This window comes from Eucyclogobius newberryi, unplaced genomic scaffold (assembly GCF_026437365.1).
Source record: "Eucyclogobius newberryi isolate DKJ021-1_F unplaced genomic scaffold, fEucNew1.0.hap1 SCAF_10, whole genome shotgun sequence".
NCBI classification, from domain to species: domain Eukaryota; kingdom Metazoa; phylum Chordata; class Actinopteri; order Gobiiformes; family Gobiidae; genus Eucyclogobius; species Eucyclogobius newberryi.
The window spans coordinates 7,148,056-7,219,749 of NW_027315724.1; the positions used below are offsets into that span (position 1 = coordinate 7,148,056).

The 71,694-nt window shown below is 43.6% G+C and overlaps 3 protein-coding genes across 6 annotated transcripts in view; all 3 read left to right on the forward strand.

Moving 5' to 3' along the window:
- The first annotated feature begins 294 nt into the window (after window positions 1-294).
- On the forward strand, window positions 295-11,948 carry LOC140373748 (arfaptin-2-like). Of its 3 annotated transcripts, XM_072460393.1 has the most exons (10): window positions 295-552; window positions 655-763; window positions 2,574-2,682; window positions 4,863-4,925; window positions 7,433-7,516; window positions 7,637-7,737; window positions 8,467-8,688; window positions 9,673-9,830; window positions 9,904-10,078; window positions 10,345-11,948. In XM_072460393.1, the coding sequence occupies exons 2-10, from the start codon at window positions 665-667 to the stop codon at window positions 10,498-10,500; spliced, it is 1,167 nt and encodes a 388-aa protein (XP_072316494.1). In that variant the 5' UTR covers window positions 295-552; window positions 655-664; the 3' UTR covers window positions 10,501-11,948. The 3 variants fall into 3 exon arrangements, with proteins under 3 accessions (XP_072316494.1, XP_072316502.1, XP_072316511.1); XM_072460401.1 differs by lacking the exon at window positions 4,863-4,925; XM_072460410.1 differs by lacking the exons at window positions 4,863-4,925; window positions 7,433-7,516.
- Window positions 11,949-14,525: 2,577 nt separating this feature from the next.
- On the forward strand, window positions 14,526-35,977 carry LOC140373707 (uncharacterized). Its single transcript, XM_072460342.1, has 12 exons — window positions 14,526-14,624; window positions 19,531-19,923; window positions 23,715-23,776; window positions 25,855-25,957; window positions 26,822-26,907; window positions 27,585-27,685; window positions 30,010-30,080; window positions 30,148-30,255; window positions 30,569-30,639; window positions 31,667-31,784; window positions 31,874-32,038; window positions 33,390-35,977. The coding sequence occupies exons 2-12, from the start codon at window positions 19,579-19,581 to the stop codon at window positions 34,488-34,490; spliced, it is 2,331 nt and encodes a 776-aa protein (XP_072316443.1). The 5' UTR covers window positions 14,526-14,624; window positions 19,531-19,578; the 3' UTR covers window positions 34,491-35,977.
- A 29,017-nt stretch (window positions 35,978-64,994) lies between these two features.
- LOC140373733 (tripartite motif-containing protein 3-like) overlaps window positions 64,995-71,694 on the forward strand; it is a 14,631-nt gene continuing 7,931 nt past the window's right edge. For both annotated transcript variants that reach the window (XM_072460373.1, XM_072460382.1), the window contains exons 1-6: window positions 64,995-65,156; window positions 67,300-67,540; window positions 68,120-68,271; window positions 69,493-69,673; window positions 71,126-71,326; window positions 71,544-71,694. The exon at window positions 71,544-71,694 is cut by the window's right edge and continues 113 nt beyond it. In XM_072460373.1, the coding sequence (XP_072316474.1) occupies window positions 65,014-65,156; window positions 67,300-67,540; window positions 68,120-68,271; window positions 69,493-69,673; window positions 71,126-71,326; window positions 71,544-71,694 (1,069 nt within the window). In that variant the 5' untranslated portion in view covers window positions 64,995-65,013. The remainder of the gene's footprint in view (window positions 65,157-67,299; window positions 67,541-68,119; window positions 68,272-69,492; window positions 69,674-71,125; window positions 71,327-71,543) is intronic.

The window sequence follows — 71,694 nt, forward strand, 5'->3', positions numbered from 1 at the left end:
CTCTGGCCTCATTGTTCGTGAGCAGACACCGCCATCTTGTGGAGACTGGTGGTAAAGCAGCGTCTAGGCCTACGTCAGCGCTGAACGACGTGGAAGATGGAGCGGGGCTACGTTTCAAGGTATTGCCCTTCACAATAAAAGCGTACAACAACTTAAACCATTCTGTCGTACTTATTCTCACACAAAATTAACTAATGTAACACACACAAAATAATTTATATAGCATAGTTCTCATTTTGAAGTGTTTATTTGTTTTGAAACGTGGCTAAAACACGCTCGTAACTGTTATTTTGAAGGGAGACTGTCTAAGCTGCCTGCTGCTGGATGGATGCAGGGATTTTCACTCGTTTTTATGGAAGAGAGCACAAAACGTGGATTTTATTTACCTTTTCACCATGGATCAATCATCTAATGGCGTAAAATGAACCTAAACGCCGCTTAAACCTTTAACATCTTGCATTTTCCCATACACAACATAGCGTTTTGCTGGATTTACGCACGGGGGAAGACAGGCTTTGCTTTTAGCTGTCACTGAGCAGCCACATCAGCGAGGTTAGCGGATTTATGTGTTATGTGTGCAACTTTAAGCACATTGCATTCGATTTTACATGAGATTTTACTGTTATTATGCTGCTATTACTTGTCTTTTTGCAGAAATCCCATCATGGCAGACAGCATTATGAGCAAGGCTGCCACTATGGAGATTCCCATTAACAGCAATGGAGACACAGGCAGCTTGCCAGAGGATGACAGCCTGGAGCAGGTTTGACTTTATTTTACTTTCCCCCCCACTGCTTTGTGTTCTAGTGAAAAGGGTATTATATATGTGTAATACTTGTTTATTAGAGGTTTGATTCCAGCTCTGTTTGTGGTGCCATATGTTACCTAACCTAACCCAGGCCTGTATCATCATCATCATCATCATCGTCACATATCTGCAGATGTAACTTAAGACTCACAAGGGGATGAGGTCAAATGATCTGCTATAGAAAGCAAAGATATCTCATGGCATAGTGTTTTTTTGTCCAGGTCATTCTGTGAAATATGTGCCCTTTGTGTCCCAGAGACCTTAACAGTCTTATTATTTCTATCACAGCGATAATAAATGCACAAAAGTGTGTTTGTGGGTCGTTCCCTAAATACGCTTGCTCAAGATGAAACTTATTGCTGACAAAAGAAGAAGAAACCACTTTTCTTTCTTTTTTTTAAAATAGCTGTCAGTGTAATCACATTCATATTTATTCCTTTTTATTATTTTATATACCTTAGTTGTTTAATTAAATAGAAAATCTCCAATATGTAAAAAATAAAAACACCAAACATATGAAACAAAACAACGAACACAATTTTTTTCTCCTACCCATGTTTATGTATTTATTTAATATACTTAGTTGTTTAATTGTTTTAATTTCCCCCCAATATTTAAAAAATGCAAACATATGAAACACTTTTTATTTTTTCAGTCATAAAAATACACACAGTATTTATTATTATTGCAGGCCACAGCTCCCTGGAAAATTTGCTGCGTGTCATTCCCCAGTCTCATTTCCATTTCACAGTACACTGCCAAAAAAACCTGGGAAAAAGGTCGTGTTACATCTGTCATACCTGTTACTAAAACACAATCTTTCCCACTACGATTATTTCACTTGTACTTGTTTTGTAAACTTTGTGGGGACGTCATGTGCGTCGCGTCATTCCTGTTACAGATTTATAATGCATGGACCAAATAGTGTTGTTCTTCACACATATTTCATTTCATATCTCACCTTGTATGTACAGCACGTGGTGGCTCTGTTTAAAAATGTCCTTCCTGTTACTGTCATTGCTGTTTCCACGGCAGAAAGAGACGGTTTAAGTCTGGCTCATGTATTTACACCACACGAGCTAAAGTAACTGTGAGGTCTGGAGTCTGTTTGAACTGTTCCTACCGCCTCAGGGCGTGACTCAATTCACTCCGGTCTGACAACGGTTGAAAACTAATCTAAATAAAGTTACACATACTTTGTTTGTTTGATTAGTCTGTTCTCTCTCTACAGCTTCAGTTTACCTTTAACTACTTATAATTGCTGCAACTACTTAATTGACTTAACTTATTGTGTTTTCTTTTTCCATAACGCACAAATACAAAAATATATGAATTAAATCAATATGTCGTACTCATATTATAATGCCTATTCATTGGTGGAAAGTGGAAAAGTAGTTTTTACAGAACATTTGAGAGCAGATATCTATACTTTGTGACATTCTATCAACGATTTTGGTTCAGACTAAAATATACATACAAAAAATATATATACATAAAATTCACTAGAAAACATTTTGCTGATTTGAATACTCTTCACTAAAGATTCTCAATTCTTTATCAAAATCACTCAATTTAAGTTCTCAAAATCCATGGGAGCTACTCTTACGTGAACTGATTTTTTTCATGTGCTGATTCTACTCTTACTCAATTTACTTCTTTCACCCCTATTTTGTATTTGTTTCATCCTAAACACGAACAACGGTCAGTCATACATGGACTTTTGATATGATTCATAATTTTGCTGTTGTTGTTGGGACATTGTCAGGACTTGCAGCAGGTGATGGTGTCGGGGCCCAACCTGAACGAAACCAGCATCGTGTCAGGAGGATACGGAGGTCCAGCAGGGGGCGTCATCCCCACCAGCAGCATCAAAGGTACAGGTCATTTCATTTATTTCAAGTTTGAAAGTGTCACATTTTGCAAGTTTGAAAAGTTTCAGCAAGTCATTTTTCATTCGGTTTTCATTTATTTATTCATTTTCCCTCGTTAAAGTGACAGTTTTTGAATTTTATTTAGCCGCTGTTATTACTCTTGATCCACTATTAATCAACAACACGACTGAAACCGGACAACTCACCACAACGATTAAGCAGTTCTTTCTTTGGACGTCTGCGCTTTCCTTATCCTGTGATTCAGTTCTCCATCTCTGAAAAACGAGGTCTGACACTGAAGCTCAATCAAATTTAAAAGAATCCAGACGGCCTTGTCACTGCATCAGCAAGTGTAAAAAGAATAGAGCCAGAGGGCTGTTCGTTGACGACTTAAAGCATTAAACAAGCTCATGAGAGTTGCCTTTAGTCCAATTCTGATAAATATTGACAGTATTTTACAGGTGCAGCAGTCAAATCTGTCCCAAACAAAGCCGTCTGTCACTACGCCAAACAGAACAGTTGATCCCATCTATATATATATATATACCAAAGGTGGGGCCTTACAGCCTAAAAGATGAAAACGGAGCAAGTGTGAGAAGAGGACACATGACATTTTGCTCTAACTTCTCGTTACTCTGTCATTTTATTCATTTAAAGTTATATTTACATTACATTTTTTTACAGATTCAGATTTTTAAAAGTATTCGAACACAATTCAAAATGAAAAATGAGTCTTTTAAGGATTCGATGCATAGATTTTCACCAGTCTGAAGTGCAGTGGATTCAAGTGAGTGAGTCCTGGCATCGTGACGTTTTGCTGTGAGAACCATGTTTATACTGTCAGTGGAACTCGTTGTTTTACTCTGAGCCGACGCGGTGGTTGATCAGAAGCTGCGACTGTGTTTGGGGAAAGAAACTGGAGCAAGGCTGAAGAGACAGCGACTGACTAACAAAAGAGATCGACGTGCTCATTCTCAGCCTTTCCAAAACACAACAGGAAATATGGCTGTGTGATTTGGCAAAACGATCGAATTGCGATTAGTGATTGCGATTACATTTGAGCTTTATGTTTTAATGATAGGATGTTGTTCAAACTCAAATTCAAACGCAATTTGACAAAATTTGACAAGATTTCAAGGCTGTTTATTGCTGTGCTGTGGCTCTTTGTGATGGAAGTAAACAAGGACGACAATAACAAAGTGCGTTTGGAGTTTGCAGATGGATAAAACGAGTCATATGTCGTTCAAATGCGGAAAACATAAGGGAGCGCCCAGCCACCCGGCGGAGGAAACTCATTTCGACCGCTTGTATCCGCGATCTTGTTCTTTCGGTCATTACCCAAAGCTCATGACCATAGGTGAGGGTAGGAACGTAGATTGGACCGGTAAATCGAGAGCTTTGCCTTTCGACTCAGCTCCTTCTTTACCACAACAGTCCGATCACTGCAGCCGCTGCACCGATCCGCCTGTCGATCTCACGCTCCATCTTTCACTCACTTGTGAACAAGACCCCGAGATACTTGAACTCCTCCACTTGGGGCAAGGACTCCCACCCACCTGAAGAGGGCAAGTCACCTTTTTCCGGTTCAGAACCATGACCTCGGATTTGGAGGTGCTGATTCTCATCCCAGCCAGTTAACGTATGCTAACGCTAACACCTTCAGCTACATGACGTATGCTAACGCTAACACCTTCAGCTACATGACGTATGCTAACGCTAACGCCTTCAGCTACATGAGGCACAGACAGAACTGTGGTAAGTGTCTGGTATGTTAACGTAACATATGAACAGTTATTAAGATAACTATAGCATAAAGAACATGCTAACAAGTTTACCAAAGCATCAGTTTTACCCCAAATCACTAAATCCATTGAATTCTTCTTCCTCTGTGTCACTTCTAAACAACTCCACAAACTCCAGAGGTAGAGGAAGTACAGATTCTTCTTCTGCGTCGCTTAGAGCCTAGAGCGCCCTCTTGTACTCACTCACTCACTCTCACACACACACACACACACACTCACTCACTCACTCACTCTCTCACTCTCACACACACTGACACACAATCACTCACTCACACACACACACACACACTGACACACATGCTCACACACACACACACTGACACACATGCTCACACACACACACACACACTGTTTTTCACGTTGTGGTTGCGTATCTCTCAGGCCCTGCAGTTCACTACAACCCGCAGTACTTGGAGCGGAGGCGGGGCCCTGCTTCTGGACCAGGTGGAAGCAAAGTGTTCACTTCACACGGAGTCAAACGCTCTGCAGATGGAGGGCGAGCGCTTCATTTAAAGATGGTTCTTGTCTTCAAAGTTTTTCATGATAAAAGCTTTGGATAAGCCTTTTATCTACATCTTTATTTTAGTCGATAATGATCTCAATAAATGATTGGGTGTGATTAAACGTGCAAATATAAATAAATAATTATATATATAAATTCTTTAATGAGGAGAAAACACACTTAAAAGAACTACACTCAGTAGCATCAAATTATGCTTTTTTCTTATTTTAGTTAAATTAAATTTATACTGGAAGAACCCAAATACAGATTTAACAAACAAACAAACACAGAATATCCAAATGTAACTCCAATAAAACAAACCCTAAAATCAACAAATACATAAAAACACACTTACACATACACTATGAGATACAATGATATATAACGAGCACTGGCACTGCGGGTAGTCCTTGTAGTCCTTGTAGTCCTCGACCAGTGCTTTAAAAATCCTTAAAAAGGCATAAAATGATTTATTCCGCAGACAGGGAGCATGCTGAAGGCCTTTTCCCTTTGTTGACACGGTGGGATTGTAATATACAAAAGTCCTGAGATCTCAAGCGGTGAAAATCTGATCTGATGTTCAGCAAACATGAGAAACAACCAGGCAAATGCCAACAAGAGCCTTCTAATGAAACATAGAGTTATTCTAGTGAGGTTTTGGACTCACAACCATAACATTATTTTGGTGAAACATCTGTTGAGCCCCGCCCTCCATCTGACGTCGTGACCGAGTTAGAACATGAACACAATGACACGTCTTAAATACTGTTCTTCTAAGATCTGGGACTGCTCTGCTCAGTGGCACACTGGTTTGGCTTTCAATACTCGGACTGTTTGCAATTTTGCTTGTAATAATTCTTCATATTTCAGAAATGTGATCGATGTTCAATGAACTCAACGTAGGAATGAACTAACAGGAAGCGTGGAAATGTTTGTTAACAAGAAATGTCGCTTAACCTTCTTTTTAAATGCACACCGTGTTTTGTGTCATTTGAGGGATGAGAATTGAAAGCCTTTATGATCTGAATCTTGCCTGGGACCCAGAAAACACAACAGTTGACCATGCGTGTCTCTGAATGGCTAATACACCTGTCAATCACACCCATCAGACACATATCATCCTGTACTTTCTGTCATTGAAATACTATATCATCACAACACTGTTTAAGTTATTGGTCAAAACTATATGGGCCGGATTTTGGCCCTGGATTCATTTCGTCACATCTTGCGTTGGGACAATTTCCGACAGCGCGTGATTCTAAACAAGAGGCACGATTATGTCAAAATATGAGGTGGAGTGAAGCAAGGTGAGGGCGTGGTCTGGTGGATTCTGTGAATGGACAGAATCATGACTAATAAACTTCTAAACTAGTGCACTAGAGTCGTGTTTCTCTCCCCACATGGACGAGATTATAAAACAACCTTCATGGGCCAATTTTTGACATGGTTACATTTCTCTCCTACTCACATGAACAGCGCCTTTACACCCTCCGCTCTTAAAGCTCTTGGCTGGACACCTCCACCTCCGATGTTGGACCCCTGGTACCAGACTGGACCGTGCATGTGCTCAGCTCAGAGAGTTGAGAGTCTATTTGGGAAACTGGATAAATCACATCCAGCCAAAATCCTTGTCCCAGTCTGCGTCTCCTTGTCCTAACTGGGACACATACGCAACACATGAGGTCATTTGGCTCTGGAGCTGACCACAGTGGGCCCTTTCCTTGCGCCCTCTGGACCACGCAGCATCACACTGAGCACTTGCCTGACCTCTTTAGGGTATATATATAGTAGGTTTGTGCATGGACTGCGCCCTATTCTGTGCTCAGTAACTTCCTTTTGGACCTGGTTTATTCCGGGTTTAGTCAGGGCACCCGGAGGTGAAAGCGAGCTCTCTGCCTTGTGCAAAACAAATTAAATAAAGAAACAGCGCTCCGAGGCTGCTGTATTTCAATGTTTTATGTTATTTTTAAACAGAAAATCAAACAATTTTCTTGCTCACGTCCTTCTTTGCCTGGATATGAGGCCATGACAAACACCCAGAGGTGGTGCCTTGAATGATTGCCCCACTATAGAACATTTCAGGCAAAGCTAACCCTAACAGTGGAACACGCTTAGAAATTAAACTCATGTTAAATCCAGTTGAGAGAAAAGTTACAAAGAGTTTTTACAATCCAAAAGACATTAAAATGCCTTAGAAATGGCTCTAAGTTACTTTTTATGCACTTTTCCCTGCAAATGTAACTTAAGCCATTTTGATTCTCATCCCTCCACATTTTCCACTCATTATTTATTTCTGTCCATATTTAATCCTTTCCTGTACTCCGCATGAACCGCCCTGCATGGAGGATTAACATGCACTCGTCTCACATTCTTCTACCAATGCTTCTCACCACAATCTCTATTTTTACCATTTTCATTTCCGCTTTTGTCCCTGCCATCCTCATCTCAGACATCCGCATGAAATCCAGAGGCGTAAACTTGTCCAACAGCCAGTCGACCGAGCGAATTGTCCATCACCACCAAACCCATCCAGGTACCTGCACGTTCATCCTCATGTTCTGCTCATTCTCTGCTCTGATGACGCTGCCGGGTGAAAGAGAGCGGCCCCTGGTGCACACAGCATGAGAACGCTTGTGTATCGTGTGTCCTGCAGGATCGTCCAATCACACCTCGGGTTCCACAGAGGAGCTGACCAGAGGCGTGGCTGTGGAGAAGCTGGACAGTGTTAAGAAGTGGGGCATTAACACGTACAAGGTAAAGCGCCTCTCAGACTTTAGATATTCTGGTCAGATTAAAAATGATTACAATACAAATCTGGATCCAATCTGATTATGTGATTTTGATGGTCATTTGAGTGTAAATAGTTAGTTATGGTTATAGTTGTTGTTTACTTCAAGTTTTTTGTTTGATTTTGTTTATCAAGTTACTGTATGTCATAGAACTGAAATGTATTATTTAAGATTGCAGATAATTGCTCGTAATAGAATATTTTTAATGTTATCATTGTCATTTTTTATTGTTTAAAGTTATACAAAGTCTGAAGTTATATTACAGATTTAAATCAACTGTGTTTGTTCATTACGTTTTAAGGCAGGCATGTCCAAACTACGGCCCGGGGGCCAAATGCGGCCCTTAGACCAATTTTTGTTGGCCCTCCGACTTCCTGCTAAATTGGCCCAAACAACAAATAGAAATAGTTTTACTGTAAAATTGGAAAAATTCAAGCATTTTGATGTTATACCAACCTCATAATAATGTTCCAAGTCTTATGAAAGGTGTGGAGGCTCAACAAAACTATGTCAAATGTAAAACTTCAAATTAATCACTTTTCAAATTTGACATTGTCAGGTTGTTTGCGGCCCTTTGCTCCATATAAGTTTCAAAATGTGGCCCTCAGTGAAAAAAAGTTTGGACACCCCTGTTTTAAGGACACAGATGCTTTATTCAGTCTCTACACTTGAATCTGTGTTTGTGGTGATGCAGTGCACCAAACAGATGTTCTCGGAGCGTTTTGGCAGAGGCTCGCGGACAGTGGACCTGGAGCTGGAGGCTCAGATCGACTTGTTACGAGACACAAAGCTTAAGTACGAGAGCATCCTGAGACTAACCACGGCGCTGACCACACACTTCCAGAGCATGGTGCAGACCCAGCAGGCTTTGGGAGACACCTTCACCGACCTCAGCCAGAAGTCTCCAGAGCTGCAGGTACCACACCAGGCCAGCCCTCTTGTGTAATGCTGCTGTTCTTTCTGTTGTATCACATGTTTAAACCCTTATGCTTGGACTTTTTCTTTATTCATTCCATTATGTCCACCATCTTAAAGAACAGCTTGATATGCTGTACATAAAAATAAAGCTGTAACCCTCTTATTTCCAGTCAAATCAAACATTCTGAGAAGAATCATCATCAAGTAAAAAATTACCCTAAAATAAAATTTAAAATTAAAGGACTTTTATATGGATTCCACCTGGACATTTTTGCTTTATTACAAGTAATACTACTTGTTTTAGTGAATTTATCTTTAGCTTTTAACCCAACCCAACACATGCTCATTTGAGTGTGATCAGCCCATACCTCCAGAAACCAGCTTCACTCATGTATATATTTAACAAAGAAAATCTAGGCTGGATTTAAAATCTGATTTATTTTGTGCAGAGCTCATTTCTACTTAGAATTAGAGTAAAACCGACACCAGAGTCCAAAACTACAGAGTCTCAGCTTCACAAAAGCTTCAGCTTTAAATGGGCCTCATTTTAGGTGTTTGGTTTCAACTCATTTTATCCCAGGACTCCCAAAACTCCTTTGTTTTTTTTAACTCGACAGAATTTCGTGAGTGAGTAAAAAGTGGTGCTACAGTCACAGACAGCAGTATAACATATAAACAAGGAGATATTTTTAAGGCTGGAAGAACAAAAAACACAGACATAATTTACATTTGACCATTATTGACAAATCCCCTTGGCGTCATATATAATCAGAAAACGTTTTAGCTTCAAAATAAGCCCAAAATGAGCTCTGTGTGCGCTCACTGTTCAGAGTTAATATTCCTCACTCCCAAACCAAAAGTAGAATTCTCATTCATGTGTCCATAGAAAGCCTTATGAGCAGCAACTGCAAAAAAGTTAGATTTTGGTAATAACAGTTGGATCTTGAGCCCTGCTTCACATAAGCCCTGTGTGTGTCTGCAGGATGAGTTCGGGTACAACGCAGAGACGCAGAAGCTGCTGTGTAAGAACGGTGAGTCTCTGCTCGGGGCCATCAGCTTCTTCGTGTCCAGTGTGGACACTCTGGTCAACAAGACTATGGAGGACACGCTCCTGACTATCAAGCTTTATGAGAACGCACGGTGAGACTAGAGCAGGACGAAGCTTCACACTGTCTGGGTTCTCTCACTCACTCGTGTGTTCGTTGTCCCTCAGGCTGGAGTTTGATGCGTACCGCTCAGACCTGGAGGAGCTGAGCATGGGCCCTCGAGACGCTGCCTCCATGGTCCGGATCGAGATGGCCCAGCACGAGTACCAGCTTTACAGGGACAAGTACGAGCGGCTACGCAGTGACGTCACCATCAAACTCAAGTTCCTCGAGGAAAACAAGGTGTGTGTTATTTTTCCTTATCATTTTTTGCATAATCTGGATAATATCATCAGGAATGTGCTCAAATGTGTCTGGGAATGACTTTTGACTCATAAAATTATCCAAAAAAAGGGCAGAACTATCACTTATTCCTTTAAACGAGACATTTCTGTCATTTTTAATAGTTTTAATTACAGATGCAATACTCGATATTCTAATTTTGCAAATATCTAAAAAAATAAAAAAAATTGCAATATGATCCATTGTGATACATGTGATTGTTGCAGGTGAAGGTGATGCACAAGCAGCTGCTCCTCTTCCATAATGCCATCTCAGCGTACTTTGCTGGAAACCAGCAGCAGCTGGAACAAACTCTGATACAGTTCAACGTGAAGCTAAAGCCTCCGGGCTCAGACAAGCCCTCCTGGCTGGAGGAACAGTAGAACCAGCAGTGTGTGAAGATGGAGTCTCCTGTAACAGTAGAGTGACCAACGGAACATGATCCCTATGTTTGTCTAGGTTGTACCACCTGACGTTAGCCACGTTTCCACTGGTTTACTTTGGAGCGGATTGGTTCAGTCCAAATGTGTCTTCACTGTGTTTAGGTCACAGTACCGGCCGATTTAAGCCATCCAAAGTGGAGCATGAGCGGTCAGAGTGCTCTGGCTTGCTTTGGCTCCCAGGACCCTTTTGAGCGAGATGATTGGACAAGAGAGAACACAGACTCAGGCGGGAATAAGACAGCAAAACGCAGATAAGAACAGAAAATAATCATTTCTCTCTAAACGCTGACTTGATCTTGTGATAAACTGCTGTATATCCACTGATGCTAACTTGTTGAGCAGAAAGACAAAACAAAGCTAGCACGAGTTAGCATCAGCTGTTTCCTGTTTCTCAACGCACCACAATCTCGTCAAAACGCTAATTATTACATTTCCAGTGCATAACGCATCTAAGATTATACAAACTCAATGAAGAGACATTAGGAATAATTGAAAGTAGTTTAAAGTTGAGCCACGACTCACAGACACATAAACTTATTACTAAACGTCTTTTTGTGAATTGCTGAGATCGACCTCATGAAGACAAGTTATTTATCAAGAAAACATGAGTTATATTTGGGTGACATCATCTCTGCCTCTGGAACCAGAGCCAGGCCCTGAACAGGAGACACTGCGTCATGAAAAGAACTGTTCCAAAGTGAACCGGTCTGGTGGACCAGGGCCAGTGGAAACATGGCTTTAACACTTTTTTATTTGTTTTAAACCCTTTTTTACATTTCTTTAGGCAGCACAATCATAATTTCTATCCCCTTTTATTTCTGTACATACGCCACTGTTGTGAATGTACCCCGTCATGACAGGTTTGCACATTCTTTACTTTGTTGTCTACGTTTGAAGCATATTCACTTTATTATCACGTGTATCACTAACACAAATCTACAAAGCTGGAGCTGCATTGACCCGCTGCGGTGTGATGTCACTGCATTTCAAATCTATTTTCCTAATGACCCAATGAGCTTCTTAAAGAGATCATTCTGACTGCGCAGCTTATGTCCAACTGTATCAGGACATACAGTACATACACGGGCATCTTTTTTCAAGTCACGTCACAGTCTTTGCTACCTTGCTTTGTCGAAACCAACTGTTTACAGGCACAGAAACGAAAAAGCATATTTATTGACTTTTATTAACCTGTTATTTAATTGGTAAATGTTTTGACAGAGCATGCGCCAGTAGATGGCAGCAGTGAGCAACCTAAACCTTTAAACGTGCTTAAAAATACATTTCAGACTCATCTGTAACATAACATCCCTTTTGGTACGTTTTCAGTTGTATTCTTCTGCTGTTGTCGTGTTCTATCTGCTTTGTCAATAAAGTCAGCTGGATGTGAGCCATTGTCATCTTCACTTGTCATCACAATCAGTCAAACCAACAAAGCTGTACATATTTTATATCATGGTGCATTTGTTTGGTCTGGATTTCATAAAAAAAAGTATTGCTCTTCTATTGACTCTTTAAAAGTTTGTAGTAGTTAACAAATACATTTGGGATTTCAGAATGGAGGCAAACGTGAAGTGGAACATAGTGGGATTTCAATGGAGAAAGTTAAATATTGCAGAATATAATAAAATATGAAAAATCCATCTAAAGTAAAAACACTCAATGTGATACATTTGAGTGGTATCAGAGTCTGGTTTAAACACATTTACAGTTGTAGTTTAGATTATCTGTTTATTAAATAAGCGATAATGCTCCTGTTGGGTTTGGTTTTACTGGACAAATACTTATACAAATACATTGACGTTGCAATTCTTTTTTGTTGTTTTTTTCTACAGATTCAGTATTTTACACACTTTACCACACATGATCAATCAATCAAAATGTATTTGTAGAGCACAGTTCATACAAACGTAACTCAAACTGCCTTAAAATAATAAAAGCACATTAAAATCATCATATAAAAATAATCAGAATCAGAAAAGGTTTATTGACATTGTCAGTGAACAGAATTCACAGGCGAGGAACTTGCTTTGGTGATTCGGTGCAATATACAACAATGAACAATAATGAAAGGAAAATAAATCAAATGAGGCATGCATTAATACACAAAATTGTGTTGTTGATTAGATTATAGGTAAAGTGACCGATGTTAAGAAGTGTTCATGAGTCCAACGGATGAGGGAAAGAAACTGTTGGCGTCAGGTTCTGGTCTGGATGCACTGTCGCCTCCTGCCTGAGGGGAGTGGCCTCCTGCCTGAGGGGAGTGGCCTCCTGCCTGAGGGGAGTGGCCCCCTGCCTGAGGGGAGTGGCCTCCTGCCTGAGGGGAGTGGCCTCCTGCCTGAGGGGAGTGGCCCCCTGCCTGAGGGGAGTGGCCTCCTGCCTGAGGGGAGTGACCTCCTGCCTGAGGGGAGTGACCTCCTGCCTGAGGGGCGTGGCCTCCTGCCTGAGGGGAGGTTAAGCGTATTAGTATTAGTAGTAAGTATAGTAAGCCTGAATTATTACTAAGAATTAAGTCTTTGTTCATGCTTTAAAGGCAGGAATAATTATTATAAAGTGTTAACAAATTGGTTTAAAATAATTTAGAGATCTGTCAATCAATGAAAAAGTGTTATGGTTCTTTACTCAGGATGGATTTTTTTCTGGCCCATAGGCTTTATTTGACAGGACAGGACAACATGAAATATAAACTGTGAACTCAGCAAATAGGACTGGAATTGAACCACACACCACTGCACCACTGCACCACCGCCGAGCATGAATCTAGAACATTCTAATGACCTCGAATTTAAAGGGTCTATTGTGTGAGAGTATAAAGGGGCCTTGCTGTATAAAGGAGACATTGGAAAAGGAGAATATATGACACAATTGTGCCTCACCTGATGATAGAAAACTGTAACCAAAATCCAGAAAGCCATGAAAGGCTCTTATAATGTAAAAGTCTAAACTGTTTGAAATATTACCACATTCTAGTTCTTTAATCCAGCATCAGATTCTGTGACTGGCTCATTTTAAGATTAAATTAATTTTGCAAAATTATTTAACAGTACTATTGAATGTCATTGTTCAATGTAAATGGAAAAATGTGTCTCCTTTAAAGCCCATATTACAGATTTTTATGATTTTCTGGGATGTTTTTTCTATGATGTTTTAATGACTTTATTTAGTGTATTTATACCAGTTGTAAATATAAATGATCCATCCAACCAATCGAGTGGCTATTTGTGGAGAAAAGTCTAAAAATCTCAAGTGTATGCATAATTTACACAAAACAAACTAAATTTTGGGCCCTCTAAATTTTAATTCAACAAAATAAAGGGACATATTTGTTTATTCGTCAAATAAATAAAGATGATGACATTAGACGGGTTTTTGCCCAGTATTTGCTGGGTAATTTCCAAGTGTGATGTCATCAGTTACAGAAAGTAATATTATAAACCTAAAAAATGTGGATACATTTTAAACAATCATTTTTAGCTAAATTTAAAATATATATTAACTGCATTTTAGCTTAATAAGTCGCCCAACCTGTCAGAGGCACTTTAAGTTTGGCTACATAAAAAAATAAAAAAGCAAAATCCAGTTAGTTTTACTTTTCCCTTGATCAAGAACCCAGTGATAAAATGACATTATGATCAATACAATGCATATGCTTGACCCGCCGCCATGTTTGTAGTCTTTTACGCACGAGCCGCTCCACATACCTGCGCTGCTTATCAGTCTGGTTCTTATCTGGGTCAAAGTTTAGCCTGGAGCTGTAGACTTGGGACTTTAGTGACTCCAAAACGTTCCCAAACAAAATCCGTTCTTCCAGTTTCAATGCCGGATTGATGAATATTTGTAATTGTTTCCATGTTTGAGTTGGAGAAGGCGTGGATGAGATGAGGGCAGGTCCGGGCGGATCAGACTCGAGTTTCAACACTTTTCTCCCTCTCGCCTTGTGATCCCGGGAAGAGCTGAAGACGTCTGCGTGTGTGGGAGAAGTTATCACGCACGGAGGAAAAGGAAGCAACGGGAACAGTTCATATTTAGGAATCTAACTGCGAAGATCAGCTTTTTAATCTAAGGTGAGTTTGTTTGGCATGTTTTGGAGACTTTTACGCACAAATTACGCAAGAGGTTTGTTTGGCTGCTAAGTTATCAAGAAGGTTGGAGAAAATACTGATAATAGTTTAATAGTTAGACTGGTTTTGGTGATGGCTTGGGAATATAAAACTGGTTGGGCTACATACGTGAGGCTTAGCTGTTATTTGTCTGTTATAAATACAGATTTGTGGTGTTAAAGTGTAAACACACTTTAACACCACAAATCTGTAAAGAATCATGTTTAAATTTCATGTTGCTACTGTTTAGTAGCAACATGAAATTTAAACATGATTCTATAAATGCTTAATATGTTTCCGTTATGTGCTTTTTTTTTGTTGTTGCATAAAATACCCACGTTATAAATTCCCAGAATGAAAGAACGTGTAATACATTCATTATGACAACTGTATATCTTTAAATGTAAGATTCGTTCCTATTCACCTGCTGCAGTGTCTCGCCTTAACGTAATATAAAGAATAGTTTTGCTCTAAATCTAGTGGTAATAATCAGTGGCGCAAAGTTACAAAGTATAAAAATAAAGGTACTATACTTAAGTAAAACTTAAAGCAGCAGTGTGCAACTTTTTGGAGGTGCATAATTAGATGGTAATCGTTAAAGCCACATTTATGGATACGTTTTATGCCATACTGTGGAATATTATTAACAAGCAGTTTCTTTAGTTTAGTTGTAGCTTCAGTATTTTAGTTTAGTTTAAAAGAAATCGGCTAAAAGTTACGTACTGGGGCTTTAACATGAAGTAATTTCTCTTGTGGATCAATAAAGTGTGTAAGTAATAATAATAACTAATAGATCTAGTATTAGTAGTAATGTTATATCACATTTATTACAGTGTTGTCTTTATCTTTGTTGTATAGCATTAGCCCAGTGAGCGCGCTCCAATAAGAGCATCTACAGTGTCGGGGGTTTGAATCTCCACATTTCATGCTTTTCTCTCTCCATGGGCCAAAAAACACGAACAAAATAATAATAAAAAGAAAGACTACTGAAAAGAATATTTAAAAAAATCAAAAAACATAAACCGTAGCCTCTTGATCTTGCCTTGTACTAAAAATTAAAAAAGTAACTCAACCAAAGCTTAAACTCGGATTCCAATAGAAGAGAAAAGAAAACACTTTCTTGCAATTTGTCTTGGGCCCTGACACAATGATTAAAAATGGGTTGGACCTTTTTCTCACACAAAATCCTCCAGAGACCACTTTAAAGTAGAGTCAAGACTTCCCAAACGTTGATAATAAAGCCTTTTGTTGACTTCCACCTCCTTCTTCCCCCTGTCTCATGCAGGACTTACAGGAACTCTGAACGGAGCGTGTGTAGGATTGCAACACGTTTCTATTGAGTCAGTGTTGTACTTTATTCACCGCAGTTACATCATGACATCATCTGAACCTCTGACACTGTTTCGAATCACAACCAGTTCCACTGACGTCACCACAAATGATCTTATCTCCAGAGCAATGTCACAAGGAACTAAACCTGTACTAAATCTTCCACTCAACTGTGTTATGTTGTGGTGTGTTTGGCATTTATTTCAGTGGGTTAATGTGCAATATACATATTTATACATCTAAGTAAATACTAAGTCAAAGTAATATTGTTTAATTGCTGGATTCATTAATTGGAGCTTATATTTTGTAATAGTATTTGTATTCTACAGTTGTTACATATGGGCTGGTGTTTAATGCTGCTAATATGATGTATTGTGTGTAGTGTAAAATATTTTCATATTCTATTTTTCATACTGCTAAGTTGATTGATTTATAGTGGTTCTAGTTGACTGTCATGCTAGTTTTTGAAGGTTTTTACCTGACTTTGATGCCAATGGATCTGCAAAATTAAAGAGTGAAAATGTATCTAAAGGCATTAAACTTCAAGTGTGTGTAGACCCCCTTCAAGTGTGTGTAGACCCCCTTCAAGTGTATGTAGACCCCCTTCAAGTGTGTGTAGACCCCCTTCAAGTGTATGTAGACCCCCTTCAAGTGTGTGTAGACCCCCTTCAAGTGTGTGTAGACCCCCTTCAAGTGTATGTAGACCCCCTTCAAGTGTGTGTAGACCCCCTTCAAGTGTGTGTAGACCCCCTTCAAGTGTGTGTAGACCCCCTTCAAGTGTGTGGTTACCCCCTTCACGTGTGTGTAGACCCCCTTCACATGTGTGTAGACCCCCTTCAAGTGTGTGTAGACCCCCTTCAAGTGTGTGTAGACCCCCTTCAAGTGTGTGGTTACCCCTTTCACGTGTATGTAGACCCCCTTCACGTGTGTGTAGACCCCCTTCAAGTGTGTGTAGACCCCCTTCAAGTGTGTGTAGACCCCCTTCAAGTGTGTGGTTACCCCTTTCACGTGTGTGTAGACCCCCTTCACGTGTGTGTAGACCCCCTTCAAGTGTGTGTAGACCCCCTTCAAGTGTGTGTAGACCCCCTTCAAGTGTATGTAGACCCCCTTCAAGTGTGTGTAGACCCCCTTCAAGTGTATGTAGACCCCCTTCAAGTGTGTGTAGACCCCCTTCAAGTGTGTGTAGACCCCCTTCAAGTGTGTGTAGACCCCCTTCAAGTGTGTGTAGACCCCCTTCAAGTGTATGTAGACCCCCTTCAAGTGTATGTAGACCCCCTTCAAGTGTATGTAGACCCCCTTCAAGTGTGTGTAGACCCCCTTCAAGTGTATGTAGACCCCCTTCAAGTGTGTGTAGACCCCCTTCAAGTGTGTGTAGACCCCCTTCAAGTGTGTGTAGACCCCCTTCAAGTGTGTGTAGACCCCCTTCAAGTGTATGTAGACCCCCTTCAAGTGTGTGTAGACCCCCTTCAAGTGTGTGTAGACCCCCTTCAAGTGTGTGTAGACCCCCTTCACGTGTGTGTAGACCCCCTTCAAGTGTGTGTAGACCCCCTTCAAGTGTGTGGTTACCCCCTTCACGTGTGTGTAGACCCCCTTCACGTGTGTGTAGACCCCCTTCAAGTGTGTGTAGACCCCCTTCAAGTGTGTGTAGACCCCCTTCAAGTGTGTGTAGACCCCCTTCAAGTGTGTGTAGACCCCCTTCAAGTGTGGGGAACAGCCCAGTCAAACCAGTAATACACTTGACAAACATAGTATCAGCTGAAACAGCTGCACCAATACCAATACTCAACTTACTCTTATTTGGAAGTTGTTCCTCAAGTAAAACACATGGATGTGTGTTAGCAGCTCGTAGCTTGTGATTTGTGAATTGTAACTCCTGTTAATAAACAGTGAATAAACCAGAGAAGTTGAGTTTATTTCAATCTACTACAGTTAAAGGTGGTATGGACGATTTTTTTCAGCAATTTTTTTTATCATATTTCCTCGTGGCGTGGATAAATCATTAGTCCTGCCACGTATCAATCATAAAACGCATCTATCGCTCACCTGCAGCCGCGTCAGGCTCGTCCCCACGTTTTCGCGTGCCTAAGCGCATGGATCTATCATAATATAGTTCCCTCAGTGTACGGGGCAAAATGAAGACGGAGAAAGACAGTTCGAGCTGACTCAGAAGTGGACAGAAATCTACGGGAGACGAGAGATGTGATGCGCTCCGTTGCGCTAATAAACAAACGCACGTGTGTGTTGTATCAGTCCACACGGGGGAGTGGCATGTGCACTTCCACCTGCGTTCTCAAATCGCCGAAAAATCGCCCATACCGCCTTTAAGCCTTGTGTTTGATTGTCGTCCTTGTTCAAGTGTCTTCAACTTAATTGAGCCAAGAAGCTTGTGTTATGCTGGTATTACATTATGCAAATAAGGCATGGTTCAACCTAAACCTCTGGATTTGAATCAGGACCTGAACCTGAGCATGGGCTCAGGTTCTGATGCAGACCTACTCAGTAGGGTTGAGTAGGTCTGCATCCCTACTCAACTACTATTTTGCTTACAGGGTTTAAAATTAATGTGTGGTGTTTTTTCATTTATATAATTGTCTTAAAGGTAACTAATGATTCTTTAATTAGCCTTGTCAAACTAATTAAGGCCGATATTTGTACTTTGTCGGCCTTAAGTCTCCAGCACAGGTGGATATTTGGCTTTGGCCTACCTGCTGCCTAAAGCAGTGTTTGTCTAGTTTTTTGAGTCAGGGCACACTTTTTGTTTATAAAAATACCACATCACACAACCTACTAAAACATTGCCAAATCAGTCATTTTCATTTTAAAAAGTGTGTTGCATAATTTGGCAACTGTCCTGCTCTTTACATTTTTGGAATGGACTTTGGTTTGCTTTCGTTTTAGACTCTAGACTCCGGTGTTCCCCTGCACACCGGTGACTCCGGTGTTCCCCTTCACACCGGTGACTCCGGTTTTCCCCTTCACACCGGTGACTCCGGTGTTCCCCTTCACACCGGTGACTCCGGTGTTCCCCTTCACACCGGTGACTCCGGTGTTCCCCTTCACACCGGTGACTCCGGTGTTCCCCGGGACTCCGGCACTCATCACGAGAGAAATCAATAGCCTAAAGAACACATATAATGCTTTATTCTAACGCTTGAGTACAAAGAAAACACTGCACAAAACATTAGTACAATGCTCTTTTATAGGCTTGTTTTTATATTTATATATATTATATATATATATATATATATAAGTAAACAAAACAAGATGGCTCATCTCAAGGGGTTATTCTTCTTAATAAAATAAATCCCTCTAAGCCTCAGAAAAGAGCTTAGGGATCTTCTACGCCGTTCTTAAATTCATAAATCATCCCCAGACTTTTCGGCATCAAATCAATATTACAACTTACAGTATTATGTCAGGAAAGTTTGTTTTTCTCCCATATGTAATTCCCTCCAGTAGATCGAACTGATGTGGAACACCTTTTACACACATCCACGAGTAATAAATGAATGGAACGTAACATTGTTCTTCTGCCCTCCAGCCTTCTCTGACAATGAGCACCTGTTGACTGAAAGAACCGTCTCCCAAGATGCAGCCAGGTGGTCCCCCCGCTCCCCCTCCTCCCCCACCACCACCACCCCCTCCTCCTCCTCCTCCACCACCACCGCCTCCTCCTCCACCTCCTCCGGGCCCTGGTCTGCCGTCTCACCTCAGCTCCTCCCAGCGGCGCTCCACCATGAGGAACTTTAACTGGGAAACTCTGCCCAAGCACTCGGTCCTGGGCAAACACAACATCTGGACCGTGGACCAGCCGGACGGAGAGTACGAGCTGGACACGGAGCACATTGAGGAGCTGTTCAGCAAGAAGCAGGAGCAGGCCAAAAACCTCAATCGCCAAAGCATCAGAGGGCTGCCCAGCTCCGGAGCCGATGTGGTGAGTCAATGACAGCGTCCATCCGAGGTCGCTGGAGGTCGTGTTCGAAATGTAGAATTGTGATTTCGTATGAAAGGCAAGGGCGACATGATGAATGGGATTGTAATCTGGAGAAAATGACATTGAACTTTGTGTCATGTGGGTAGGTTCAGTAATAAGGGATATTAACCTAACCCTGCTCTGTATCAGTGCATCACTCTGAAAAGGCGTAAAATCCTGACGACGAGCCGAGAAATCAAGCTGTTATTAAATCCAGTCATAGAAAAGCTCAGACTTTCTCCCCGTCCTCAAAGACACAAAATTATAAAAAACAAAATAGTCTGTAAAGCTGCTGAAATCTGTCGGACTCACCCTGTTTGTTTAGGTTTGTCTTCCACATTTTGACTTCCGCTGTGGACCTGTGAGCAGGCTTTTAGATAGGGGGCGTCTTCCCGTATTTTGGACGGGGTATTTTAAAATGTGGACGGGCATGTTCGAGTGCAGGGACGGCCATTTTATTAATAAATCTTAGAAAAAAGGGTATATTATCATTAAATCGGGCAGGGAAGCATTTGATAATAGTCCGCCATTACAGTTTACTGTTTACAAGTGAAAATGTGTATGCTGCGCAAATGCTTGGTCGACAAAATTTGTGTGCTTGGCTCTGATTGGCTGCCGAGCCGTCGTCCGGAGAATGCCGAAGCTACTTGTTTTTTCGCCTAGTCGGGCCCCCCGTCTTTTCAAATCCTGTCTCAAAGCCTGCCTGTGATTGGTTCAGGTGGATTCTCAAGAGTTTGTGAAACAAATATCACCAGCATTCATCTGGCTGGTTAATATTAAGCATATATAAGGTCAAACATCTGCAGTTCAAAGGCCATCCGTACTCTATAGTCTAATCCTTATGCACTAAGGATCTTTAGAACAAAATCACATCATGCACAAATATTTGTGAGTCAAACTCATCCTGTCCTGCCCAATACCGCCAGTGAGTGTGTGGCATTGGACCAATCACAGAGCAGCATTGTGGTTTGGGTGGAGGCCAAAGAAACTGAAACAAACCCAAACAAACATGCCAGCTCATATCCTGTACATGTTCTTTTAATGGAAAGAGAAGAGGGAGATGGGGAGATTAGATTTAGCAAACGTGTAATAAATTAACGGGCTCCATCTGCTCAAATTTGACTAAAAATACCGCCTTTTCTTACTTCACAAACCATTCTGACTTCTCCAACACCTGTAGTAAAAGTGTGGAGTGTGCTCAGTGGTGGGACAGACTGGGGAAATGACCTGGGCCTGCTCTGCTTTACCAGTGTTTCTGTTATTGTTGATTGTTCGTTACTTCCTGGTTGGACATGAACACAGATGTGACACGGGTGGCTGTAACCTAGCAACTGTACTGCAAACAAGGGCCAATGCTCATCTAATTACACAATAGTTATTCATTTAGGACAACGCCTTTATTTTGATAAATGAATGCTTAAACTGTTCCTTGCAAACCTGTCCCATGCACTTTAAAGTTATTTTCAAATGAATAAAGTCTATGTATAACCTGAAAACTTTAGATGTGCTAGTTACACCTCTAGGTTTAAACGTATCATGGTTTTTTTTCTGTTATCTCTGAAAACTTGAGGAATGTTGTGAAATTTGGGGATGGACTCCAAACTCTTTAGACTCGAATTGATTGTTTTGTAAAGTCAACTGAAAGAACTACTGGACAAATTCAAGTTACTGGGACGTTTTGTTTTGTTGTAGTTTATGTATCAACAGGACATCAGAATTCTTTATGTTATTAAGTATGTGAAAAAAAGTGAATCCAGCAGTGTATATGATAGTGCACATTTTAACAGAAAAATATCAGATGCTTTTGTAGGAGTATGGAGATGTTTTAGATTTATTGCCATGCCTTGACAATATCAAAACCACAGTATTGTCCGCCTGCAGTGCAAATCAATACAAGGGTGGAGCGGCCATATTGACCACACTGTTTGCTCAGGGACGAGACAGTTATTATTGCCTCATTCATGAATCATACTCATAGTCTACGAAGCATAAAAACACTTTATTTTCAGAATTTCTCTCAACGCTAAAAATAGCACGTGTTATACACAATTGACATGGACTTTATGATTTTTTGAATTTAATTATGAATTCATTTGTTTCCATTTTATAATAACTATACCTTAAGTATCCTTACAATAACATGAACAAAGAATTGATATAATGAACAATTCTTATTTAAGGTAATGAATTTGAATTGCTTTGATGATGATGAGAAAATTCCTGTTTTCAGTGTTTTAGTTGTGATTAAATTAAGACACATGTAGAGTTCTAAAATATCAAAATAAAAACATGTAAATGCCAATCTGCTGCTTGTTACAGTGAAATGTCTCTGTGAAGAGGCGGGGCTTATCAGTCCTGCAGTTTTGAACAATGGACCTGCTTCTGTTACTAAGTCGTTTTAAATTAAAATTGTGGTTTACAATGAACAAACATCTTAAATGAGAATCTACTTATGTTATAGTTCAATATGAAGTACATTAAAACATCTTCATATGTCTCCTTTGATTATGGGCTTTGAAGTTAGAATGATGCTGCGTTCTTTAGGGCCCCAGGAAATTAGGAGAATGTGAAGACGGACCAACATCAGCTGATTTGTTAAGTCATCTTGAATATTTCAGCTCTTTGACCAACAGATTTGTGCAAAAAAGACCCCACACTATTTTTTGATTAATTAGTGAAGTAATGTTAGCTTTTGTTGATGTCATAATACCAAGTTAGGGGTTAAAGTATTAATTAAGTGTTTACTAAGCACGAATAATTCTTTATTCCTTTTTTTTTTTAAATGATTTAGTTTCAAGGCTAATCTAAGTGTAGTTATTTGAATGTGTTGATTTGTATCTCAAAGTTACAATGGGTCAGAAAACATGTGGCTCAATCACGAGACAAAGTGTGTCACGCGCCTCACAATGAGCCAGAGGAAACTTAGAACATTTCCCATAATTTTAGGAAGCGAAACTAAAAATACAGGTCTGAGGTAAAGGGAATTCCCACATGTGAGACTCCAGGTCGTGTTGTGGAGTGTTGCACATATTTGTCATTTGTCCTTGGTCTGATTTGTCAAAAAACTAACGATTAGGGATGTGTACTTTCAAGACCAGCTGTTCTAATTTATTAATCAATACTTCTAGGATATTACAAATTGACTTTTGTTATGAAGCTGCATCATTCAATTTTCAAACGCAACCAATATTTGAACTACTTTTATTATTACTCATCAGCACATATAACAGTGTACAACTATTCTTATAGCTCTTACATTTAATGGTTGTTGACATTTCAGTTCTAAGGACACATGTTTTGGACTACTTTTATGAATAGTAAAACTATTGCACATCTTTACTACAGAGTCAATAGAATTAGAGATATATCGGCCTGATATTTGGACGTTTTAGTGTAGTGGCTTTTTGTTTGTGCTGGCAAAAAGCTTAAAAGAAAGATAAAAAGCTTTATTTGAACGAAAAACTGAATTTCTCTTTCTTTATTATGCAGTGCAGTGAAAAGTATAGACAGTAATTAAGTTACCAGTCATTTAAAAATCTTATATTATAGTAGAAAATTGAAAAAATCTGCAGATCATTAGCATCGGAGAAAGAAACATATCAGTCGCTCTCTAAATAGAATCACACAATAGCTTATGAACTTCTGATTCAAAGTAAAAGTTTAATTGTAACTATTAAGACTAAAATGTAATAGAAAGAGAGAGTATTTTCTCTTTACACTAATGATTGCTCCACTTCCTTTTTGTCCCGCAGGTTTCCATCCTGAACTCCAAGAGAAGCATGAACGTCGGAATCTTCCTGAAGCAGTTCAAGCGGTGAGTCAGAAGAACAGACTGTTACAGACTGGAGGTGTGGAGGGCGGGGCCATAAATCTTCTGCTCCTGCTCCATGATCCCCCTATAGAAAACAGGGTGGATGGATGAGTTTATGACACACCAGAGCACTGCAAAAATACTTTTATTTTTGTCTGGTTTCTGTTGTAGAATCATTGAAGTAGCGTTGAGAGTTGTAAAAAGAGGCTGGAGTTTTAAGTTTATTTACCGTCATTTTTCTTTAATATATATAAGTAAATAAACAAAACAGAACGACCAGAGAGGCTGTGAAAAAACACAAACACAAGTAGAAATCAACTGAACACAAATGCAATCACAGTCACGGCTTATTTTCCTCTCGGGTTTGACACGTCCAATGTGAAAATCCAATCGCTGCCGCAGACCAGGGCTCCCCCAGAGTAGTTCGCAATCAGGTCCATAATATCTACTCAAAAGGTGATCAGTCCTTGGTGGAGCCCACACATCCAGAGCAATAACCCCTCCATCAATAGCTCCCCGACCAATACAGATCTGCCCTCCATGTCTTCACATTCAAAACTCTGTGTTTGCCTCTGTATGATGAATGACACGACTTTGGTTAGTTTTTGATGTTCAGTATTGTTCAAATGGGTCCCTCGCAAATATATAATGTCTATAATATTAATAATGTTCTCAATTTGTTAAGATTTTTTACCTCCTAATTGGGTTAAATATGCCGTTATCGTCAAAGGATGCCACTCGTAACTCTTCCGATTCCATTGGGTTGATTGTACTGATTTTGCCATTAATCATTTTCGAGCGGCTTTAAACTCTCTGGTCGAACACAACATACAAACACAGGAACTACAAAAACAGGAAACAGATTAAAAGATAACTGAAAACAAAACAGGGTTCATGCTGAGAACGTGCGCCGAACCCAAAACCTGATCAAGAAAATGGTCAGTACGTTTGTCGGTGTTGACATGATAGTTGTGGTTCCTTTGCTTCACTTTTGGCTTCTGTCCAAACCACAATGCTGCGCTGTGATTGGTCTAGACCGGCACCATGGGTGGTTGAGGCCCAATCACAATTGAATGCATGCGTGGAGCGTCTCAAAAGCTCACATGTTAGACAGGTTACGCTTGATAAGCTTAAGTTAGAAATCTCTTGGCCTTGAATGATCTTCAGGAACCTGTTAGAAACACAATGAAACAAGAAAATCTACACCGAAAAAGGAATTGATCCAAACTTCAGTCAAGTTTTGCAATGCACAGCCCTGATCACTGCAGCTTGTCCCCACAGGTTCCATGTAACCACAGCAACAGGCTCAGCCACAGTGTAGTTGTGTGTTTGTAGGGAATGTCTTACATTCTGGGGCTTGTTGGCGTGTGTCAGATGAAGAAAAGCTGCCGTACAAATGCTATGACACACTGTTGATACATGCAATTTATCAACAATGGGAACATTTCTATTTCAACTCGTACAAAATGTGACGTTGTTAGTTATGAGCTCATCTTAAAAGAGCTGTATTCATCATTTACATTCCATTAATGGTGTATTTTCTGGCACTGAGTTTCTGCGCTGGATTCTGTTGATTCTTATGATCATTTTGAAGCAAACATATCATAAAATGTTTACTTTTATGAGCTATTAACAATGTTATAATGGTCATTATCTTACTCAGAGCTGTAATTCCGTTGATTCATGCATGTTTGAGTAATCCTGTACTACCCTGCATTTGAGGCTTGAGTGCTCTGAAAAGTTTCACCTTGTCATATTCTAATGATCATTTATCCGGATTTTACAACACACACAAAAAGGACTTAAGAAACAGATATTCTCTATCTAGAAGCCTTTGCGTAACAAAACTATCAAAACCATTAAGGCAGGCACAACATAACACAAACATAATCCATTCATCAGTTCTGTTTTCCAATGATCCTTGCACAAGTATGTGAGCAGGCACGGGCTTGCAGAGCGAGGTCGAGCCAGTTTTCCAACATTCAGGAACTACTTGTTGACTGTAATACAAACTGCCCATCATGTATTTGCTCGTAAAAAAGGTAAACATCAAATGACTTTCCTTTTTCCTTTCTCTGCAGGCCTGTTCCAGAAATGATCGACAATATCAAAGTGGGGAATTATCTGAGTTTTGGCTCAGGGAAACTGAGAGAGCTGTGCAAGCTGCTGCCGGATAAAGATGAGGTCAATGTGCTACGGTTTTAATTTTGTCTTTGTTCATACTAGGGATGCATGATTTCCAAATGTTCTTTAACTGTTGGAGGCCTTGGTGGTCAATAGTCACTTAACTAATTACGTTAACACAGTGTTGTTTTTTTCACTGGATGGGTCATTGCAAGAGAACCCACAGAGCAGTCACAGCATTAAAGCCTATGACAAGTTGGACAAATCATTGCACTAAAATCCAGTTAAGATGAATTTTGCAAAATATTGAAATGTTATCACAGAATAGCACATTTTTTAGGTTCATTATTTCACTTCCTGTTTATAATTGATGACATTACACTAGGAAATCACCCAGCAAAAACTGGGCAAAAACTCATATAATGTCACAATTTGTTTTATTTGAAAAGAAAAAATAATTAATGTTTGTCAAACAAAAAAACAAAAAAAAAAGTAAATTATGCATACATTTTGACTGGAATGAGAATTCCTGGTGTGATGTCACTTAATGGCATTTTCAACAGACTTTTCAATGTTTTCTTTGCAAATACCAACTTGATTGGCGTAAAACTATAATTTATTTGCACAACAGGTAAAAATACACAAAATAAAGCAGAAAATTTGAAAATCATAAAAATTGTAAAAAAAAAATATAATCAGGACACATTAAGTCCTGATTAAGAATAAAGCGCTCTCTGATCGTCATTCATAGAACTGTAGTTACATACTTAACTTTAGGTTTCCTCAGGGGTGTGTTGTAGGTCCATCTCTAAATTTAGTTTATCTGGATATGTGTGAAAGTGAAATATGTGATTTTATCTAAATGAAATGTTCTTTTTGCAGCATAGAGAGTAAGAGGACTAATATATATTCTTGATGTTGCAGGTGAAACAGCTGAGGAATTTCAAAGGCGACCACTTCTCTCTTCCTGATGCAGATTTGTTCATGCTAATGCTGGTCAAGATCCCAAGGTTAGGACTAAGTCGAAGAATTTAACCTTCCACTAGAGCCGCAACGATCAATGGACTAATCGTAACGAGTCGACCATGAAAAGACATGTTATAACAAAGACAGTGGCAGTATTAAGTGACAATGTCAAAAAAGAATAAACATTTTCAGATTTCTATTAATATGCACTTTTTTCATAAATATGATCTTACTATAAAGGGTATTTTCATGTGTGCTTTAGAGTCTGATTAAAATGTGACTATGATTATTTTCTATTGTTGACTAGACGCGATTAAGTTAATTAATCATTGCAGCCCTTAATCTAAAAGCTTTTACTCACCATATTTCAACCTTTATTTGGATAATAATGTATTTTAGAAGTCTCAATGTGAAATAGAAAAAAATGACTAATTGTTGACTTGTTTAACCACTAAATATAATCTTTGCGGTTTAACTTTTAAACGTGCTAAATTGAGACTTTTTGCCAGAACATATTTACAATTCATTAAAAAAAATATGTACAATACAAATATAAACCGGTTATAAAATTATAATGGCAAAAACCTTAAGAATGCAGTTATATAGTTTGTATATTGAGGTTCAACAGAGCAAAGGGATCGATCAGTAAATTAGAATCAAAGTACAGCTGACGATTTTTTGGAAATGTTGGAAATAAACTTGTATCTATCTGTTTTCCCAGTTATGAGGATCGTCTCAACAGCCTGGTGCTCAAAGAGGAGTTCTTCCCCCTCATGGATGAACTCAAGGGTTTTGTGGGCACTTTGATCACCGCAGGGAAAGGTACTGTCGCTACATAAGTCTGTGGTGATCTTGATAAAAAATTGTCCGAAAGTGATGAGTGTAATGTGCTTTTTGATCGCAAGCACTTTCTTCTTGTTGTAGTTCTTTTTGCTTTTGAATGAATTCTTGCTGTTATTGAATGTTTGTAGTTGTCAAATGTTGAACTGAGTCCAAGGCAAATTCTTCTCAGTTTACAAAAAAGTTTATTCTATTCTAGATGTATATTTTTTCCATTTCAAAAGTGTGTAGACAGTACAGATACTGTACCTGCTCAGGGGCGTGAGTTTGTCCAATAAAGCCTACAAGACAAAAAATCCTTTTAGAAAAGCCAGAGTCGCATGAAGTGTGTTTTTAGGCCAGAGCGCCACAAGCTGGCGAGAGGCCTATTAATCTTGTAAGGCCGTGCGAAGCACGGCTGCGAAAGTGCGCACGTACGAAATCGAGCGCGAAGCGCTCGCCCACTTCCAAACACTCACTAACGCACTCCTTCACTCACGCACGCCCCGTGCATACTAATTAGTAGTAGGAAAATAGAACATTACCGTTGTAAACGGGCGAAGCCCGTGCAAAAGTGCGCGCTAAACGAGCACTTTACATTCGCGGTCGTCATCCCCATATAAAGCACTCATTTGCCCTAAGTAGCTCACGAATACGTTCCCCATCTCTTGCATGTTCCGTGCATATAAGCATGTAATGCAAAAATTGAACATTATTACTGTATAAAAACACAAAAAACAAAAACACAAAGTGGGCGGAGCCCACTCAAAATTAACGAAAGTACCCGTCAGTGACCAGGGACCCACACCATGAGGTAGGAAAGCGCGAGCGCTTTCCGAAAATGTATAGTTTATGATATTTGAAAAATGGGAAACATTGTTTTCGCATCGAAATATTATTCTTTCTTTCTTTCTTTCTTCTTTCTTCTCGGGACCAACCCCCCTATTTTTCACCCAGTGAACATTGACGAAAAGTCACAAAAATTTGCACACCTCTAAAAATCGTGCCTCTCTACATTCTGGCTATTTCCTTTTTCTAAAATAAAAAAAAATTGGCGCGTCAGCGCCCCCAAATGTACCAAAAATGCATTGAGAGATAGGAAATGACCCAAAAAAAATCTGATCGTAGAATCATGAAATTTGGCGCAGAGGTAGATGGTGACAAGAGAAGTAAAAAATATTATTACGGCAACGCCGTCCGCCCAACCAAATGTCGGCCATATTGGTTCAAAAATGGCTAAGCAGGACTCGGGAGTTTTTCCAAACGTCGTACTTTTACGAACTCCTCCCAGGGCGTTGGCTCTAAAAAGCTGAAATTTGGTGAAAATGCTACTGAGGAGTGGGACATCAAAAGTTATTCAAATTACATTGATACCTGTCACAGTCTCTGTGCGGCAAAGCCGCAAACTTTAGCTAGAATTTCAGAAATCTCCCAAATTTAACATTTCTGCCGTTTGCGCAGATAAAGTCCGAATTGCGTCAAATTAGAATCAGTTGTTAAACTCTTTGCGCTAAACGTACTTGAAGTGAAATAAATTAATTTGGCACCACAGCGCCCCCTACAGATTTCATATGGAGGTTAAATGTTTAGTTTTGCGAAATTTTATGAAATTTGACACACAACTCAATTTTGGCATCCCCATCACAAAAGTCAATGAGACCCATGTCATAATTGTTATGGTTTTGCCGTAGCGATGACCAAAACCTCCCATGTTATTCCAATGGGGAAATCGCCAGAACATTACACTTTAGACTTTCACAAACTCCTCCCAGGGCGTTAGCCCTATTAACCTGAAATTTGGTGAGACTCATCTTCAGGAGTGAACCGTCAAAAGTTATTCACATTTTTATTCAAAGAGTCACGGTGTCCGCACATTTTGCCAAGAATTCAAAATAAAATAGCTTTTTGATGGTAAAACAAAGGGGAGAAGATGTGACAGCGTCACAGATTCAGCAGTAGGCGTAATAAAGGACAATTGGGGCGCGTTAGCGCCCCCTCCTCTTGCGGCGTGGCGGCGGCGTGGCGAGGGCCGATCATTGCCGCTTGTGGCTATATTTCTTGCTTTCTTTTTCTAAACCATGAGATGTCAAAGGCCAATAACAATACAAACACTGTAATGTGTAATATTACTTTTCATAGGATGTCACCATGAACGTGCTCAAAAAAATTACTGGTAAATGTTGCGGAGTAGAAAGTACAGATACAGTGTATCTGTAAAGTAAAGTACAGACACCTGGTGACACCAGACACAAATTGTGCTCGAGAACAGTACTTTTACTTTTGTACCTCGTTACTTTCCATCACGTTATATATCCCTCTGTTTTCAGAGCTGTTAGAGTCCGACCAACTCCACTCTGTCATACGGCTGGTGCTGAAGACGGGGAACTACATGAATAAAGTAAGTGTGGTCAAACATACAAAAGTAGTAGTTTTATTTTCTATACCTAAAACACTCTTCCCTGTAGGGGGGCTATGCTGGAAGTGCCATTGGTTTCCGAATGACATCACTGCTGAAGCTCGTGGACACCAAAGCCAACAAACCAGGGATGAATCTCATGCATTATGTTGTTATTGTAAGTACGCAGGTTCCTGTGTGAAAGTATTATAGATTGTTATTTAGTCATTGTGAAAAGAAACATTAAAACTGTATGGATAGTGGCTCCAAATGAAAAAGAAATAAATAATTACACAATCCTCCATAATCATGTACAGATATTAGGTGACATTAAACAGGTGACATTTAAATGTATAATACTGTATAATATAATGTGAAAAAGTGATTTCCTTTATTGTTATATTATTTAGCTTTAATAATAATAGTCCATTCCCTTTTCACTTGACATAAAGAAACTGATGATATCCTTTGGTTTTGTTTGTTCTCCACAGCAGGCGCAGAAGGTTGATGCTGCGCTCCTCACATTCCCAGAGCAGCTCCAACACATCGAGGCAGCATCAAGGTACGTTTTGTGCTCTCATTCTACAGCTCTTTTAGCGCTCAAGGAAAGATTTATGATGGTGCCCCCTGCCCTCACATAGTCTAATAATAAAATATAGCTCTCGCCTCCCAATAAGGAGATCGTGGGTTCGATTCCTGGGCCAGACCAACATCACATGATCTCTCTTGGGAGGAGTCTGCATGTCCTCCCTGTGTTAGACCGTGGGAATGACTGTATTGTTGATTAGTTACAGTCTCAAGAATCGTGATGTTTTTTCCCCCACAATAATTGTAACACTAAAATGTGATATTGTGACATCCCACCTGCGACCTATAACAGGGACCAGCAGGACAAAAAATAGATAAGATAAGATATTCCTTTATTGTCCACACATGGGGAAATTTCATTGTTGCAACGCAGTAGATACAGAGGAAAAGGACAGATAACTTATAGGAAGTTTAAAAAACACTCTTAATAGAAGAACTCTTATAAACAAAACCTCTCATTTCTTAATAAGGAATGGAGGGGAAAAATAAAGATAAAATAAAATAAAAACAGCTAGCGTAAGACAAAATAATACTAATAATAATGGTAAAAAAAACACTCTATTTACATCAGTTATATGCACATGAATGTGACATTATTGAGTGTGAGTACGACAGTAATTGCACATGGATATGACGGTATTGCGCATGGTTAAGTCAGTATTGCAAGTGTTCAGGGCTAACAGTGTTTGTTGTAGAGTCTGACAGCAGCAGAAGGAAAGACCTGCGAAACCTTTCCTTCACACAGCGAGGGTGGATCAGTCTGTCACTGAAGCTGCTCTCCAGAGCGGACAGAGTGTCCTGCAGGGGGCGACACTCATGGTCCAGCATAGATGTGAATTTAGCCAGGACTCTTCTGTCCCCACTTCCTGATGCTAAAAGCTGTAGAAACAACAGTCTTTCATTTCGTGCTGTATGCAGTTACAATGATCAGGTGCATTCCTCCAGACAGAGCAATGGCTGGTGCCCCTCCCGTAAGTTGTTTTTGTTCATGTTTTTTACAGAATACACAAAGCAGATATTGAATCCGAGTTTGCCCGTCAGTTGAAGAAAGTTCAAGATGCCAAAGAGGACTCAGTAAAGCAGGAGGATCTGAAGAAGCAGATGGAGGACTTTCTTGAGGTTCCTCATCTTCCTTATGACATTGAAGTTTGGAGACCGTTCGGTTGCCGTCGCTTTTGTGTTAAAGCGTGTTTGTGTCGCTTCTGTAGGAGGCGGAGGTGAGCGTGCAGGTCATGGAAGCCGACCTACAGGAGCTGTCCTCGCTCACCGACTCTGTGGCCGAGTATTTCTGTGAAGACCCCAGCACCTTCAAACTGGAGGAGTGCTGCTCCATATTCCACTCCTTCTGTGAGAGGTTCATGCGGGCCATTCAGGTAAGAACTTACAAATGTGAAGCCCTGAGAACACTAATCACATAATCACTCACAAATGTATAATTCGGTGCTATATTTTTTCAAACTGTTCACATCAAGTACCACCTGAGTAAAGAGTTGGTCTTCTGAGTAGCACCTGAGCTAAATCAGGTCTACAACAGGACTATTCCAGGGTTAAAACAGGTCTGAAATATGACTACACAATACTAGACCGTAAATGTTACAAGCCACTGCGATAGAGCATGTATTTGTTATGACTATAAATAGATTTTGCTGCTCGGCGGAACATGAAAACAACCACACATCTTATATCCAATTTCAAAGACCAGACACACGCCCTGGTACACAAAGAGAAAGAGAGATCAGTGTCAAGCTTCCCGAGTGTTCTTTATCCATCTAACCTTTGTTTACTATGAGCAAGACACTTTTATGAATGTGGACGAGCGGCTGTGTTGGTTGTTTGAGGCTTTCTTCATAGCAAGAGAAGCAAGCAGCAGGTTGTGACTGAAGCTGGGCTGAGTCTATTTGAAAAGGGACTATTAATGAGCATACAATGTAAATATACCAGAATTAGTAGTATAGTAACATATAACACATACACAGCACTAGACAGCATTAGAGTTAAACAACACTTCAAGATCAATGATTACTGAGCTGGTTCCTCCTGAGCAAACATTTGAGGTTTGTCTTAATGTGTTTAATGTCAGTCGGTCTCTGAGAGCGGCCGATGCTGTTCCAAGTCTCTGTGCCTTTGACTGACAGCGTTTGTTGACTGAAGGCTGTGTCACTTCCTTTTCTCACAGGAAGTGCTCAATCACCTCGAGTACAAGCTCTGGATACTCTGGCTCTTGTTCCAGATCTGAATTGAATAAGTCATTCAGGGGTGGCGGGGAAAGACCCTGGAAACTTTCATAAATTGAACAAGCTAATTTGATTTTTTTTTAAATTGTCAAGACTTAAGATTGTAATTGCAATTATGATATGACTTAAGTTTTTTTAATCCAATATTTTTAAGGTTGATTTGGTTTTACAACCCATCACTAATGCCACTTTGTATTGATGGCGATGCGAGCAAACCTTTATTTTTACCATATTTTTCTTACAATCAAGATTTATGTCTAGGAACAGTTCATTTGGTTACCAGGGTGATGGTGAAGCCAACAAACATTAGCATGCCAACAGCACACTATAATCAGAGCTACTTTTTACAGTAAATAGGCAAGACAGATTTTATTTAATGCATGATTAAAAAAAAGTACAGCCACTTTAATAAACAAAAATAACAACAAAGGCTCAATATTTGTTTATACTTCATACCTCTCATATAAACACTCCTGCTTCATTCTCACAGGAAAACAAAGCTCGTGAGGTGAGCGAGGTGAAACGCCGTCACGCCGAGAGACTGCAGACGGCCCTGAAACGCCGCTCCATCGCCTCTTGCTCCACCCGGGACAAAGAGCTGGACGGTGTCTCTCTCGAGTCCATGCTTCAGGGCTTTGTCACCAGGCGGAGCATCAGGAAGAGATCAGGACGGCCGTTTTCTACTCACGGCACTCCGCCCAATGGAAGCCCTTTGTCCGGCAGCCCTTTGACCGGCAGCCCTTTGACCGGCAGCCTTCTGGAGATCTCCTCACACACCAACGTCCCCAACACAAGCCCCAACAGAAGTCCACATTTAAAGCTCAAGGAGATGAACAAGAAAGAGTGGAATTCAGCTAATCTTACCAACACAGATTTATGCCAAAAATTAACATTAGATGCACCAAAAGTTGATATCAAAGACTTAAAAACAGATACTAATTGGAACAAAAGCCTTTCTTCCACTTCTCGGCCAACATCTGGCGTAGAAATTGCCGATGAAAACTTCCAGGACAACACGACGGAGGAAGCTCAAAAGTTACGAGAAGCTTCTAAAAGGGTTTTGAAATTCCAGAACAGCCGGGGCAGTGTTTCGTCCGTGGAAAGTATCTCGGAAAAGCCCAGAGCTCCCATCCAGCGCCAACGCACCATTGACGAGGACATACAAAGTTACATGGACGAACCAAACGATGAGGATTTAGAGACATGGCTAGCTAGTCCGCCATCACCGACGCAAAGGAATCTCGGTAGACGCCATACTTTGCCGTCGAAAGTGCCCAAAACGGATCAAATGGAAGAAAGTTCCGCACTATCGCCACCTAGGACACCCAACATGGCGAAACAAGGCGATTTGGATGTCACTCAAAATGAAACTTGCGAAGAAAAAAACAAAATGGCACCTTTGACGTTGACAGAAAACGCTTTACAAGACGAAAACCAGGATTCCACAGCGATAGAGCAGAGCGAAATCGACCTTCCCAAAAGTGCAAAAATGAAAACAGAACCTGGTGGAGTTTTGTTTAACTTTTTAAAACTATTTCAGGTCCCGGCGACCAAAGAAACCACACGTAAGATCAGTGATTCTAGTGTGTAAACAGAACTTTTTGAGGCGTACATTGTTTAAAATGTCAAAATTCAAATCGTTTTTTAACTGAAACAATGTAACGCAACAAGGTTTTGGATGCCACAGTTTAGATTGGGTCAAAATCAATAGCTGCTTGCTTCAAAGTTGCATCTCTTGTTTGCTTCTAACCAAAATAGACACAAATAATAAGCAAGAATACAACAAAACTCTGGGTATGTTTTCGTTGAGGAAACATTCTCACATTACGAAAATAAATCAAAATGTTAAAGGCACTGTACCTTATTATTCAGTGCTATGTGTTTATAAGAGCTTTTTACAACCTCCCGAGGCCTAGCGAGTTTTGCGGTCACGGTGAAGCTAACAACAACAAGCATGCTAACGTTAGACTTCCTGTATTTTTCGTTAGAATAAAATGCACCTTAATTAAACTCAGAATGCACTCAGTGGTCTTATTAAGAGTTGCTTTTACAATATATCTGTGCTGGATCTGTACATATTTTGCGAAAAAATTTAAATCTGGTACACCCTCTTTAATTTAGACGATTATATCTTCAAGAAATTACATTTTAAGATAAGATATTCCTTTATTGTCCCACATGGGGGAATCGCAATTATAATCCCAATTTGTGTATTTAAAGTGGTGTACAGTCAGAAATTTTAACTGGAACCTTTTTTAATGTCTGGTAGAGGAAAAGACCAAATCAGAGAGGAACTTTATCACATTTGGGATACAAAAGCCAAAGGTATTTTTTAATTTGCCTTGTGTGTTTGCTGTTGCCACTAGATGGTAGCAGAGCGCATAGTAATTACATGAAGTGGACAAAGCTCTATTTATGATTGTCATATTTATCAGTTTACATGATGATGTGTAGATGTGGGCAATTTATCAAAAATATATAGCATTATGTGAACTTTGTTTGGAAGATATATTATGTTCGCAAAAAAGGGCTGATTCAAAATGAAAAGGGAAAAAACATATTGTAAACTTCCATATTAGATATTAAATGATGTTTCTGCACTTTAGTGGGTCATTTCACTGTCCTTTCACAATTGCCTGACACTTCCAACTAACACTGTACATTTAATTACATACATTGTTTAAGCACATTTCTGTTGGACTGACACAATATTGTCTGAATACTGAATGTTAAATTATAAATAGGTCAGAAGGAGCTGCTACAAAGCTGTAAAAATGACGTGGAATGACACATTTTACTCATACACTGTTTCTAATAATGACAGACTGACAATGTATCACTGAATCTTTTTGTATTGTTATTGTAATTTATTGTTTATAGTTATTTATTAGAATATGCCATCATTTGATATTATTACGATCAGATGAATTGCATGACTGTAATTCAAATGTGTTGTGTTACATGATATTGCAGTTTTAGTCTATTTTACCAGGTTTAACGATGTAAGCATGTGTGGAAACTTGAAACTGCATTTTTAAAAACTGCTTGTACATTGTTAATTTTATATTTAAGGCTTTATCAACATTTCAAAATAAAAATAAAGAAATATTGCAACTATTTGATCATTTTTTCCTTTCAATTGTTGCAAAGCATATTTCTATCAGGGCTGAAATTAATTATTTTTAGTATTGTTCAGTATCTAGTATTATTTCTATTGTATTTTCAAATACATTTACAAAAATAAAAGTTCAAATATGGTGACTGAAGACTTTACAATTTACAAATAAAGTGCATGATTGATGGTATTGTGACATTTTGATTTAAAATGCTGCTGCCTTTGCTATAAAGCTCTTTCTGTATGTGTTGTAAAGTTTGTAGTCCAGATAATATTTACAATTATCAAATATGATTATTCCTGATAGTCTCCAAATCACGATTAGTCAATGAATGGTTCCATCTCTAATTTGTATTGATAATTAATAACTGCAACAAACTCAAACGTCCACACTACAGGTACAGCATGTGCCCACCGCAATGCATCCCCCTTGCTGCTGTGGGATTGCGGCAGCCATCTTGACTTGACAGCAGCGGTCACCATGGCAACCCCATATTGCAGCCACATGTGACCCCCGTATCCCCCCCAAACTCCTCACTGCAGCAAAACCGGCAGAACCATAACCTTCACTCAGGATTTGCACAGCGGCGTGTCGTTCAGCCGCTTCTTCATTTCAATAACGCTTTTTGACAATTCAGCTGTTTTAGTTTGAAATGAAAGGCCGAAGTCTTGATTGTAATATATTTTTGAAAATCTCTAAAAGTCTACTTAACAGAGAAAGAAGATATTTGAAATATTACACATAGAAGTTGGCAGATGCCAGATCTTTAGAGGTGTTGTGTATGGTAAAGTGGGGCACCTCTCATTAGTAAAGTGGGGCACTACAAATATTCAACATTTTGTTGTGAAAACACTAAAAAACTTAAAAGCAGCCACTTAATTTACTATTTACTCAGTGGCTACGGATTACATTTATCTAAGAGGTAGTGCAGAGCCATGATGGGCCTGTGTATGTGTCTATGCTTGAGTCAGTGTTGCTCATACTTTTTTCACGTCAGAAAATACTCCCATACCTCCACAACTTATTATTTTTAATTCTGCACACACCAATGTTTGGTATAAGCCAAGTGAACGAAGTTATAGAAGTGGAATTGGACCATCAACGTGGCTCAAACGTGACTGTCCCACTTTACCCATTGTCCCATTTTACTTATAGTCACCTTAATACTGACCATAACCCTTTAGGCGCCAGAGATTATGGATGAAATAAATGTATAAATAAAAAACTTCCTGAGATACAGAGAACTGAAGCCGGGGCACAGCTCTGGGTCGGCAGTGCCCCTGGAGGCCCGTAGAAGCTCCACACTCCAGTTGATTCTTGGATAAAAGGGCACCCAGCCGGTCTCGAACTCGCGTGAGGCGGAGCAGGGATCATCCACCCCGCACACGGCCAGACTTTGCCCGGCCAGGGAGCACCTTCTGCGGGTCGGAGGCTCCGGGTCGGAGCCCCTGGAGCCTGGAGCCCTCACCGGGCCCCGAACTCGGCTGCCGGAGGCAGTGCAGTGCCTCATGGATAAAAGGGCACCCAGCCGGTCTCGAACTCGCGTGAGGCGGAGCAGGGATCATCCACCCCGCACACGGCCAGACTTTGCCCGGCCAGGGAGCACCTTCTGCGGGTCGGAGGCTCCGGGTCGGAGCCCCTGGAGCCTGGAGCCCTCACCGGGCCCCGAACTCGGCTGCCGGAGGCAGTGCAGTGCCTCATGGATAAAAGGGCACCCAGCCGGTCTCGAACTCGCGTGAGGCGGAGCAGGGATCATCCACCCCGCACACGGCCAGACTTTGCCCGGCCAGGGAGCACCTTCTGCGGGTCGGAGGCTCCGGGTCGGAGCCCCTGGAGCCTGGAGCCCTCACCGGGCCCCGAGCTCGGCTGCCGGAGGCAGTGCAGTGCCTCATGGATAAAAGGGCACCCAGCCGGTCTCGAACTCGCGTGAGGCGGAGCAGGGATCATCCACCCCGCACACGACCAGACTTTGCCCGGGGAAGGGCCACTCTGGCTGGGCATGGCCCCCACTGAGCACCCCCTGGAACCCCTGGAGCCCCCGGAGCACCTCCAGAGCCACCCCCCACTCCTCCAGACTCTGCCCGGGGAAGGGCCACTCTGGCTGGGCATGGCCTCCACTGAGCACCCCCTGGAGTCCCCGGAGCACCTCCAGAGCCACCCCCCACTCTCCCCAGACTATGCCCGGGGAAGGGCCACTCTGGCTGGGCATGGCCTCCGCTGAGCACCCCCTGGAGCCCCCGGAGCACCTCCAGAGCCACCCCCCACTCTCCCCAGACTCACCCCGGGGAAGGGCCACTCTGGCTGGGCATGGCCTCCGCTGAGCACCCCCTGGAACCCCTGGAGCCCCCGGAGCACCTCCAGAGCCACCCCCCACTCCTCCAGACTCTGCCCGGGGAAGGGACACTCTGGCTGGGCATGGCCTCCACTGAGCACCCCCTGGAGCCCCCGGAGCACCTCCAGAGCCACCCCCCACTCTCCCCAGACTATGCCCGGGGAAGGGCCACTCTGGCTGGGCATGGCCTCCGCCGAGCACCCCCTGGAACCCCCGGAGCTCCTCCAGAGCCACCCCCCACTCTCCCCAGACTCACCCCGGGGAAGGGCCACTCTGGCTGGGCATGGTCTCCACCAAGCACCCCCTGGAGCCCCCGGAGCACCTCCAGAGCCACCCCCCACTCCTCCAGACTCACCCCGGGGAAGGGACACTCTGGCTGGGCATGGCCTCCGCCGAGCACCCCCTGGAGCCCCCGGAGCACCCCCAGAGCCACCCCCCACTCTCCCCAGACTCACCCCGGGAAAGGGACACTCTGGCTGGGCATGGCCTCCACTGAGCACCCCCTGGAACCCCTGGAGCCCCGGGAGCACCTCCAGAGCCACCCCCCCACTCTCCCCAGACTCTGCCCGGGGAAGGGCCACTCTGGCTGGGCATGGCCTCCGCCGAGCACCCCCTGGAGCCCCCGGAGCTCCTCCAGAGCCACCCCCCACTCTCCCCAGACTCACCCCGGGGAAGGGCCACTCTGGCTGGGCATGGTCTCCACCAAGCACCCCCTGGAGCCCCCGGAGCACCTCCAGAGCCACCCCCCACTCCTCCAGACTCACCCCGGGGAAGGGACACTCTGGCTGGGCATGGCCTCCGCCGAGCACCCCCTGGAGCCCCCGGAGCACCTCCAGAGCCACCCCCCACTCCTCCAGACTCACCCCGGGGAAGGGCCACTCTGGCTGGGCATGGCCTCCACTGAGCACCCCCTGGAGCCCCCGGAGCACCTCCAGAGCCACCCCCCACTCTCCCCAGATTCTGCTCGGGGAAGGGCCACTCTGGCTGGGCATGGCCTCCGCTGAGCACCCCCTGGAGCCCCCGGAGCACCTCCAGAGCCACCCCCCACTCTCCCCAGACTCACCCCGGGGAAGGGCCACTCTGGCTGGGCATGGCCTCCGCTGAGCACCCCCTGGAACCCCTGGAGCCCCCGGAGCACCTCCAGAGCCACCCCCCACTCCTCCAGACTCTGCCCGGGGAAGGGACACTCTGGCTGGGCATGGCCTCCACTGAGCACCCCCTGGAGCCCCCGGAGCACCTCCAGAGCCACCCCCCACTCTCCCCAGACTATGCCCGGGGAAGGGCCACTCTGGCTGGGCATGGCCTCCGCCGAGCACCCCCTGGAGCCCCCGGAGCACCTCCAGAGCCACCCCCCACTCCTCCAGACTCTGCCCGGGGAAGGGCCACTCTGGCTGGGCATGGCCTCCACTGAGCACCCCCTGGAGCCCCCGGAGCACCTCCAGAGCCACCCCCCACTCTCCCCAGACTATGCCCGGGGAAGGGCCACTCTGGCTGGGCATGGCCTCCACCAAGCACCCCCTGGAGCCCCTGGAACCCCCGGAGGCCCTCCAGAGCCACCCCCCACTCTCCCCAGACTCACCCCGGGGAAGGGCCACTCTGGCTGGGCATGGTCTCCACCAAGCACCCCCTGGAGCCCCCGGAGCACCTCCAGAGCCACCCCCCACTCCTCCAGACTCACCCCGGGGAAGGGACACTCTGGCTGGGCATGGCCTCCGCCGAGCACCCCCTGGAGCCCCCGGAGCACCCCCAGAGCCACCCCCCACTCTCCCCAGACTCACCCCGGGGAAGGGACACTCTGGCTGGGCATGGCCTCCACTGAGCACCCCCTGGAACCCCTGGAGCCCCGGGAGCACCTCCAGAGCCACCCCCCCACTCTCCCCAGACTCTGCCCGGGGAAGGGCCACTCTGGCTGGGCATGGCCTCCGCCGAGCACCCCCTGGAGCCCCCGGAGCACCTCCAGAGCCACCCCCCACTCCTCCAGACTCACCCCGGGGAAGGGACACTCTGGCTGGGCATGGCCTCCGCCGAGCACCCCCTGGAGCCCCCGGAGCACCCCCAGAGCCACCCCCCACTCTCCCCAGACTCACCCCGGGGAAGGGACACTCTGGCTGGGCATGGCCTCCACTGAGCACCCCCTGGAACCCCTGGAGCCCCTGGAGCACCTCCAGGGCCACCCCCCCACTCCACCAGACTCAGCCCCGACCCGGGCACACTCTTCCCCGGGTCCTGGGCTCCGGGACTCCGGGGATGACCACCGGGGACCAGGCTCTCCCTCCGAACCCGGGGACCCACCCTTAAGCACCCCCTCGCGGGCTAAACCCCTTAGGGGCAGCCGCCTGGAAGCCCGTGCCCTTGGTACTCTGACATGGAAGCCCGTGCCCTTGGTACTCTTAACCACACTTTGAAATTTTTCGAGTATAGTGTACTATTTCGGTTTTTACTCTAAGTCCCTCAGGGGTATAGTGTACTATACTATGATGGTCAGATCACCTCCAGGCCCCAGGGGAGTGCTTTTCTGGGGTCAAACAGTGCACTGATGATGGGGGATTATTTCATTTTGCTCATTTTGGTGTTTTTTCACATTTTAACCCATTTTCACCCCTTTTGCTCACAACTTCGTACTACGGCCCGGAAAAACGACAGAGTCGATGGGTATAGTGTACTATTGCCGAAAAATGACAGAGTCTTTTCGGGTATAGTGTACTATTTCGGTTTTTACTCTAAGTCCCTCAGGGGCATATGGTGCTATACTCTGATGGTCAGATCACCTCCAGGCCCCAGGGGAGTGCTTTTCTGGGGTCAAACAGTGCACTGATGATGGGGGATTATTTCATTTTGCTCATTTTGGTGTTTTTTCACATTTTAACCCATTTTCACCCCTTTTGCTCACAACTTCATACTACGGCCCGGGAAAACGACAGAGTCGATGGGCATAGTGTACTATTGCCGAAAAATGACAGAGTCTTTTCGGGAATAGTGTACTATTTCGGTTTTTACTCTAAGTCCCTCAGGGGCATATGGTGCTATACTCTGATGGTCAGATCACCTCCAGGCCCCAGGGGAGTGCTTTTCTGGGGTCAAACAGTGCACTGATGATGGGGGATTATTTCATTTTGCTCATTTTGGTGTTTTTTCACATTTTAACCCATTTTCACCCCTTTTGCTCACAACTTCATACTACGGCCCGGAAAAACTACAGAGTCCCTCGGGTATAGTGTACTATTGCCGAAAAACGACAGAGTCCCTCGGGTATAGTGTACTATTGCCGAAAAACGACAGAGTCCCTCGGGTATAGTGTACTATTGCCGAAAAACGACAGAGTCCCTCGGGTATAGTGTACTATTGCCGAAAAACGACAGAGTCCCTCGGGTATAGTGTACTATTGCCGAGAAACGACAGAGTCCCTCGGGTATAGTGTACTATTGGCTGGAAGCTCGGTTTTTTTTCTAAGTCCAGCAGGGGTATATGGTACTATATTCTGGTGGTCAGATCACCTCCAGGCCCCAGGGGAGTGCTTTTCTGGGGGCAAACTGTGCACTGATGATGGGGGATTATTTCATTTTGCTCATTTTGGTGTTTTTTCACATTTTAACCCATTTTCACCCCTTTTGCTCACATCTTCAAACTCGGGCCCTGATTACAAGTTCTGACCAAATGATGACAAACACGGTATTTATTATGTATTTTTTTCATTTTTTTTATTTTTCCAACTTATACATCCATCATTGGTGCCAGGCAGGTTGTGGAGAAAGCAGTGAAGAAAGGAGAGTGCCATCACAGAAAAGATGTCCATCCAGGGTCAAGGTACCCTGCACTTTTACATATCCAAATGACAGCATTTAAAGTTTTTTAGCGTATGGTATCTCTCGTTGCATGGAACCGCACAGAGGCCAACGCCACACTGACGGCACCTGTACTTTGTTTGCCGCCTGCCTTTGGTACGAGAGCGGTCAGAGCACACGGCGCAGTCTGGACGTCCCTCTGCTTGACAAAGCCAATGACGCTCTGTGAGTCTCTGTGGCATTTCACCCTCCGGTCTTGAGCGCCTTTCTTGTTTTTTGGAGTGATCAGCCAGTAATGCATCAATAATGTTCTGAATGTAAACCTTTAAAGGTTTGTGTGGGCCTGGAGTGGATTTGGTGTATATGATGTGTGAGTTGACAATACTTATGCTTATAATGGCATTGAATATGCGATGATACCATTTCCGGGACCTGTGTGGAAAGAGGTATGTCTTCATCCTCTGGTCAGCAGTGTCCACTCCACCCATGTAGGCGTTGTACTGGTCGACACATACAGGTCTTTTGATGTCACGGAAGCCAGTGTCATCTGTCTTGGATCGGATCCTCCTCTGAACACAATCATTTCCATGGACTGTGGACAACATGGTGAGACGTTTAGTATCGTGCCAAGCACAAGCCAGGAGTTTTCCCTTTCTGCAAAAAACTGGGTCATCTCCTTTTTTCAGCTGTAAGACACTTTTACCAAGGCATTTTGGCATCCCCAACCTGGTAATCCTTACCGTCCCACACAGTCCAGTTTCCAAATCTGCTAATTCATTTGCAATTACAGGCGAGGTATAGTAACTGTCCATGTAAATCTCGTGTCCTTTGCCCGTAAAGGGAGAAACCAACTCACGGACAACTGCGTGTGTTGCACTGATGTTGCTTGCATTATTTTTGTACTGTCCAGTGTGCATTGACCAGCGCAAAACATACCCTGAACAGCTTTCACTCAGGGCATACACTCTATAGCCATATTTGTCAGGTTTATTCGGAGAGTAACATTTTAGTGAAGATCTCCCCTTGAAAGCTATTGTCATTTCATCTAAAGAAAGCTCCTTGATTGGACTGTAAACTGCTGCAAATTTGGGAATAATCAAATCTATTATTGGGCGGACTTTGAACAGTTTATCGTGCCCGGGCTCGCCTGTTCTCACATAATCATTATTGTTGACAAAATGAAAGAACGAAAGAATGATTTCAAATCTGTTTCTTGACATTACATTTCCAAATCCAGGCGTTTGTGTAAGCCAAAATGTTCCCCAGTAATCCTCGATTTCAGGTTTCTCAACAAGGCCCATGGAGAGATGCAAAGCGAAGAAAGCTTTCATTTCGGTGACTGATACATCATACCACTCAAGAAATCTTGAATGTGGCTTCAGAATCATAGGTGCCATACACTGATGTGCATATCTATTTGTCTCATCAGTAATGAAAGTCCAAAACTGATCGGTCAGAAAGAGTGACAGAATATCAAATGGATTAGCATCCGTCAGATCCATCTCTCCTGTGTAGCCAACTGGGTCTTCAAAAGGTTTGATCCATGCCTCAAATACCTCGACCTCTCTCAGCATGTCCCAGCTCTCATCCACCGGGCAAGTTTTACTGCAGCCACTGGTTCCACTGGTTCCTCGCCTCCGTCTGTCCTTTGCACCTGTCCGTTGTTTCGAAGTCCCTTCATCTCCACTTGGAAATCCATCGTCACTCTCGGGGAGATAATACCCTTCAGAGTCAGAATCTGCTGTAAATTGCATGCCACGTGTACTTCCTCCAGCCATTTTTTTCCTTACCGGATCTGCCCTGGATCATACCTGGCTAATAAAGCGAAGTTGCACCGAACCGACCAATGACTGAAGTGATTCATTTTCTACTATTATTTCATTAATTTCCTTGTACGGTAAAGTTGCATTTCTGCGACTTTGGCGCTTAAAGGGTTAAGTAACCCTAACCCTGACCCATAGTGATTAAAAGCAATCGTTTACTAATCACATGTTTTATCATTTACTTTGTCAATCTATTGTATTAAGTAAGTAATTCAACTTTATTCACCGTATAGGCCTTGTGCTAGACATGAGGTTCCAAGGATACACTTTGGACTGGATTAAACCAACCTGCTAGTTTTACTGGTCCTTTGCTCGCTTACCTAATGCATTTGAGCTTAGTAATTATTAACTTTCATTATTTATTTGCATTTCACAACTTTCAGAACCCAGAGCAGAGTTTACCATCACGCTAGAGCTAACAGTCATTAGCATGCTACACGCCAATCACACGTCAATCAATTGATCAATATGGCACCATTCATACAAAACATAACTCAGAGAGCTTTGCAACTATAAAAAGAATAAATAACCAAAGTACAAAATACTTTTTATCACATTAAAATATATATATTAAACAAACGGTAAAATACGAACCCTTAGTTGCACAGCTGAAAAGAGACACTTCTTGCTTTGCAGAAAATAAAATGCTCTCTAATTAGATCGAGACACATTGCTGTGGTCTCATTTTCACCCATATAGATGCTTTAAAAATATATCTGTACTGGTCGAAACAGATGACTTCATTAGCCTACATGATCCAATGTGATCCTGTGCTGCAGTAATGAGCAGAGGTGGTCAGTAACTACGTAAATGTACTTAAGAACCTTTTTCCCCCTGTATTTTATGTATTTTACTTTGACTCCACTACATTTAAAAGACAAATATAATAATTTTGAGTCTACACTTCTAGAAAAGGCTTCCAGTACAAAGTCAGAGTTTTGCAGACAGAGTTTTACACGTTCATGTTCCAGTCTCACACACGGTGGACATGTTGTGGCTGTGGTATCTGTGGATGTCACTCATCTCATTTTGAAGCTCGTTAACAATATTGACAGTTCTTTGAGTCGGTCTATTCTTGCTTTTGTATAGGAAATAGTATGGTATATTTTTTATTTGAACAGGAACAGTGTAAAATGAACATTGACCGAGAGAGTAAAGATGCCTTGCACCAGGTTATGGCACATATTATGTAAACCTTTCTAATCTAATCTAATCTAATCTAATTGTGTACATGATTACACTAGTTTTACAGGGTGGACTGAAGAGGCCTCCTGCTGGTGCCAGAGTCTGGACTAAACATGGACCGGCCTCCTGCTGGTGCCAGAGTCTGGACTAAACATGGACCGGCCTCCTGCTGGTGCCAGAGTCTGGACTAAACGTGGACCGGCCTCCTGCTGGTGCCAGAGTCAGGACTAAACAGGGACCGGCCTCCGGCTGGTGCCAGAGTCTGGACTAAACATGGACCGGCCTCCTGCTGGTGCCAGAGTCAGGACTAAACATGGACCGGGCTCCTGCTGGTGCCAGAGTCAGGACTAAACATGGACCGGCCTCCTGCTGGTGCCAGAGTCAGGACTAAACAGGGACCGGCCTCCTGCTGGTGCCAGAGTCAGGACTAAACATGGACCGGCCTCCTGCGGTGCCAGAGTCAGGACTAAACATGGACCGGCCTCCTGCTGGTGCCAGAGTCAGGACTAAACATGGACCGGCCTCCTGCTGGTGCCAGAGTCAGGACTAAACAGGGACCGGCCTCCTGCTGGTGCCAGAGTCAGGACTAAACAGGGACCGGCCTCCTGCTGGTGCCAGAGTCAGGACTAAACATGGACCGGCCTCCTGCTGGTGCCAGAGTCAGGACTAAACATGGACCGGCCTCCTGCTGGTGCCAGAGTCTGGACTAAACATGGACCGGCCTCCTGCTGGTGCCAGAGTCAGGACTAAACAGGGACCGGCCTCCTGCTGGTGCCAGAGTCAGGACTAAACATGGACCGGCCTCCTGCTGGTGCCAGAGTCAGGACTAAACATGGACCGGCCTCCTGCTGGTGCCAGAGTCAGGACAAAACATGGACCGGCCTCCTGCTGGTGCCAGAGTCAGGACAAAACATGGACCGGCCTCCTGCTGGTGCCAGAGTCAGGAAAAAACATGGGGAATCTGTGTTTCAGTTTTATGCAGCTAAAATCTGAAACAGTCTTCCTGAAGATGTGAGACAGGTTCTACTCTGACAATGTTCAAATCTAAGATAAGTTTTGTTTAGCTGTGCATATGACTGAAAGGATTTTCTTTGCACTCTTCTCTTGTATGACTTAAATTGTTTTTAATTAGTTAATTTTATAGTATCTGTAATTTCTTTGTGATTTGAATGCATTTTTCCTGCTGTGTGAAGCACTTTGAATTGCCTTGTGTATGAAATGTGCTCTACAAATAAACTTGCCTTGCCTTTATTTAACTTAAGTCATCATTTCACTGAGTAATATTTGACCAAGTCTATTTGTACTTTTATTATGTAATAAAAAGCAGTACTTTGACCGCTACTATAGTGAAAGACAACTTAAAACAAAATCCAACACAATGCAGTAAATGTTAGCAAGCATTCAGCTCAATAAAGCTATGCATGCTTAAAAAGTACAACTTTAGGTGCTTTTTAAAGGCATCTATGGAGTTCACAAAAGAAGCAACAGCTTTAAAAGTCTTGAATTTTAATAAATGTAGTTGTAGTTGTCAATTTTGTAACAACAACCAGTGTAACAATTCTATTTGGTAATTCTTTGGTCATGGCCTTACTCTTGCATTTATTCAATTCGATATGAAGAACAAGCATTTTCACATTGCACTGGCCTGGGTGGTGAAGAAGTTTAATGTTTTAAGTTCCTGGCAGGGCTACAACATCGAGAGACAAGATGACAGAACCTCCGCTAGAAAAGTTACATCGTGCATCTTTAACACACCAGAGTCCACCCCAGCGTAGAACTCTAGCTTTGCCAGTGCCACCCTTTCATTTTGTAACTGTCACATGTGCCACATAGTAATTATGAGTCAAGGTTAAGAATGCACTAACAAAAGGAGCCAGTGAAAGCAGAGGTCTTTCTCAACAGGCTACAGTTTGCATTCTAAGAACTAGATAGCGTTTTGCAAAAGATTTACGGTGTTACTTTCTGTATGCTGTCAAATAAACAAAAGAAATAGTGGTTTAAGGGAAAATGTGTTTGTTGAATGAGTCAATAGCAGGGCAGTAACCAATACATGAACAGATTAGCTTAGCGGTAGTTACTTATATTGCCTTTTGAGGGTTTAAGTGTCAAGCGCTTGTACCCCAAATCTGAAACTGAAGCCCACATTTATTTCTGATCGTTGGTTTATTCCTTAATACTAGTCGAGTGGTCGGCCATGTTTCTCTGGCAAAAAAGTGTGTGTCGTTACCCGACTTGGCCCGTTTTTTCAACCCACATGTCCAGATACTTTGACCAAGCGCTGAAGGGAAGTTGCTATAGTAACCATACTTGGGATGAACCTGATGTTTGGTTCAGAGCTGAGTAAAGTCTGACGTAAGATGCTAGACTACTTTAGTTTAGTATTTGAGTTAATTTGTTATAATATTTTACACCCATTGTCTCCTTTTGTTTGAGGTATTAAGTTTGGCTTTTCACCCAAACCAAATATTTTAGTACAACTACTCTACTACTATGTTTTTTTTTAACCAGGAATGGTTGTATAATTGAACAGTGCAGATGTGCAACTTTCTTTTTTGTATTTTGCACTTAAATTAGAATCAGGAAATATGTTTTTTAAAATTTTGTTTTATAGGCCTACTGTGCATGTCTATTATGAACCAACATAAATATTAAGATATTAGACTTAGCCTACGCTACGTTATAGCAGGCATAGACACGAGTTCATAAGCTATTTAGGGTAAAATTGTGTGTAAACTGTATTTTACTGTATCAATTAGGACTTAAGTTAAAATGATCATAATTATGTTGTTGTTGTTGTTGTTGTTGTTGTTTTATGGCGGTTGGCATCCGAGTGTTGCATTACCGCCAGACTTTATTCCTCAGACGTTTCGTAGTCCTCAGACTCTGATCACAATTGCCCCCCTTCTGGCTCTTGACAGTTGTTGTTGTTGTTGTTGTTGTTTTATGGCGGTTGGCATAGGCTGTACTGTATCTTAAAAAGTCCAAACTGAGCGTAATAAAGCGCTTGATCCTTTGTCTCATTAGTGAACAGGGCGGTGTTGTGGTGGACAAGGCCACACCCCTTTGCACCACAGATTTCAGCGCGAGAGCGCTCTCTGTCACCTCATTGGCTGCTCCTGTGCACCACGTGAGCCGTCCTGCCCCTTTAGCCCCTCCCCTCTCCTCCTCCTGTCACGGCTCACTAAAATCCAGGCATTTCGTCCACTGTGGCACAATTTCATATTTAGGTCTTAAATCGACTTAACTTATGAGTGCTATAACACGGGACATGATCATGGCAAGATTACAATTGAAAACTAGGAATGTGTGAGTTCATTTTATAGGTTAAATAAATCAACCAATACTTTATTCATTTGGGCCCCAGGGAAAGTGTTTGTAATAAAAAATGTAGGTTGACTTCAGAACTGGAAAATATTGTGAATAAAGAAATACTTAAATGTAGGTTTAACGTGAATTTGCTTTAGCCTGAAGATGAAAGAAGGGCAGGACAAAACAGACCATGCACAGGATATATGTGATAGTCAAATATAAGCAAGGCTACAATTTTACATGAATTTAGTATAAGTGCATTAAAGTTGCCTGCGGCTATAGTAGGTCTAATGTAAGCTTATAGACAACTGAAGCCTATGCGTTGTTGCATATGAACACAGTTGTAACCTTTATTTCTTGTGTCTCACCCGTCTCTGAGGCAGTGGGTATTGCGGGTTACAGTTGAGATGAATGATGTTATGGGTTTTCTGTTATTTTCCTATGCTAAAATATACCAACACGGCAGGACAGCGTTTAGCAGCGTCTTTTTATTTCCACACGCTCTCACTCAACTCAACAACAAAACGGGTTGTACTGAAACAATATACAGAATGAATAAATGCACCCAAAATAAAATAAGTGCAACACACTATAACCAAACCATCAAATCAATATCAAATATAAATTCCCCAAATAAATATAATAAATCAAATAGAAATGAATGTTCAATCAAATCATATGTTACACAGTCAACATTATAAACCTACACTTTGAAAAATTGTGGACACCAATGTCACTAAATCATTGGTGCCCACAATTTCCAAAACAATGTCAATTTTACCTTTTTCCCGACTCTGGAACTCCCTCCCCCGACCTGTCCGCCACTCTCCCTCACTCACAACATTCAAATCCCGCCTAAAAACATACCTCTTCACCCAAGCCTATGACCTCCCCTACCCCTAGCCTCCTCTACCCCATTGCCTACTCTTCTACCCCCTGTTACATCCCCATATTTTCCTCTCTACTTCTTCTGTCTTGTTCATTTTATCTGTATATTAATGTGTATTGTACGTGTTGTCCCCCCCTGTCTGTAAATACCCCCCCCCCCTTTTTTTAATATATGTTCAGCATCTTAGGGTCACTGAAAAGCGCTATATAAATAAAAGTTATTATTATTATTATTTTTCAAATTGATAAGAAATCGAATTCTTTCAGTCCCAGTCCCCCCCGGTCAGTGCCCAGTGATCGCCGGCACCGATGCGACCTAGAGTGAACCAGTGGAAACGTGCCAACAGCGGGACGCCAAACCCCGCCCCCGGGATCGAAACGCCTGGGACATAGCTCGCCCCTCCCCCTGCTCTCTCCTTTCCTCCTCCTCTCGCGTCCTCGTTACTCCCCCGCCGCCCTGCTCGCTTCTCTCCTCCTCACCTCGCCTTTCCTCCTCTCTCCCCCGCCTCGCCTCCTCTCTCCTCCCAGACACAGACAGACCCTGCCCTTGTCGCTTCTCCCACAGCAGCCGCCGCCGCCGCCGCACACTCCTCTTCTTCTCTGGCGGAGGAACCTCTGACAATGGGACGCCTCTTTCTTCTCCACCGCAGCCCACTTTGCTGACACTCCCGTGATTTTTTGTATTTCTATTTTGACTCCCTCCCGTGTAAGTATTCGTCTTCTTTCTTTTTTGATAAACCTTTCCTTTTCTGCTTACTCACGTGTCTCGTCACAACGTGAACGGGACGCGGATGAATCATGAATCGGGGCATCCGATGTTGGAGCAGCAGCGGGATCTAGCTTTTCTCGAGATTTGGTTAGCTTATGATGCTAGCTTTTTTTTTTTTTTTAATCAATCACTCGTGCTATGATTGTGTTATGCTAACCTCGTCAATTCTCCATTTTCTCCCACTGTGCAGGCTTGTGTGCCAGTTTCAGCAGGTGGGCATCACTGCAGCAGAAGAAGAAGAAGCAGGGGATGGGGCAGGGCTTCTTCTTCTTCTTCTGGTAGTGGAGAAGAATCTTTTGTTTTGGGGTTTTCACTGAACACAATGTTGATGGAGATGCAGTGTTTGTTCTGAGCGCGTTGGCAGGTTGGGTTTCTGCTGTGGCATTGTGGCCTGAGCCGGTGCAACATCCCATTCTTTGCTTGACAGATGGTTCACTTGTGGTTGAAGCTATTGATTTGTAGAGCTTGGGTTTCGATTCAAATTTCAAGAATAGATTCAATTCTGATTTTTACGTTTCAAAATCGTTTTTTTTTTTTCGATTTCTCAGATCCCATCCGATTCGATCGATCTGATTTCCGATTCGATCCGATTTCGATTCGATCCGGGGGTTAATGTTATTAAAAATGAAAAATGTATTTGAACCGTTTCCTTCACTTCATGACTGTGTAGAGAAGCAACATATTCAAACTAGTATTATATCAATATTAAACAGCAAATCTTACAAGTATTGGTAGTTACTGATGGAAGACTGATGAAAGGTTAAGGGTCAATCTACCTTCAAGAAAGATAATCCACGAGTCCTGAATTATCTTTCTTGAAGGTAGATTGAAGTTCACTGAGGGAAATGTAGAAAGGAATTTTAATTAAAAAAAAAAATCGATCTTTGGACGTACGAATCGACAATCGGTCATTAATATGCGAATTGATTATTTCAACCCAGCTCTATTGATTTGGCTTTTGTTTCCGGCTAAATTTCATGTTCGGTGGAAGATGTTTTTTGGAAGAACTGATACTGTTGCATTTGTTGTTTTGGAGATTTGCAGAATTGGGATATCGAGACAGCAAAAAGAGGCAGAATCGTCTGGTGACTGGGATGCCCGATGTCATATTTTAGTGTTACTATCATTGTGAGAAGAAATGTCACGATTTAAAGATTATTCATGATTAATTAGACTTTGATGAAACAACAGTGAAATCTTTCATTTTTGTTCATTCTCGTGGTCTGACATGTTCCTCAAATTAATTGAAATGGGACAAAAACCAGATAAACAAGGTTCTTTACGTTTAGGGCTATTTTCTAGGCTATATAAATGGAACAAAAAATACTTAATTTTGCTTCTAAAATGGTCACAATGATTATTTTTTGATTCTTAAGATTATATTGTGACGAGAATAACCATGAGGATGGATCAACCTAATAATCTTGACAGTCCTAGTCTAGTGTAATTTTCCAAAAAAGGGTGTAAAGTGATATTTCTGCATTCATTCACATTTTGACATTTACAGGAATTTAAAATATCGACTGAATATCTTTATCAAAATGTTGAGATATTCTCATTTTTGTCAATATCGTCCACTTCTATGTAGGAATGTCACCATTTAAAATTTTAGTGTAAAGATTACTGTGAGAATAAACATCACAATTTAACGATTATTCGCGATTATTAACATCACGACCAAAACGACGAGGCCATTTTTCCCCTCCTTGTTTTCTTAACACATTTCCGCTTAATTTGACATAAACAGCATGATAAAAAAGCCCTTTACATTTTCTTTTTGAGGAAAGTCTGAGCAGAAAGGACTTAATTTTGCCCCGAAAATTGTCATATTTATTTTAATTGAACTAAAAAAAGATGTAATTTTGTTTGTAAATTTGTTTGAAAATTGTCACTTTTCCATAAATTTGTTTTTAAAAAAACATAACATTTTCCTCTAAGAATGTCATGATTATCCTTTTTTAGTCTTTACAATTATATTGTGACCTAAATAATCACTATTATCGACTAACCAAATAATCTTGACATCCTTAAATGTAATATTATCGTTTTAATATATATTTATTTTCTGTAGCAACATTTCGTGACATGTTTTTACTCAGTTACTCTACCGTATTTTCTGGACTTTATGTTGCACTATTTTTCATAGTTTTGGTCGGGAACTTATATTTATACTTATACTCCAGAGCGACTTGCGTGATTGCGAATTATGTGATATAATTTGTTATTTTCATACTTGCAACCGCATTTCATACTCCAGTGCGACTTACGTATGTTTTTTCTTCTCTATTATGCATTTCTTGGCTGGTGTGACTTATACTGCGGTGCAACTTATAGTCCGGAAAATACGGTACATCTTTCCGTTTGCACGTTTGATCAATCGTGGCTTTGCTTTGCCATGCCCGGTCACCATGGGGCTGCTGCCGACAGTGGGTGCTGCGCCTCAGGGTCACGTGTGTTTATGGAGTGTACATGCTCGTGTTTCATTGACTGGGATGGCCACATCAGGCCCTGGCAATAAATAATAACTAATAAATTATTAACGGGCTCCTCAAAATGTCATGACGACGTTGATGGAAATCCCAACAGGCACGTCATTTTACTGTGGCGTGGCAAGCTTTTAGTCCTTTAGTCGATTAATCGGTCAATGTTGTCATCATTTATCCGGACAACAGCAGAAAGGGGAAGACAGAATGATTCTCTGGAGAGTTGTGAGTGAATTGAGAGTTTTTTTTCTGCCTTCCAACTTACAAATACGCAATCTTTTTTTATCGTTTTAATAGTTGTTTTTGCTTGTGATCTTAGGTGTGCAGTTTGTTTTAGTCTTGAACACTTTCAGTCGACTAAGAATGTTGACTACAGCCCTAATGACCTCTTTAGCTATTGCATACTTATTTATTTTATTTAACTGCAGTTGCGCTTTAAATATTATAATTGCATTCTGTTTTTGTCTTATGCTAATGTTTCAAATAGTTGATTATGGTTGTTGCAGTAGCCTCTATTCAGAATGTGGAGCTAGCTATTATTTAAGTTTAAGGTCTTAAAAAAAGAAAATATATCATCTCTTATTCGGGTTGTATACACAATAAGAGTGTTAGTTTAGCAGTTCCGATTGCAGTCTTCTCTCAAATGTTGTAGCTCCTAGACATGTTTTATAGTGTGAATTGTGAACAGAATCAACCAAAACATAAATCGCATACTGGTTGCAATGTGAGAAATCTCAGAAAAATGCCATTTAGTGTTTTGCCAAAAATAATTCAGCCCTCTATGGATGAGTGGAATGTGGAATGTGAATGATTCCTTGAAAAAAGTAAAAACGGGTGCAAGCAAGCTAATGAGTAAAAAGAAACAGTTTGCGAGGCAGTTTAAATGTAACTAACAAGCACTTGAAACTGATTAATAGTAAGAGATCTGCATCAGCTCTTCACCGCACAGTTAAGAGTTAGCCATGTGAAGCGTGCATATGTCTCAGGTTTAACCGGATTGAACACTCACTACACTTGAGGCTTCTTAGATTTAGTTTCAAGTAAGTTATTGAAAGCATCTGCCCTGTAGGCGTGCTGGCCAGGAGACAGGGTGTGGTAGACCAGGAGACAGGCTGTGGTAGACCAGGAGACAGGCTGCGGTAGACCAGGAGACAGGCTGCGGTAGACCAGGAGACAGGCTGCGGTAGACCAGGAGACAGGCTGCGGTAGACCAGGAGACAGGCTGCGGTAGACCAGGAGACAGGTTGTGGTTGACCAGGAGACAGGCTGCGGTAGACCAGGAGACAGGCTGCGGTAGACCAGGAGACAGGCTGCGGTTGACCAGAAGACAGGCTGTGGTAGACCAGGAGACAGGCTGCGGTTGACCAGAAGACAGGTTGTGGTTGACCAGGAGACAGGCTGCGGTAGACCAGGAGACAGGCTGCGGTAGACCAGGAGACAGGCTGCGGTAGACCAGGAGACAGGCTGCGGTAGACCAGGAGACAGGCTGCGGTAGACCAGGAGACAGGCTGCGGTTGACCAGAAGACAGGCTGCGGTAGACCATGAGACAGGTTGCGGTAGACCATGAGACAGGTTGTGGTTGACCAGGAGACAGGTTGTGGTTGACCAGGAGACAGGCTGCGGTAGACCAGGAGACAGGCTGCGGTAGACCAGGAGACAGGCTGCGGTAGACCATGAGACAGGTTGCGGTAGACCATGAGACAGGTTGTGGTTGACCAGGAGACAGGCTGCGGTAGACCAGGAGACAGGCTGCGGTAGACCAGGAGACAGGCTGCGGTAGACCAGGAGACAGGCTGCGGTAGACCAGGAGACAGGCTGCGGTAGACCAGGAGACAGGCTGCGGTTGACCAGAAGACAGGCTGCGGTAGACCATGAGACAGGTTGCGGTAGACCATGAGACAGGTTGTGGTTGACCAGGAGACAGGTTGTGGTTGACCAGGAGACAGGCTGCGGTAGACCAGGAGACAGGCTGCGGTAGACCAGGAGACAGGCTGCGGTAGACCATGAGACAGGTTGCGGTAGACCATGAGACAGGTTGTGGTTGACCAGGAGACAGGCTGCGGTAGACCAGGAGACAGGCTGCGGTAGACCAGGAGACAGGCTGCGGTAGACCAGGAGACAGGCTGCGGTAGACCAGGAGACAGGCTGCGGTAGACCAGGAGACAGGCTGCGGTAGACCATGAGACAGGTTGCGGTAGACCATGAGACAGGTTGCGGTTGACCAGGAGACAGGCTGCGGTAGACCAGGAGACAGGCTGCGGTAGACCAGGAGACAGGCTGCGGTAGACCAGGAGACAGGCTGCGGTAGACCAGGAGACAGGCTGCGGTAGACCAGGAGACAGGCTGCGGTAGACCAGGAGACAGGCTGCGGTAGACCAGGAGACAGGCTGCGGTAGACCAGGAGACAGGCTGCGGTAGACCAGGAGACAGGCTGTGGTAGACCAGGAGACACCGGCTCATGGGAAGACGCCTGTATAACGTGATAGTTTAGTCCCATTTGTTGCTCATTGGGGTAAAACACATTTTAGATCACATTCACAGTGTATTTTTGAAGATATGCAACATTTCAATATCAAGTATGTTTGTTTCGGAAAAAATGCAGCAAAAAGTTGATTAAAAATGAGTTGTGTTGTGTAAAGTTTAAGGGGATTTATCTGACCTGTTTGGCAGACATTTATGTTTTAATTAAACCTCAACTAATAGGTTTTTTGTGGATGTCGCCCACTCGTAACTGACTTTTGGAAAGGATTTGAAAACACCCCGTCCAAATAATGCTGCTGCTGCTGCTGCTGCTGCTGCTGCTGCTGCTGCTGCTGCTGCTGCTGCGTGTGTCCTAGTTTGTGAAGAATGACATGAGTCATCACAAGTACCACCTTTAACCTCCTCCTGTCTCTCTCTCCTGACTGAAGCCTCCTCCTGTCCCTCTCTCCTGACTGAAGCCTCCTCCTGTCTCTCTCTCCTGACTGAAGCCTCCTCCTGTCTCTCTCTCCTGACTGAAGCCTCCTCCTGTCTCTCTCTCCTGACTGAAGCCTCCTCCTGTCTCTCTCTCCTGACTGAAGCCTCCTCCTGTCTCTCTCTCCTGACTGAAGCCTCCTCCTGTCTCTCTCTCTTTACTGAAGCCTCCTCCTGTCTCTCTCTCTTTACTGAAGCCTCCTCCTGTCTCTCTCTCCTGACTGAAGCCTCCTCCTGTCTCTCTCTCCTGACTGAAGCCTCCTCCTGTCTCTCTCCTGACTGAAGCCTCCTCCTGTCTCTCTCTCCTGACTGAAGCCTCCTGTCCCTCTCTCCTGACTGAAGCCTCCTCCTGTCTCTCTCTCCTGACTGAAGCCTCCTTCTGTCTCTCTCTCCTGACTGAAGCCTCCTCCTGTCCCTCTCTCCTGACTGAAGCCTCCTCCTGTCTCTCTCTCCTCACTGAAGCCTCCTCCTGTCTCTCTCTCCTGACTGAAGCCTCCTCCTGTCTCTCTCTCCTGACTGAAGCCTCCTGTCCCTCTCTCCTGACTGAAGCCTCCTCCTGTCCCTCTCTCCTGACTGAAGCCTCCTCCTGTCTCTCTCTCCTGACTGAAGCCTCCTCCTGTCTCTCTCTCCTGACTGAAGCCTCCTCCTGTCTCTCTCTCCTGACTGAAGCCTCCTCCTGTCTCTCTCTCCTGACTGAAGCCTCCTGTCCCTCTCTCCTGACTGAAGCCTCCTCCTGTCTCTCTCTCCTGACTGAAGCCTCCTCCTGTCTCTCTCTCTTTACTGAAGCCTCCTCCTGTCTCTCTCTCTTTACTGAAGCCTCCTCCTGTCTCTCTCTCCTGACTGAAGCCTCCTCCTGTCTCTCTCTCCTGACTGAAGCCTCCTCCTGTCTCTCTCCTGACTGAAGCCTCCTCCTGTCTCTCTCTCCTGACTGAAGCCTCCTTCTGTCTCTCTCTCCTGACTGAAGCCTCCTCCTGTCCCTCTCTCCTGACTGAAGCCTCCTCCTGTCTCTCTCTCCTGACTGAAGCCTCCTCCTGTCCCTCTCTCCTGACTGAAGCCTCCTTCTGTCTCTCTCTCTTGACTGAAGCCTCCTCCTGTCTCTCTCTCCTGACTGAAGCCTCCTCCTGTCTCTCTCTCCTGACTGAAGCCTCCTTCTGTCCCTCTCTCCTGACTGAAGCCTCCTCCTGTCTTTATCTCCTGACTGAAGCCTCCTCCTGTCCCTCTCTCCTGACTGAAGCCTCCTCCTGTCTCTCTCTCCTGACTGAAGCCTCCTCCTGTCTCTCTCTCCTGACTGAAGCCTCCTTCTGTCTCTCTCTCCTGACTGAAGCCTCCTCCTGTCTCTCTCTCCTGACTGAAGCCTCCTTCTGTCTCTCTCTCCTGACTGAAGCCTCCTCCTGTCCCTCTCCTCACTGAAGCCTCCTCCTGTCTCTCTCTCCTCACTGAACCATCCTCCTGTCTCTCTCTCCTGACTGAAGCCTCCTCCTGTCCCTCTCTCCTCACTGAAGCCTCCTCCTGTCCCTCTCTCCTCACTGAAGCCTCCTCCTGTCCCTCTCTCCTGACTGAAGCCTCCTCATGTCTCTCTCTCCTGACTGAAGCCTCCTCCTGTCTCTCTCTCCTCACTGAAGCCTCCTCCTGTCTCTCTCTCCTCACTGAAGCCCCCTTCTGTCTCTCCTGACTGAAGCCTCCTCCTGTCCCTTTCTCCTCACTGAAGCCTCCTCCTGTCTCTCTCTCCTCACTGAAGCCTCCTCCTGTCTCTCTCTCCTCACTGAAGCCTCCTCCTGTCTCTCTCTCCTGACTGAAGCCTCCTCCTGTCTCTCTCTCCTCACTGAAGCCTCCTCCTGTCTCTCTCTCCTGACTGAAGCCTCCTCCTGTCTCTCTCTCCTCACTGAAGCCTCCTCCTGTCTCTCTCTCCTGACTGAAGCCTCCTCATGAGGTTTACAGATCAGAAGTGTTGTTTGCATGTTTCAGATACACTTGACTCACCGATTGTAGAGCCAGAACACTTTCAACAGAGGCTTTGGAGATAGGATGGATGTCATCCGATTGTGTTGCTATTTTGGTAAATACAGATTACATAAAAAAAAAAAAAAAAAAAAGTAAAAGCAGTTTGAGCTTATTCACGAATAGACATGGTGTCCACGGGCAAGACATCTTGCATTGTCAATAGTGTAGTCATGATACTAAAATGTCAAATTTGATGTCGATATCAAGGAATAGGCTTGATACTTTCTGCTAATGTTGATGTTCAATGGTAATTGAAAAAAAACATATTTTTTAGACCATATAATTTTAAAAAGGCCCCGGATTTGCATCAAGTATGATAATATCAACACATTCTAATGAACACATGTTGTACTACGAGCCAAAATAACTATTTTCTCACATCAAAAGAGCAGGTCTTCTATCTTTTTGTAAATTCGCTTCTATTTGTATCACTTTCTGATTACAAATGCACTGTTAAGATGAACAAGTCCATGTTTAGACTAACTCCAGTGCACGGAACTTCAAATTAGATTCCATTAAAGGGCCTGATACTTGTCCGTGTTTAAATGTGAAGAAGTGAAGACAGACATACTTGTGCGGTCACAGAAGAGCAAACATCCCACTGTCATAAAATACCCCGGGAATGGAGATCACAATAACTTTTAAAACCATGCAATAATCCACAACGCGCCTTCCAAACTCGCTTCCAAACACGGCCTTTTATACAACCCCATTATGTTTGATAAACAATGGAGACACCAACGTTTAGAAAGGACGGTATTCACTGGCTAATATGTGGCGTTTGAAAGCACGAGAGAGAAGGGAAGAGCAGGACGGATTAGACGAGGGGAGCAAGGGGAGAGCTGGAGGGAGCAAGGGGAGGGCTGGAGGGAGCAAGGGGAGGGCTGGAGGGAGCAAGGAGAGAGCTGGAGGGAGCAGGGGGAGAGCAGGAGGGAGCAAGGGGAGGGCTGGAGGGAGCAAGGAGAGAGCTGGAGGGAGCAGGGGGAGAGCAGGAGGGAGCAGGGGGAGAGCTGGAGGGAGCAAGGGGAGGGCTGGAGGGAGCAAGGGGAGGGCTGGAGGGAGCAAGGAGAGAGCTGGAGGGAGCAGGGGGAGAGCAGGAGGGAGCAAGGAGAGAGCTGGAGGGAGCAGGGGGAGAGCAGGAGGGAGCAGGGGGAGAGCAGGAGGGAGCAGGGGGAGAGCTGGAGGGAGCAAGGAGAGGGCTGGAGGGAGCAAGGAGAGGGCTGGAGGGAGCAAGGAGAGAGCTGGAGGGAGCAGGGGGAGAGCAGGAGGGAGCAGGGGGAGAGCTGGAGGGAGCAAGGGGAGAGCTGGAGGGAGCAGGGGGAGAGCTGGAGGGAGCAGGAGGGAGCAGGGGGAGAGCTGGAGGGAGCAAGGAGAGAGCAGGGGGAGAGCAGGAGGGAGCAAGGGGAGAGCTGGAGGGAGCAGGGGGAGAGCTGGAGGGAGCAGGGGGAGAGCTGGAGGGAGCAAGGGGAGAGCTGGAGGGAGCAAGGGGAGAGCTGGAGGGAGCAAGGGGAGAGCTGGAGGGAGCAGGGGGAGAGCTGGAGGGAGCAGGGGGAGAGCAGGAGGGAGCAGGGGGAGAGCTGGAGGGAGCAGGGGGAGAGCTGGAGGGAGCAAGGGGAGAGCTGGAGGGAGCAAGGGGAGAGCTGGAGGGAGCAGGGGGAGAGCTGGAGGGAGCAAGGGGAGGGCTGGAGGGAGCAAGGGGAGATTTGGAGGAAGGGGAGGGCTGGAGGGAGCAAGGGGAGAGCAGGAGTGAGCAAGGAGAGAGCTGGAGGGAGCAAGGAGAGAGCTGGAGGGAGCAAGGAGAGAGCTGGAGGGAGCAAGGAGTGAGCAAGAGCTGGAGGGAGCAAGGAGAGAGCTGGAGGGAGCAAGGAGAGAGCTGGAGGGAGCAAGGAGAGAGCTGGAGTGAGCAGGAGTGAGCAAGGAGAGAGCTGGAGGAAGCAAGGGGAGAGAGTTGGGGAGTGCAGGAGAGGGCGAGCGTGGAGAGACAGCATGGAGGAGGTGAGCTGTAGGTCATGGCTCTGTGCCCCGCTGCAGCATCCAGACACAATCACTCAAAGCCGCAGATCTGCTCACTTTGGTATTTTTCAGCAGATTGCAATTGTTGTTTTGGAGATATTCCAAATTAGAATATCGAGTGTATTGTTAAACCTGAGGCTTTTCTTTTTAAAAACACTGTTGAGGCATCCGTTTTAATCTAAATATTTCCCTGCCCTGATAAAACATGTCCTAAAAAAAATAAAAACCGCTTTTACACTTCAAATTCCATTTTGAAAACTTGAAAACTTGCAAACATGGGTACATAAATTGAATTATATATAGTTTCCATAAAACTGAAGCCAGAGTATAATGGGGTACATTTTAATATGTGTCCCAGAAAGTGCTAAAATTCAGATGGACTGAAGAAGCTGCTTGGATGAGGTGGTGAAATGTATTCACTTTTAAAACTTTAGTTTTTAAATTTCATTTGCTCTTTCTATGGAACCTACCTGGACGACTGAGGGTCTCCACAGACCGCTATAAAAGAGTAAACGTTCTTATTTTCAAGCTTTATCTCCATATCTGAAATTGTATCACTGCCCTTATCACAAATGTAAAAAAGGAAAACATTTTAACCCTTTACATGCCCGTTTGACACCATGGACTTCACATGTACTGTAAAAATGAGCACAAACTGAAACCAAGATATATTATGGTAGATTTGTGTTCTTGGAAGGTTGCAGCATTTTTAGTTTTTATTTAGCATCAGATTACAACAAAAACTCACACTTAGGACCCAGCTGTAAAAACAGTGTCGATTCTTATTTTTTGCAAGCTTTTTGGGGCCCAAATCTTAAAATCTGTACCTGCCTTTATCAGAAAGTGAAGGGAAAAAAATTGCTTTTATTGCCAGTTTGAAAACTTGGATTTCATTTTTCACAAGCTTTTTCTATTATTATTTATTTTTCTAAATCCAAAGATCTATCCGTGCCCTAATCATAAATATCAAATTAAATAAAATTCTTATGATTTTAACCCCATAATAGCCCGTTTGATAGCTTGAATTTCACATGTGAAGTCAAAATAAGCCTCAATACTGAAGCCAGGGGAAAATGGTGGACTGTTATTATGCCCTTTGAAGCTGCAAGTTTGTCCAAATCATGAGATTTTTACGACATGTAACAATTGTCTCTTACTCTACAGTGGCCCAGTTTGTAATGATGTGTTTCCTCTCCACCTGACCCACATTAGCTCAACATATCAGCCGTGCGGGCAGTTGTTGTCACTCTCACATTCATGTACACTTAAGTGGCTTACTGCTGGAGAGGGGGAGGGGGAGAGGGCTGAGAGTGGGTCAGTGCCCGTCTGTGGTCAGGATTACACCAAGAACATGGCAAGACACCACGGAATGGGCTAAAGCATTACCTAAAGTGCTCGTGAGCTCGTCGGGGTTTAACGAGTGCATTTCAGCAGGTCAGTGTTCTAGTCAAACGCAACCTGCAACGACTTATTACGGCTGCAAGAGGAATCGCAATCAAGTAAAGGCCACTACGAACGACAAAATATCCTGCATAAAAATTGCTAACCCCCTGTTGGATCGGTGCAAAAAAATAAGAATCCTTTGCCAGTTTGTAGGCCTATTTTTGTCTTTTCGTCAATTTTCTTGGACACGTTTAAAATGTGAACTTTGAACAGAACAAAATCGGTAGTATTGTTACTTTAAACATAACCTTTGCTTTGGCATCTCGTGTTTTAGAACTTAAAATATTTTCTATATTGAAAACCTTATCAGTCAGGCGTTCCCTCATCAGGATTGGTTTTGGCATCGCAATTCAGGAGACATTTTCTGCGTTCAGGACGGATAACGCGGAACACGCCTTGTTGACACGGGCTACGTAATATCCTGTTAAGCGTGTCACGTTGTTTGCGTCACTTCTGGGTTCATGTGATTGGTTCTGTCTCTGCTCTAAACTCCGCCCTAGAAATTGAACCGCAGCGGTCGAGCTCCAGAGCCACACACAGTTTTGATCAGTAGTTTGCCAAAGCGTGTTGGGAACGGCTGGTCAGGCAAGTGGTTTGAGGCAGAAATGCTCAGAAGACATCTGGTGATGATTTATGGATTTAAAAACAGCACAGAAGACCTCTGGAGCTCTACTCTAGGACATTTGAAACTGGGTTGTTTTGTGAGGCTCAGAGAAGGAGCAGAGAAGACAAACTCGTTAACTTGATTCATTTTTTCATTAAGATTGAATGAAGCATAACTCCAGGTGTGTTTTTGATGAGGGAACAATGTGTTTTCCTCAATATGTGTCCTTTAAAATACTCTGGGATTATTCTGGACGTTTCTTTCTTTTTGAGGTGTTTTTCAATTGCTTTCATTTATAATTATATACTCAATATTTTGATTATTGTTGAATGGTTCATTATTGGATATATCTCCCTGTTCCACTTGATGGTCCATGTTGTTTTGGTCGGCCTCCTTCAGTTCATTTGCAATGCTTTTGATCATAACTTCTCGTGACATGAGTGGGCGTGATTTCTTAGCCAGGGCTTGTGGGAAATGGAGAAGGGGCGTGTATGCCTTGCCCAGTGGGAGGGGCCTGTGGCTGTGTGTATGTTCAGCTGCTGTTCAGGGGGGCTTAGGGGGCCGAAATAACAACACAATGCACCTCCCTGTCCGCGAGAGTGAACTCTGAGGCAGAGGTTTGGAAGCAAAGCAAGAATCACGGACCAAAAATCAATGTCTCACAACAGGAAGTGGTCAAGAGTAACATCCGGCAGCGAGCTTCTTTACAATTATTCACAGTTATTGACACCAGGACCTAACAGTGAAATCCTTCATTCGCCGTTTCTCTAGTCCGTGACCAGCTTCATCAAATCAACCGCTCTCATTAGAAAAAGAATGACTTTCTGACATAAACAGACGTACGATAGTTCTGTTTATCGGTTTAGACGGTAAAAATCGGGTACAGCATCACATTTTTGTTTCATTTATCATTAAAAACAATCAAAATGGCTTTCAACATGACTTTCCTAAAAATACTTTTCAATTTTTGCACTGTATTATATTATGTGTGAGTGACTGTTAGAGAACGCATGCCTTTAAATTGACTTAGTTTCATTTCAGGAGCTGCAAAGTACTAGTCTCTACACTAAAATATAAATATAATATGGACATTTGAATCATGAATGTATTGGTCTTAATACGGCTATACATTGTTTTGAAATAATGACGATAAAATAAAAGAAATAGAGCGTGCTTTACATTTAAAAGCCAATTCTCAAGGTGCTACAAACAAAAACCTATAATATAAAATACATATTCAAAGCTTTTTGGTCAACGGGCTCTACATTGATTGGACAAATACTTGACGCAGTACATTGTATACTCTTGCGATGTAATATTGCTGTGTATGGACACTGCCCTGTTGTGTTTGTTTGGTACATTTCTGTCACTTTAGTCGTCTGAATGTCAGAGTGTGAAAGTGAAGCAGCCCTCGATGCTGTGGGTGCTTTTATAGCGTGTGGAGAGAGAAGGCGAGCGAGCACCCAAAGGAGCAGAGAGCAGACAAAGGAGCCGAGTGAGTGTCTTTGTGAGAGCTCCATTCAGACAGCTGCTGCTCCTCCGGCCGTGGGACTGGGAAACCTTCAGATGACAGATAATATTGCATTTGCAGTTTGAATATATGCTCGATTAGAATGTCAAATCCACCAAAATTATCCATAATGTCACGTAAAAACGATTTAAAGAGGCTGATTATTATTCGTTTTTATTTGAAAATGATGATGTGTCTTTTGGGGGCCGATATGCGCTCGTTCTACCCCTTAAAACCTGGGACCATTCACTTTTCTAAACCACATACTGCAGGATTTTAAAACTGAAGTGTCACGAAACATTACAGGACACTTCAGGCCTGATAAACTGGATGTTTAAACAGTTTCATGTGTTTTCTGAACCGCTACAGAAAAACACACCGACTAATAAAGTCAAAGTAAATAAAGAAAAAGCGAGGAGAGAGGGAGAGACAGGTGGTGTGAGTGCAGGGAAGGAACTGACAGGAATGTGGGAGGGGCCTGTTCAAACTTCCTTTTCCTCCTGTTTCTCTAAAAAGAAAACGGGACAGGAAGGATTTTGTTTCACAATATGTCCTATGTATGACGTAATGGTTTTCTCTTTTAGTTTGGGATGTTAAACTGAGAAGGACCGGTGCATGTTTATGATTCAGGCCTTTATTTTCTTTCATTCACAGTTTTTATGCAACATTCTCATTAATAGACTTGTCACAATAATGAGCGACGACTTGTTTTATCATGAACTTTTCAAAGTGGCACCTGAACAGTTCTGGTTTATTGATCAGGCCAGTATTGTACATATAGGAATGTTTTGGACAACTCCAACCCAACTTGAGATGGGCTTTAATGTTTTCAACTGGTCTGAATTTAATTATTCAAACCTGTCTAATCTGGTGACGTGCAGAGAAAGTGATGTTTTTAATAAATGTTCCAGAGCATGAGCTGAAAGGGGCTTTGATAAATTAAACCTTTCTATGCTGATTTGGACTCACTTTAGGAGAAGCAAGTGAGAAACACAGAGCATGATCTCTTTGGTCCAAGCCTGGGACGTCAGGGTCTTCTACAGGCTCCACCAAACAAACACACACAACAAAACTAGTGAGGTAAACACACACACATAATGAGGATTAAAAATACTGTACAAACATTCAAACAGACACAAATACACAAAACATTCCCCTCTACTGCCTCGCTGCATCCTGTCTCTCACACTCCCAACACCTTCTCTCACCCTGATTGTCCATCCACATTTGTAATGTGGGAGCATCGGCTCCATCCACATTTTCAGAATGAATTGGACGCATCAGTCTGAATACATGTTTCCTTAGAATAGGTACCTGTCCTTGTCCCCTTGTCCCATAACAGTCAGCCTGGTGGACTTCGGGAGGGTCACATGGTAACTAGCCCTGCATGAAGTCCATATTTTCGTCCAAATCCGAGACCAGATCATGAAGCATGTGTCTGTGTTCCTCTGGCCTTTTGGCATTTCCAACATAAAACACATCTGTTAATACCCATGTTATGGAGCCTTACAGTAATATCTATTATTATGAGTTTTGTGTTGAATTTTCTAACAAAACTCTTTTTTTGTTGTTGCAAGAGTTGAGTTCCTGTGTCATCTTCAAATGTTCACCTGAGGTCCCTCCCTCCTGGTTTTGAGACTTGAAGCTTTTCTCAATAACGGGGGGAGTAGAAGAAATGTTTCCACCAGATTTCTTTCATCAGACATTAATTAATCAATCATCATCATCAACAATTAGGGCTCTACAAATATAGGCTATAGGAAGAACGACTATAAAATTATATTAAAATACCATAATCATCCCATTAGCACAACACAAACACTAACATCTGTTTCTCGTATCGTGCAGTATTGTGAGCCTTGACCCCTGTCTTCTGCAGGTTTGTCCGCAGAGGCCGGTGTAGATGTCCTCTGCCATGGCCAAGCGCGAGAGCAGCAGCAGCCCTGTGGTCCGGCAGATCGACAAGCAGTTCCTGGTGTGTAGTATCTGTCTGGACCACTACCACAACCCCAAAGTGCTGCCCTGCCTGCACACCTTCTGCGAGAAGTGAGCCCTGACGCACACTCCGCTCACTCCGCACACTCCGCACACTCCGCACACTCTGTACACGCCGCACACTCCGCACACTCCGCACACTCCGCACACTCCGCACACGCCGCACACGCCGCACACTCCGCACACGCCGCACACTCCGCACACGCCGCACACTCCGCACACGCCGCACACTGACTGAGAATGAAACTGGCTGAAAATGTGGAAGATTTACCGGTAGTTGCACCGTTGCCCAAATCTCACAATATGAACCTCACAATACGTTATTGTTGCGATATGAACTTTACAATACGGTATTATTGCGGTGTGAACCTCACGATACGTTATTTTTGGGATATGAACCTCACATTACGATATTATCGCGATATGAACTTCACGATGCAATATCATCTTGGTATGAACCTCACAATATTTTATTATAGCGATATGAACCTCACGTTACAATATTTATTGCGATATTGTGGAAAAGCTGTCATCCTTGGTCATCAAATTCATGTTATGTCAAGAGCCTGCACTGTGAACAGGCTCGTGGAATAATACAAAAATTATATATTTATATACATTAAAAACAAAAACATAGATAGAATTTTAATCGTATTGCAATTTTCTAGTTTGTGAAATGTGAAGGTCTAATAAAAATAAAAAAACATTAGAAAACACGTGGATTCCTGTGTGTTCTGCAGCTCTGGACCTTGTGCTGTTGCTCATGTTTTTACAGTCCAGACTGGACTTTATTTCTGAAACCTGGGACCTGTGAAGTCCCAAACCTGGGACTTCACAGTGGCAGGGTTTGGCACAGTCTCTCCTCTCGAACGCAGTCGTCGTTCTTCGCAAACACCACTGGTCCATCCGTGTGCCGCCCCGCTGTCTCACGCGTGGGAAGCGCAGCACAAAGGATCATGGGAAGCGCAGCACAAAGGATCATGGGATATGTAGTCCTCTTCGTTTATTCCGCCGTCTTGAGCTCAGAACTTCTATTTTTGACGCAAACAACTCAAATTAAATGTATTGCAAACTACTGCTTTACATTATGGCTGTAACTAACTGTTATCTTAGTAGTTGTCTGGTCAGCCATACTTTTGTCATTAGTATTAGTACTATTGTACTTTTAAAATAATTAATTAAGCGCGCAGTCTTTTGTAAATACCGGAAACAAACTGCTCCACAGACTTACTGCTGCTATATTCTAACAGAGGTGGGTTTTATCTGTCTTTTTTATTCTTAGAACAGTAAATAGACACAGGAGTGACTAAAATATGAACCGTTAAGACCGTTTTACGTGCCATTAATGAAAGGCGCTTGTAAATCGCACACATTATCGCCCCAAGTTTTCCTTAAAGGTGCCATAACATGCTTTTTTTCACGTTTCGTAGTCTATACTAAGTGTATAATTGATAATAATAATGGTTGTGCAACACCCTTAACATAACAGTTAAGAAATATCACCCAGACCTTGGACCCCCTCACCAACCCGGAAATGCAGACGGCTTGGTTTGATATTCGCCCCCACCCTTGCGAAGAGCGAGATGATGACGCGTGCTTGCCCCACCGCCCGTCAGTTTGGAGATTCGAGGAAAGGAGATAGTCTATAATATAGCTAAAAACTGCGGGAATCAATCAAAAAACACTCTGGACATATATGAAGTACAAATAGCAATGTAAGAAGGTTAAAAGCTCTGAAAAGTCGATTTTGCATGTTATGGGACCTTTAAAAAACAATCCTTTTAGACACTTTTACTAATTACTACTTTTATAATTTGTTTTTTAATCAAATAAATGATTGAAATAAGTCAAAGGCACAAAATTAGAACGTCTTGTGGGTTCAATTTAAGCCTTCGACCATTTGTCAAGTGTCTAAACTCGATTTCCTGTCAATAAAAGCCTTTTGGATGAAAAAACCTTGAAAAAAAGTAATAAATACAAATAAAATAAACTCTTGACACATATAGTAATGTTGTAATGTATTAAAAGGTTCTGTTTTATTTATTCATTTTCTAAAAGGTATCACAACAAAATCACAAATCACATCGAAATCGAGACAAGAATCGCTCTGAGAAAACTGTATCGTCCCATCTCTAATACATTTACAACCAAGTCAAAGAAATATTCCATTCATTCATTCACGCTCTTGTTCCAGATGCCTGCAGAACTACATCCCCCCGCAGTCGCTGACCCTGTCCTGCCCCGTGTGCAGACAGACGTCCATCCTGCCGGAGAAGGGCGTGTCCGCTCTTCAGAACAACTTCTTCATCACAAACCTGATGGAGGTGTTGCAGAGGAACCCCGAGTGCAGCCAGCCTGAGTCCTGCAACGTCCTGGAGTCGGCCGGCGCCGCCATCGCCGGGCAACCGCTGTCCTGCCCCAACCACGAAGGAAAAGTAAGAGCGCCGCTGTCTGTTGTACAAGCAGGCCTGTCACTATAATGGCAAGATTTGTATTATGATTTTTGTAATATACCGGTAATAAGATTTGAGCTGTGCAGCGTTGAATAATTAACTTCTATATGGAGCCAGAAGAGGTCCATCATCTATGAAACTGAAAAACATAAAGGCAAAACTGGGAAAGCATGTTTTCATTTTCAGCTGTGGAAAAGAATGAATAATAATGAAAATAACTATTTATTATTGCGGTGGGATGTTTTGGACTCTGGTCTGGACTTGTACTTATACTATACTTGTAAACTTAAACTTAAACCAAATCTGAAACCTATATTTTGAACTTTCATTCATTCAGTTCATTAAAACCTGCTTTCCCAGTTTCACATTTTTGTTTTTTAGTTGGACCTCTTGGTTCCGTCATTTACTCAAGCTTTTTAACGATACTCTATATTTAGAACACATGATAATCCTGCTTTACAGTAACATGTCAGAGGCATAATGTAGTGTCAACTTTTCATTTATCATGGTGTTTGCTGTACATTGTGCTATGAGGCTGACTGTGCAGTGCGCCCCCTGCAGGTGATGGAGTTCTACTGCGAGTCGTGTGAGACGGCCATGTGTCTGGAGTGCACTGAGGGAGAGCACCGCGAGCATGTGACTGTGCCTCTCAGAGATGTGCTGGAGCAACACAAGCTGGCGCTCAAGAACCAGCTGGACACCGTGCGCAACAGGTACTGACCTCACGCTGACCTCATAATGGCCTCACGCTGACCTCATACTGACCTCGCGCTGGCCTTACACCGGCCTCGTGCTGGCCTCACACTGGCCTCACGCTCACCCTGCACTGACCTCACACTGGCCTCACGCTGGCCTCACACCGGCCTCGTGCTGGCCTCACACTGGCCTCACGCTCACCCTGCACTGACCTCACACTGGCCTCACGCTGGCCTCACACCGGCCTCGTGCTGGCCTCACACTGGCCTCGCGCTGGCCTCACACTGGCCTCGCGCTGACCCTGCACTGACCTCGCTGTGACCCTGCACTGACCTCATACTGACCTCGCGCTGGCCTCACACCGGCCTCGTGCTGGCCTCACACTGGCCTCGCGCTCGCCTTGCACTGACCTGATACTGACCTCACTCTGGCCTCGCGCTGACCCTGCACTGACCTCACACTGGCCTCGCTGTAACCCTGCACTGACCTTGCACTGACCTTGCACTGACCTTGCACTGACCTCGCACTGACCTCACACTGACCTCATACTGACCTTGCGCTGACCCCACACTGACCTCACGCTGACCTCACACTGTCTCTTTTCTCCTGCTGTTCTTGAACTGTTTTGCAACAATAGAAGTGAATTAGCAAGTCATGCTAGCATTTAAATGTCAGATAAAGGGGACATATTATAGACATGGACTCAGACTTGAACTGTCACAGCCGCGTCAAATCAACAACATCAGCAGCTTTTTACCATCTAAAAAACATTGCCATAATCAAGAATAACGTGTCTAAACCAGACTCTGAGAGACTTATCCATGCGTTTGTCTCCAGTAGATTAGACCCCTGTAACGGCCGCTAACTGGCCTCTCCAAACGAGCTGCTGCGGTACATCCTGTTGTGTGAAGCACTTTGAATTGCCCTGTACAAACTGTGCTCTACAAATAAACTTGCCTTGCTTTACACACATAAATCTATTTTATTGAGCTTTTAACCTTTAAACAGTGTTTCCTCATCATTCTTTTTTGATTGACCCGTGCATGTTTGAGTAATCCTGTGATCAGTGCTCTATCCCCTATCCCCGCCCACAACTGTGAAATTATAATCTAGTTACAGTTTTATTAAGTACCTGTAATGAAAACACATTAAAGGCCTGTTACATGACCGTTTGTGGGGCGTTTTTAGTATTGTTAAAAAGCATATAATAGCAATCTAAAGGGTTGTATCCTGTCCAGACTACCTCAGCTGACCGCGGCCATCGACCTGGTCAATGAGATCTGGAAGCAGCTGAGCGAGCGTAAGGCCGAGGCTGTGAGTGAGATCAGCTCCACGTTTGAGGAGCTGGAGAAGGCCCTGCACCAGAGGAAGAGCGCCCTCGTCACAGAGGTGGACAACATCTGCAGCACCAAGCAGAAGGTCAGCGGCAGGAGACGCTCATCACTGTTGTTTTAAAGTCCAGTCAAACCTGGAGGAGCACAGCGGGAACACCCCAAAACCCTTCTCTAGGCCTAGACCGATGGGGATTCTTGGCCGATACAACATTCACTAATGTAATAACAGCTTGTTAATTGGCCGCTGTTTATGAAGTGCATCATTATTGTTATATTGTTATTCTGCCTCTTAACAGTCAATTTAACAGACTGAAAAGTATGTTCGACACACACACATACGCGACCCGATAGAAGTGTCTAATTAATACGCGTAAATGCAGACTATTAACGCGCCTTTCACAGCTCATTCGAATATTAATGTGGTCCAGTAAACACAGAGACAGCCGTAATCACTTTACAGTAGCCAATGAGAGAGCAGAGACAATGGTCAGAGCACGCAAACAGGAGCGTCCGATAACAATCAGCTCTGCTCCACACGCTGGAGCATTAAACAGAATGTAAATATGATGAACTTTACATTACAACGTGTCCAGGTTTTATTATTAGTATTGGCAGGATTTTGGACGATATTTCTCCCCCGTGTGTGCTCCTGTGTGCTCGTGTGTGCCCCTGTGTGCTCCTGTGTGCTCCTGTGTGCTCGTGTGTGCCCCTGTGTGCTCCTGTGTGCTCCTGTGTGCTCCTGTGTGCTCCTGTGTGCCCCTGTGTGCCCCTGTGTACCCGTGTGTGCTCCTGTGTGCCTGTGTCTGCCCGTGTGTGCTCCTGTGTGCTCCTGTGTGCCCGTGTGTGCTCCTGTGTGCCCGTGTGTGCTCGTGTGTGCTCGTGTGTGCTCCTGTGTGCCCGTGTGTGCTCCTGTGTGCCCGTGTGTGCTCGTGTGTGCTCGTGTGTGCTCCTGTGTGCCTGTGTCTGCCCGTGTGTGCCCGTGTGTGCTCCTGTGTGCCCGTGTGTGCTCCTGTGTGCCCGTGTGTGCTCGTGTGTGCTCCTGTGTGCTCCTGTGTGCCTGTGTCTGCCCGTGTGTGCTCGTGTGTGCTCCTGTGTGCTCGTGTGTGCTCCTGTGTGCTCGTGTGTGCTCGTGTGTGCTCCTGTGTGCTCCTGTGTGCTCGTGTGTGCTCGTGTGTGCTCCTGTGTGCTCGTGTGTGCTCGTGTGTGCTCGTGTGTGCTCCTGTGTGCTCCTGTGTGCTCCTGTGTGCTCCTGTGTGCTCCTGTGTGCCTGTGTCTGCCCGTGTCTGCCCGTGTGTGCTCGTGTGTGCTCGTGTGTGCTCGTGTGTGCCCGTGTGTGCTCGTGTCTGCCCGTGTGTGCTCGTGTGTGCTCGTGTGTGCTCGTGTGTGCCCGTGTGTGCTCGTGTCTGCCCGTGTCTGCCCGTGTGTGCTCGTGTGTGCCCGTGTGTGCTCGTGTGTGCCCGTGTGTGCTCGTGTGTGCCCGTGTGTGCTCGTGTGTGCCCGTGTGTGCTCATGTGTGCCCGTGTGTGCCCGTGTGTAGGTGCTGCAGGCCCAGCTGAGCGCTCTGCTGCAGGGCAAAGAGAACATCGAGAGCAGCTGTCACTTCACGGAGCAGGCCCTGAGCCACGGCAGTGCCACAGAGGTGCTCCTGGTGCAGAAGCAGATGGGGGAGAGGGTCAGTGCGCTGGCCCGACACAGCTTCCCCGAGCACCCCCACGAGAACGCACACCTGCAGTGCCAGGTCAGGGCCCCCACACAGCGCTGAAACATCACTGGGTTCTTTTTTCAGAAGTAAAAAAATAAATAAATGTGTTTGGGGATAATCTAGTCTCACCATTGTTTATAAACTTGATGAAACAAATGATCTTCCATAGAAAGTTTCACCAGCTAAAACGTCACATAAAGTAAGAATGAAAAGTATGTTTGGCGTTGTAAAAACCTGTTATAACTCCCGACAGGTGGAGACGGACGGGCTGCGGCGCTCCATCCAGAACATGGGCGTCCTGATCACCTCCGGGGCCGTGGGTCACACCAGCGTGGCCACGGGGGAGGGGCTACGGCACGCGCTGATGGGGCAGCACACCACCATCACCGTGACGACCAAAGACA

Bases quoted from the DNA above. Each gene is read 5' to 3' on its own strand.
- LOC140373748 (XM_072460393.1), top strand. From the start codon at position 665: ATGGCAGACAGCATTATGAGCAAGGCTGCCACTATGGAGATTCCCATT. The intron at 764-2,573 runs GTTTGACTTTAT...GGACATTGTCAG, and splicing joins AGGATGACAGCCTGGAGCAG to GACTTGCAGCAGGTGATGGT. The intron at 7,517-7,636 runs GTACCTGCACGT...TGTGTCCTGCAG, and splicing joins TCACCACCAAACCCATCCAG to GATCGTCCAATCACACCTCG.
- LOC140373707 (XM_072460342.1), top strand. From the start codon at position 19,579: ATGCAGCCAGGTGGTCCCCCCGCTCCCCCTCCTCCCCCACCACCACCA. The intron at 19,924-23,714 runs GTGAGTCAATGA...TTTGTCCCGCAG, and splicing joins CCAGCTCCGGAGCCGATGTG to GTTTCCATCCTGAACTCCAA. The intron at 27,686-30,009 runs GTACTGTCGCTA...CTCTGTTTTCAG, and splicing joins TTTGATCACCGCAGGGAAAG to AGCTGTTAGAGTCCGACCAA.